The sequence below is a fragment of the Leptonychotes weddellii genome, chromosome 7 (genome assembly GCF_054177405.1).
Source record: "Leptonychotes weddellii isolate Sample4059 chromosome 7, ASM5417740v2, whole genome shotgun sequence".
Taxonomy (NCBI): Eukaryota; Metazoa; Chordata; class Mammalia; order Carnivora; family Phocidae; genus Leptonychotes; species Leptonychotes weddellii.
In genome coordinates, this window is record NC_138375.1 from 56,799,228 (window position 1) to 56,870,797 (window position 71,570).

A 71,570-nucleotide genomic window follows, 5' to 3' on the forward strand; every position below is an offset into this window, starting at 1 on the left:
ATTATTGACTATTCCCTAAGTTGTACTTTATATCCCATGACTGACTTACTTTGTAACTGGAAATTTATACCTCTCAGTCCCCTTTACCTATTTTCCCCCTCTGAATCCTGTATATGGTTTGTTTTTTGTATTTGTCAGTCTGTTTCTGTTTTGGTTGGTTGGTTTGTTTTTTGGGGGGTTTTGTGTGTGTGTGTGTGTGTGTGTGTGTGTGTGTGTGTGGAACACCAGTTCTTAACATTGTTGGGAAGTTGGGAGTGTTTTGTTGGTCCATCTGCCTGTGTTGAGGTGTTCCCAGCCATACTAGGTTAATCTCTGTGAGCCAGTAGTTTCTTCGAGCCAGTATTTCTTGGCCTGGTGGAGCCAGGTGATTCGAAAACGCCATTTCTGGTGGCACTATGTGGCCCTTGCATCTTTCCCAAAGCTAGGTTGATCACTGGAACAAGATGAAATCCTTAATTTGAAGTGTCACATTGGCACAAATAAATAGGCCAAAGTCATTGCTTTATGTATCTAACAATTTTTAAAAATCAGACTTCTAGAAATGATTGTGTGACTCGTGCATCATTTCTTTTTTAAGATTTTATTTATTTGACAGACAGTGAGAGAGGGAACACAAGCAGGGGGAGTGGGAGAGGGAGAAACAGGCCCCCCGCTGAGCAGGGAGCCGATGCGGGGCTCAATCCCAGGACCCTGGGATCATGACCTGAGCCGAAGGCAGACGCTTAACGACTGAGCCACCCAGGCGCCCCTCGTGCATCATTTCTTAATAAGGAACTAAAGTTCACTGTCACACCCCTTGCTATATTGTTTTAAACTACCACATGTGCACTTCAATGCTGTTAATACCAGCAGTGCTACAGAAGCTTCTCTTGATTGTTGCCCTGAAATCGTTCTGGTCTCCAAATTGATTCTTTTTTAAAAGGTCATGTTTATTGAAGTATAATAAGTATAAGTATGAAATTCGCCCTTCTTTAAGTGTAAACTTCTGTGAGTTTTGACAAGTGCATGTAGTGCTGGTAACCACTACCACCATCAAGATACAGAAGAGTTTGATCACCCCCTAAATTTCCCTTGTGTTCCTTTATTATTTTTAAAAGATTTTATTTATTTATTTGACAGAGAGAGAAACAGCATACAAGCAGGGAGAGGAACAGCAGAGGGAGAGGGAGAAGCAGACTCCTCGCAGAGCAGGGAGCCCGATGCGGGGCTTGATCCCAGGACCCTGGGATCATGACCTGAGCCAAAGGCAGACGCTTAACAGACTGAGCCCCCCCAGGCGCCCCCACCTTATGTTCCTTTAGAGTCAGCCCCTCCCTCCACCCCCAACTCCTGGCAGCCACTTTCTAGTTTTGCCTGCAGTTTTGCCTTTTCCAGAATGTCATATAAATGGAGCCATATTTTTGATTGATTCTTAATCTGAAGAAAACCTGCTAAAATTCTGAAATTCTTTTTTCCAAAACATGCAGATGTCATCGCTTTCTTAGTGTCAGTTCCAGAGAAGTCATGTTTTTAGGAGACACAGTGGTCATTTTGCTTGGCCAGTGCTACCCAAGTTTTCCTGGCCACCTTAGTGTTACGTACATCCTACATGGGGCCCGTCTCCACTCCCCCATGTGCATAGCAGTAATGATGTGGAGTATACTAAGATGGGCATTCTCTGAGGGTATTTTAGATTTGTAGGTCATCCTCCGTGAGGTCTGACCAACAGTTCTAGCAACTCATAATTAAGTATTTTCTGAAACTCCCCATTAGTAAGGAAAATAACTTCTTAAGTAAATGCAGATTGCGTCCAGTAAAATATAAGACTAAGCGTATATGTTTTTATTTGAGAGACTGCGAGAACTCTCGTTTTTGTACTTTTACCAAAGGGGTAGGGTGGGAGGTAGGCAGAAAAGCACTACTGCCTCACAAAATTCTGGCCGGTAGGATACCATCATAGAAATGCACACACCTGGGCGCCTGGGTGGCTCAGTTGGTTGGGTGGCTGCCTTCGGCTCGGGTCATGATCCTGGAGTCCCGGGGTCGAGTCCCGCATTGGGCTCCCTGCTCAGCGGGGAGCCTGCTTCTCCCTCTGACCCTCCCCCCTCTCATGTACTCTCTTTCATTCTCGCTCTCTCAAATAAATAAATAAATCTTAAAAAAAAAAAAATGCACACACCTGTCTGTCTGGGAATGTTTTGGATGCATACATTTTAGGAGGAAGGCATTTAAAATCACAGTGTGGGGTCTTAGTATCATGATCTAATGGTACATTTGACATTCCTGGAGCTATATTTCATTATTCTCTCAATGAGAGCCTATGTAAAGATACAAAAAAAGGATGTCACACACTAACTTATATGAACCAAAGAGAACTATAAGGAGAATAAACAGTATAGTTACCTATGTTTATTAGTCTCTGAATATTTTATGAGTTAGAAAGTTCCATATTAAATGTCATTTTATCTTTGACATGCCAGTGATGTTTTCAGATGAAAGGAAATATATCAAGTGACAAATAGAAGAGATCTTTTTATTTGCCCTGATTGCTTTATTGAAATTTATGGAACTTAAGCCCCACCCCCATCCCCAATTTCTTTCCTTTTTTTTTTTTATTTTTTAAGGCTATGAAAATGATTCTGTGGAAGACTTGAAGGAGATGACTTCAATATCCTCTCGGAAGAGAGGTAAAAGAAGGTACTTCTGGGAGTATAGTGAACAGCTTACCCCGTCACAGCAAGAGAGGATGCTAAGGCCATCTGAATGGAACCGAGACACCTTGCCAAGTAATATGTATCAGAAAAATGGCTTACATCATGGTAAGAGGGAATTGTGGTCAAACATTTCGTGTCACTTTAAATAGAGATCGTAAACCATAATGTTTACTCCGTGTACCTACATATTCAGCCCTTACTAGCGAAGTGGAGAGAGGAACAGTAGAGCTGCTATATTTGTTATCACTGCAGAGATACTCACAAATAGCATTTACCGGTGGTGAGAGCCATCACCTAAACAGAGAGGAAGCTCTGTGCAGAAACGAGTGACCAGGAGACTGCTGATTGATTCTTGACCTGCCACAGTTGCAATAAACCAGAAGGGTTGGGGAGAAAGGGAATGGGCTCCAGCATCTTTCTCTTCCATTCTTGTCTAGTCTCCAGGCTGAAATGTAAATAGGGAGATTGGAATCAAATGGAGGTGGGAAGAAAAGAGGAGGGAGAGGAAAGGGAATAATTGTAGAAAAAAGAAATGGAGAGAGGAGTTGAATGATAGGAGTTGGGAGAAGCTTATAATCTTAGGCAGGCGAAGTTTACAGTTGTGAACCTAGGAAGATGTAATTAAGTAGAATTTCTTCTTTTATTTTGTATGATCCAAAATCTGTACTGAAAAGGGGGAGGGCGCTAGTAAGTTTGGCACTCAATGAACAGTTTTAGTAGTCTCTCATGCTACAGATGTAAGTTGCTAAGCAATTTTGTTTTGACACAGGAATTATATCAGAAGTATATTTATACCTCAATTTGCCTTTCCACTGGCACTCAGTCTGTACTCTGCTGTTTCTTAGTGAATAGATAGTTTTTGCCTTCAGATCAGTTTTCTACAAGAAATGAAAAGACAGGTCCAATAAATAGCTTTAGGTAGCACATGGCGAGTACTAGGAGAATTGTTTGGTATATTGTAGTTAAGAGGACCAGGCTATCCCTCTTGCCTGCAGTGATAGGGCAAGATCCCCAAGTCTACTGTAATGTTATTTATCAAACTAACCAAAGAAGAGCTTTCAAAAAAGACAGTCCTTATTTGTTGGCCTTTTGAGTCCAGCACCAGAGTATATGTCTGAGAAATTTTCAATCATAGCATCAAAACATCATGGTTTGAGTAAAATCTCCTATTTCTTTTCTGGGTGTATATTCTACCCTAGCCCTGATTTTTGGGTGCAGTGAACGTGCACTCCAGTCCTGAAGTTTGCGATGCTTATTACCACCATGCATATAATTAAGATTCTGTTATACCAGGGCTAGAAACTTTAAGGTGGAGAAGGACTTGGCAAAGACTGGAGCTGTGACATATTTCCCCAATTTCTTGCCAGGCACAAGGTGAGAAGGAGAGGAGGCTAGCCCTTTTAGCATATCGTGCTGAGACTTCTGAAACATGCCAAGACTTCTAAAAAAGAAAAAAGAGGGAAGGGAGAAATGTGGTTTTAAAATATGCCTTTAGAATGTATCTTTGGTGAAATAAAATGATCTAACTTAAATTTCTTTTAAACCATCTGTAGGAAAATACGCAGTAAAGAAGTCACGGAGAACTGATGTAGAAGACCTGACTCCAAATCCTAAAAAACTACTCCAGATAGGCAATGAACTACGGAAACTGAATAAGGTGATTAGTGATCTGACTCCGGTCAGTGAGCTTCCCTTAACAGCCCGGCCAAGGTCAAGGAAGGAAAAAAATAAGCTGGCTTCCAGGTAAATGCTACTCATGTTCACCTGTGTAAATAAAGTCTAGGTGATGAGGTTAGACTTTCAGTGAGCTTTTATAGATAACCGTCAACCATTTATTCAGAAATATGCTTTTATAAATATTATAATGAGAGTATTATAATTTTTCCTTTGAAAATAAAAGACGGTATTTACGCTTTGTTCACGCTTGATAATACCAAAAGATGGTGTTATGCTTTTAAAGGGGAAAGATGAATGGACTCAAGTGCATTATATTATAAAAATGAAAAAATTTATCATACTTTTATTTTTTCTTTGTTTTGTGGTAAGTCAGTTTTTTTATTTTTTATTTTTTTAAAGATTTTATTTATTTGAGAGAGAGAGAGAGTGAGAGAGAGCATGAGAGGGGAGAGGGTCAGAGGGAGAAGCAGACTCCCCACTGAGCGGGGAGCCCGATGTGGGACTCGATCCTGGGACTCCAGGATCATGACCTGAGCTGAAGGCAGTTGCTTAACCAACAGAGCCACCAGGCGCCCAAGTCAGTTTTTTTATTGTGGTATGATTTGCTTGAGGTAAAATGTATGCCTTTTAATGTACACTTTTATGGGTTTTTAAAAAAGATTTGTTTATTTGAGAGAGAGAAAGAGGAAGAGAGAGTGCATGCAAGCAGGAGGGGCAGAGGGAGAGAGAGAATCCCAAGCCGACTCCGAGTTGAGCATTGGAGCCCCATGTGGGGCCCGATCTCACAACCCTGAAATCACGACCTAAGCTGAAACCAAGAGTCTGTTGCTTAACCAACTGAGCCACCCAGGCTCCTCTATGGTACACTTTTATGGGTTTTGACAAACATATCCAATCATATAAACACCACCACAATCAAGATAATATTTTCCATCATCCATTAAAAAAATTTCCTCATGCCTCCTTATAAAGGGAACCCCTTCTGTCACCCCTAATCCCTCCAACCACTGATCTGTTTTCTGTCCCCACAGTTTTGCCTTTTCTAGAATGTCATATAGATGGAATCATATGATATGTAGCCTTTTGGGTTTGGCTTCTTTGATTTAACATGATGCATTTGAGATTCATGTTGATCCATTTTGAGTGGAGTAGTAGTTTGTTCTTTTTTTTGCTGAATGGTATTCCTTTGTAGGGATATACTACAGTTTATCCATTCACCAAATGAGGACATTGGGGCTGCTTCCACTTTTTGCCAATTATGAATAAAGCCACCATAAATATTCACTTACAGGTGTTTGTGTGAACATAAGTTTGCATTTCTCTTGGGTAAATACCCAGGAGCATATGTTTAACTTTATATGAAATTACCAAAGTAGCTATTTCTGAAGTAATAAAGTAAATTTTTTAAAAAATTACTGTTTTTCAAAGTAGCAGTATGTAGTATTTCATATCCCAGTTAGCAACATATGATGGTTCCACTTACTTTACATTTTCTTGGTATTGTCAGTTTTTGTTTATTTTAGTGTATTTGTCATAACTATTTTTGGACGTGTGCTAAAATTTTCAAAAATCAGTTTGGATTAATGATTATGTTGTGTGTTTTTTGGATACTGAGTTCCTTGATATAAACATCAATAGGCAGTGATTTTTGGTTGCAATTAGAAAATGTTTGACAGCAGCAAAAAGAAGTATATTCTGAATGTTCACTTAAAAAAAGAAGTAAACTAATTGCTCCTTCCTTTCACAGGGCTTGTCGATTAAAGAAAAAAGCCCAGTATGAAGCTAATAAAGTGAAATTATGGGGCCTCAACACAGAATATGGTAAACCTAAACTTTTAAGAATTTGATTAATCTCCTATACTTTGCCAACCACTCTCTTTTTCTTTGGTTTTGTTATTTGCTTTCCCTGTATCCTGCCAAGTTTTAGGCTAGCCTCCTTTTTGTTCATTCATTCAGTAAGCTACATACTCACTCTTATTCATTCATGTTCTCCTTTTAATGAGTGTCTGTATCTGTGGCTCCCCATGCCAGATCTCTCTACCCTAAAGAGCTTGTCTACTTGTGACCACAATAATCTCCTACTTCATTTTACAATTGTGTTGCTGCGTTAGCCAGTTTTAGTGACTAGTGTTTATTTTAATCTCTGAGTGGATAATTTAGATCCGTGTTTTACAAATTTGACTGCTCATTAGAATCATCTGTGTACATGGTAAAGTACAGATTTCTAGGCTTCTTATAGGTTCCCAGACCCGATGAATTGGAATCTGTTCAAGTAGAACAGAGAACTCAAGAGTCCGTATTTTTAACACTGCCCTGTATTACTCTTAGGCAACTATCTTAGCACTTGTTTGGGAACTGTTGGTTTAGATCGGTACCTCCCAATCTTTCACAACATGGCACATGTAAAAATTATCATATCTGAGGCATCCTGGAATTTATCAGAGTAGGCTGCTCATGGGAGGGGAGGCCCCTATGGGCTGAGAGGATTAGTATCTCAAACACCTGGAACCCTTTTACAGCACACTAGAGTTTGGAAAGCTCTGGTGTTGATCTTCTGTAGCAAGAACTACCTTTCCTTTCCTCCTTGCTCTCTTACTATCCTTTAAGCCCGGTATCATAAGAGTTCATATGTTCTTTTGCCTCTAAAATTGTCGTCTTCACTGTACAGCTCTTGGACTAAGTTGTATCTGAAAGTGGATGAGTGGCATAATGATCAGTTATTATTTGTTTCCAAAAATTTTTTGAAATCCAACATGACATCTGGCACATAGGTGCTCAGTAAACTTTGTGCAGTTTTCTTAATTCTTTATCTTGATTATCTTGTTTCCATTTGTGAGGGCAGAAAGAGGATTTCCTATTGTGAAGTTTACAACTTGTGAAATGAGCTGATGGTTTTATATATTAATGGCCACTCAGGAACTGTCAGCAGGTAAATGAATTAGGTAAAACAATAGTTGATTTGTTGGAAAGGAAATCTACCCATTTTCCTGTTATTCTTTCTTGCTGTTGAAGCATTCTGACCTTGAGCTCTGTGAGTATATATACACATAATGATTACAATATCATAGGCATTCATACTCCATTTTAGAACCAGATGACTTGGGCTGCAAGGAGATGTGGTGGACCATTGGGAGCCTTCTGGGTCTGTGTTTCCTTGGACAGTTGTAGGCATCTATCTGTGTGTTGTTCAGATAATGTATTTATCCATAATTATGTATATATGTATATCCATAATTATGTATAGCCGGATATTTTTGCATTTGTATATATGCTAATGCACAGCCCCCCACACATGCTTTGGTCTGTGATGTAAATATATTCTGGGGTAGGGAACACCTGGGGAGTTGGTAAGGGCCAGGAGTATGTTGTTCTATCTCAAATTGAGTTATGATAGCTCTCTTAAATTTTTCTTGTTTCTAAAGCTGACTTAAAGCATCTTATATTTTCATGTAGGAAAAGGCCTGTCTTTAAAAAGGTACCATTTTCTTCTCAGTTAGCATGAAAGAAGAGGATCTTCTCATTCATTTATTTCTCTTCCACTTCTTACTAGCTTCTCTTCTCCAGTTTCTGGGAAAGAACGACCAGACTTAACTATTGGTTTAGAAGTCATTTCAGAACCCATGAGAGGCTCTCGTGCAGTTTGCCACATGTAGTTTGAAAATTCTTCCTAGAGTTTCTGGTACATTTCTCAAGAGAATGGTGCCCTCGATTCCTCAAAATATCTGTCAGTCGATCTGTTACTGTTTTGTGGAACACTTATTATCCACTACCCACCTATTAATCCAATAGTTTCTGGAATTTGTAATTCACAAGTCAGTGACATTTGAAAAAGAATTTGGGATTTGGGAACTGTAGGGTTGTGAACTTTATATTTTGCCAGGTGAAGACGTTAAAAAGAACATCATCTACAACTACTGTAATTTCATACAAGGGAGGATATTTAGCATTAAAAAATTGAGAAAGAATCTCAAAGTGAAATAAACCTTATGAAAAATTTACTCCATTATCCTTATTCTTTTACATTCTGAAGGTCTTAGTTATTCTGCATTATATGTTTTGTACTACATAGAATTAAGCACAGCACAATACCCTGCCTTTCTAACTCCTTTATTTTAGAATTAAACAATTTATACCACTTAAGATATTAAAATGGAATTTACTTGGAAGTTAGAGGGAGAAGGATTAACAATGTGTAAACACAGGAGTTAATGAATTCATCATTGTTTCTGCTAAAGATCAAGTGCCCAAGTAAATATAAAAGACCACACTGAGAAGGGACATCCCTACGACATCCCCAGTTGGAAAATGAACCAAGTCATGGAGAACTGGGGTAACCCCAAGAGCTACAAAAGAGCAAAAATTTTTAATTCTGATGAATTCCAGTTTGCCTGTTTTTCCTTTTATAGTTCATATTTTTAGTGCTAGTAAAAACTTTGCCAACTCCAAAGTGCAAATATTTTCTTGTATGTTTTCTCCTAGAATTCATACAGTTTTAGGTTTTGCATTTAGGCTTATGATCCATTTTAGGTTAATTTTTATTTACGGTGTGGGGTGAGAGTTGATGTTTGTTTTTTTCCATATGAATATCCAGTTGATCAATCACCATTCATTAAAAAGACCTTCCTTAGAATGAAGGGGGGGAATCGGAGGGGGAGATGAACCATGAGAGACTATGGACTCTGAGAAACAAACTGAGGGTTCTAGAGGGGAGGGGGATGGGGGGATGGGTTAGCCTGGTGATGGGTATTAAAGAGGGCATGTACTGCATGGAGCACTGGATGTTACACACAAACAATCATGGAACACTACGTGAAAAACTAATGATGTATGGTGATTAACATAACATAATAATAAAAATAAATAAATAAATAAAAATTAAAAAAACTTCCTTTTCCTGTTCACTTGTTTTCTCACCTTTGTCAAATCAGTTGACCCTATACGTATGAGTCTACTTTTGGACTCTATTCTGTTCCGTTGATCATTTGTCTACCTTTATGCGGATGCAAACTATTTTGATTACTGTAGTTTTATAGTAAATCTTAAGTTGGGTAAGTGTAAGTTCTTGTTAATCCTACAATTTTGTTTTTTCAAAGTTGCATTGGCTATTCTAGGTCATTTACATGACCATATAAATTTTGGAATCACTTTTTACAAAACTAACTGAAATTTTGATTGGGACTGTTTCAATCTGTAGATCAATTTGGAGAGAATTATCATTTTAACAAAATGGAGTCTTCTAATCCATGAACTTCGTATCTCTTTCCATTTGTTAAGTCTCCTTTAATTTCTCTGTGCCTTTTTTTATAGTTTTCAGTGTAGAATGCTTAACATCTTTTGTTAGATCTGTTACTGCGTATTTTATATTTTTTGGCGCTCTGTAAATGGAATCATTTTTCAAATTTTATTTTTAAACTTTGCTGCTAATATATAAAATGGATTTTTGCATATTATTCTTGTATCTTGTTATCTTGCTACATTTGTTTATTAGTTCCAGTGGTAGGTATATAGATGCCCTATGATTTTCTATGTAAGCAATCATCATCTGCAAATAGGGATGGCTTTATTTCTTCTTTTCTGATATTTATGCCTTTGCAAACAAGGCAGTCACCATGTTTATCCAATGTCCTAGGTATTGCAATAAGGCAAGAAAAATAAATCAATCTCGGGGGTGAGGACTTTCACCTTAAAGTATGATGTTGGCAGTAGGCTTTTTTGTAAGATGAGATGCCCTCTATCACTTTAATTTCTCTTTTTTTTTTTTGTAGTTTCATTTATCACAGATGGGTGTTGAATATTGTCATATGGTCTTTTTTGCATCTGTTGGAGCAATCATGTTTTTCTCCCTTATTCTGGTAATATATCACATATTTACCTCTTAATATGGTAAATTACATTAACTGATTTTTGAATATTAAACCAACCTTGCATTCTTGGAATAAACTCTACTTGGTTGTGATATATTGTCCAAAAAGGACAATATTTATATTAAGAGTCTATTACAGATATTCTGTAAGATTTTGTTCTAAAACTAAGTTGGATTCTGTTGTTAATATTCTGTTAAGGATTTGTGTGTCTATATTCAAGAGGGATATTGGTCTGTGATTTTCTTTTTTTGTAATGTCTTTGTCAGGTTTTGGTATTTGGGCTATTTTGGCCTTATAAGGAGTGAATTGGGCCATGATCTATCTTCCTCTTTTTTGAACAGTTTAATAAGGTCAATTTTATTTCTTCATTGTATATTTGATATAATTTTCTATTAAAACCCCTTATATTTTTGGATAAATTAATTCCTTTGCTTGAAATAAGCTGTTCAGATTTTTCATTTCTTCTTGTGTCAATTTTATTTAAGTTGCATTTTCAAGAAATGTGACCATTTTTACCAAGTTGTTAAATTTGTTGGCATAGCGTTTTCTTTTTTTTTTGTAAAGATTTTATTTATTTATTTGACAGAGAGAGCAGGAACATAGGCAGGGGGAGTGGGAGAGGGAGAAGCAGTCTTCCCGCCGAGCAGGAGCCCGATATGGGGCTCGATCCCAGGACCCTGGGATCATGACCTGAGCCGAAGGCAGACGCTTAACGACTGAGCGCCCAGGTGCCCCAGCATAGCATTTTCTTATTATCCTTTCAATAGCTCCAGATTCTTAAGTGATAACCCCTTTTTCATATAGGTGATCAATCTGTTTAGCTGGGAATGGAAGGTGGGAGTAGATATCAATTTTGTTGATCTTTTTAGGGAACCACTTTTGGCTTTAACTTTCTCTGTTGTATGTTTCTGCTGTTTTATTGATTTCTGCTCTTTATTATTTATCTCCTTCTATTTACTTTTGGTTAACTCTCTTCGTAAACTGCGGATAGTTTTTAAAGTTTTGTCTTTGGAGGACTTGAAGGACTTCATTTGATTTATTTAATAAACATTTACTAAGATCCTATGATTCAATCCATGAAGACAATTAAGTCAAGTTGCTTACAGGATAGTAGACATTGATATGTGTCTACAGTGAGTCATCAAAACTGGCACATCATTTGAAATTAGTTTCTTTGGATAAAAAAAAGCTTATAACTGAACTCTGCATCTGAAACTAATGACGTACTATATGTTGGCTAATTGAATTTAAATTTTAAAAAAGGCTTATAACCATCACTACTTAATATTTTCTTACAAATTCTCCATTTTTTAACTGAATAACTGTTATTACACAATAAAAAGCAAATTCTTCCATGTTAGTGACATGTTCCAAGTATCTTGTTCTATCTTCCAGATAATTTATTGTTTGTAATCAACTCCATCAAGCAAGAGATTGTAAACCGAGTACAGAATCCAAGAGAGGAGAGAGGACCCAACATGGGGCAGAAGCTTGAAATGCTCATTAAAGATACTCTTGGTAAGAAGAATATTGGATAAATTCATAACAGTAACATGTAGTGTAAGATATATGATTTAAGGAGATATTAAACATTCTTTTAAGGAAAAACTCAAATGTTCTTATTGTAGTTACTCTTGTTTACAAATTGTTTTGTCTTTTGAGATTTTGCATTCATAAACATGTATTGCTGGTTACCACAATTTATTATTTAGACTTCATCACTGAACTGTTTTAATACTTAGGAAAGATGAACTTCTAGCAATTTTAACCTTTAATGGGAAAAATAAAGATTAAGCTGTCAAGCCTGCAATTTATACTTTGGTAGAGGTTCTTACCTATATGTTTTACTCTGTAATACAGTTCACAGGATTCTAATAAACTTAATTACCTGTTTTTTCCCTGAACAGAATGTATATCATGGGGAGGAACAGAGGCAGAGCACTACGTGACAGGGAGGGGAGAGGTAGCTCATGTAGACATGAGAACTCTAGAGGTGTAAGAGCTTAGCTGCCATAGGAGCAGATCACCTTACAGAGGAGTAGCATCCCAAGGACATTGCAGCATAGTGCAATCCATGAAGACCCTGAAGCTCATAAAATTGGCTCAGCTGTTTTATATATTCTTTGTTTTGCAATATTTATTCTAGGACTGTCTTTAAAAACTGGTTCTTATGTAGTCATTGTGTAGAGTGGCAAACTTCGGTTACCTGAGAATTTTCTTCCAGTTCATTTTTCCCCAGGATGCTGACTGTGTATTGAATCAGGTCACTTAAAGGAATTAGAGCTTACTTTTTAAATAATTATTTAGTTACTTACCTGAATTTTAGGGTAACAAACACTATAAATTGTTCTAATTTTTTAAAATTGTAAATATTTTGGAATTTTTTTGCATTTCTGTTAAAACCATTTTTCTTACTTCCAGTTACTATATATTCATTCATCAAAGTTTCTTGAATGCCTACTATATGCCAGGTGTTGGGGGATACAGGGATGAATAATAGAGATTTGGTCACTACTCTTAGGAAGCTTGTAGTCTAAAAATGGAAGACAAAGAATAAATGGGAAAGAATAACAAATTGTGGCAATTGCTGTGAGGAAATCAAGATGTTTAGATGGAGTAGAATGAGCAACAGTTTATTTCTGTTTACATAGAAATACTTCTCACAGCTACCAAAATGATTGCATTTTCTTTAATTAAAAATAAATACACATTGAATGCTTCCATGCACTTAGTAAGTTTCTCATGTCTTTGCAATTACTAGTTTCTCTTGTCAGCATTGTGTTCATACTGGATGTGAAATATTCTAGTGTTTTTGAAGGGCAATTTGGAATCATTAATAAAATTAGCAATGCACATAGATTTTGACAAAACAGTTTCATGAATTGACAACATTCATGTTTGAAGGCCAAAGGAGAAGATTTAAAGGAGAGATCAAAAGCCTGGAAAGGATTCCTTAGGTGTTAGGAAGGGATAAACAGCTAACATTTATGGGTACTTACTATGATCCGGTACCTGTCTGTTAAGGTTGGTTAGTTATCTACTTTCACAGTTCTGTGAAGGAGGTATTATTCTGATTTTACAAATGAGGAATTAGAAACACAGCAAGGTATTAAAGTAACTTGTCATAAGTCATACAATCAATAAATGGCTGAACCAGGCATAGAAGTAAGTTCTTTGAGTTTCCGTGCTCACAGTACCCCCACATAACATCACTTAGCCCTGTCATCTAACACCCATCTCTGTGGTATTTGACCTGAGTTGTTCACATGTGGCCCGCTAATCGCTTCATCCAGTAGGCTTACTTGAGAATTTCCTTTTCTTGACATTATTTGTAACATTTGACACTTTTGAGCATTTATCTTCATTTTTGAAACATTTTCTTTATTTTAAGGTACCTTAGATCTGCATGCCTTGTTTCCTATCTTTTTACCAAAAAGGCTAGGTTTCTCTGTGGCTCTAGCAATAGCCACTGGTCTAAAAATTAAAATCATGTTTTCAAAAAACAAAAGCTTGTTTATTATAGTGGTTAAAATCAGAGTATTTGAAATCCGTTTTAGATTGAACTCCTGGCCCTGCCACTAAACTACATGAGGACCCTAGGGAAATGACTTCACTTCCCTCAACCTAATTTTACTCATCTGTAAAATATGGACAATGGGTGTATTAAATGGGAAGATTGCATATAAAGCACTTAGCACTCTGCTGAGCACATAAATTCTCAATACTCAATAAATATTAGTTGTTGATGTTACCATATTACATCTTCACCATTTAGATTTTTTTTTTTTTTAAAGATTTTATTCATTTGACAGAGAGAGACACAGTGAGAGAGGAAACACAAGCAGGGGGAGTGGGAGAGGGAGAAGCAGGCTTCCCATGGAGCAGGGAGCCCGATACGGGGCTCGATCCCAGGACCCTGGGACCATGACCTGAGCCAAAGGCAGACGCTTAACGACTGAGCCACCCAGGTGCCCCACCATTTAGATTTTTTTTTAAAGAGTTTTATTTCCACCTTGTTCCTATAATCCATCATTCATATTTTAGAAAATTGAAGATTTTGTTCATGACAAAGCCAATTAAAATTAGCCAAATGCTTAAGCTGTATGTTCACAACATAGTATTAACTTGATGATTATTTGTGATATAATTGACTAACAAAATAGATACAATTTTTCTATTTCAGTATTCCAAATGGTATGGTATTTCAGTGATTATTTCTTATCAGTAGTTAATTCTTTTTGCTAAGCGTTGGGAAATGACTTATAAATAGTGACCAGGTAAGTTCATAGAATACTAAAATGAATTGAATATGCAATTATTATATATACAGAATAACTTTTTCAAAAGTAGAGTTGTAAATACATATCAAAATAGAGTACATACGAAGTGAAACAAAACTAAGGACAGTATATTTATACAAAAAATTAACACTGTGAAAGGTCAAGTCTATTTTGAACAAAACTGTATTTATATGGAGAATAATCTTAGGCAAAGAGTAGTTCCTAAATATCAATACTTTTCCTAAACAACCAGTTACTTTTTACCTCTACATAGATTAATTCAGTACCCAGATATGGGAAGTCCTGGTGAATTTGCTTGACTTTTTCTTCAAATGGATTGATGCTATTTTAATATTGTATGTATTTTTTCAGTGCATTTCTGTCTTTCATGTTCTTTAAACATTTCAGTTCCTTTATTAGGTAGAGGGAAGAACTTAACACTACAAGTAAAGATTCTTTTTACCTTTTCAGTTTTAAATGTAAAGACCTTGTAATTTGATAAGTTTGTATATTCTCTTTACATCCAAAAAGTCAGTTTTACCAGATCCAAAATCCTTGACTCACATTTTCTTTCCTTATTCTAAATATGTTTCTCCGTTTTTCTTTTGGCATGAAATGTTGCTATTAAAAAGCTAATAATTGCCCCCCACCAAAAAAAAGCTAATTGTTTGCCTAACTTTTTTGCCTTATAACTCATTTGCTGTTTTTGTCAGTGTCAACAGGATTTTTTCTTTTTCTTTAATTCCCAGTAATTTCACTAAACTTTGTCTTGGGGTTGGTCATTTTAGGTTGATAGCCTCATGTGTGCACTTCGCTCTTTCAATATGTAGTTCAGATCTTTTTAGTATTTGACCTGTTTCCTTGCTTTGGTTTTGTTTTTTTAAGCTGGGCATGGACCCCAATGCAGGGCTTGAACTCACGACCCTGAGATCAAGACCTGAGCTGAGATCAAGAGTCGGACGCTTAACTGACTGACCCACCGAGGCACCCCCTTGCTTTGTTTTTTGTTGTTGTTCAGGGACTTACTATTTGTGGGTTGGATCTTCTTTGCCTATCTTTACTATTTTCTGAGGTAAATTCACTTTTGATCAATTTTTTTATCTCTTAACTTCCTTTTTCTTTCATTTTATTTTTTTAAAGATTTTATTTATTTGACAGAGAGAGACACAGTGAGAGAGGGAACACAAGCAGGGGGAGTGGGAGAGGGAGAAGCAGGCTTCCTGCGGAGCAGGCTCGATCCCAGGACCCTGGGATCATGACCTGAGCCGAAGGCAGACGCTTAAGGACTGAGCCACCCAGCACCTCTCTTTTTTATTTTAAAGTTCTTTCTCCTTTGCACCTCTGTGTCGTCTTTTTTTTTTTTTTTAAGACTTTATTTATTTATTTGACAGAGAGAGACACAGCGAGAGAGGGAACACAAGCCAGGGGGAGTGGGAGAGGGAGAAGCAGGCTTCCCGCTGAGCAGGGAGCCTGATGCGGGGCTCGATCCCAGGACCCTTGGGATCATGACCTGAGCCAAAGGCAGACACTTAACGACTGGGCCACCCAGGCGCCCCACACCTCTGTTTCTCTTAAAAGCATTATTGTTGTGTTTATTTGCTGTTCTTATAGTTCTTTCGGTTTTGTCTTTTTTTTAAATTCTTAAATTCAATTTAGTTAACATATACTGTATTATCAGTTTCGGGCATAGAATTTAGTGATACAACTGATGCATCAAGTGTCCTTCTTAATGCCCATCACCCAATTACCCCATCCCCCCACCTACCTCCCCTCCAGCAACCCTCACTTTGTTTCCTAGAGTTCACGTCTCATGGTTTGCCTCCCTATTTTCATCTTATTTTTTTTTTCTTCCCTTCCCCTATGTTCATCTGTTTTGTTTCTTAAATTCCACATATGAGTTGAAATCATATGGTATTTGTCTTTCTCTGACTGACATTTCGCTTAGCATAATACCCTCTAGTTCCAGCTATATCGTTGCAAATGGCAAGATTTCATTCTTTTTGATGGCTGAGTAATATTCCATTGTGTATATGTGTGTGGGTATACACACACACACACACACACACATACATCTTCTTTATCTATTCATCTGTCGATGGACATCTGGGCTCTTTCCATATTTTGGCTATTACGGACATGGCTGCTATAAACATTGGGGTGTATGTGCCACTTGGAATCACTATGTGTGTATCCTTTGGATAAATACCTAGTAGTGCAATTGCTGAGTGGTGGCATAGCTCTATTTTTAACTTTCTGAAGAACCTCCATGCTGTTTTCCAGAGTGGCTGCACCATTTTGCATTCCCACCAACAGTGTAAGAGGGTTCCCCTTTCTCTACATCCTCACCAACATCTTTTGTTTCCTGAGTTGTTCATTTTAGCCATTTTGACCGGTGTGAAGTGATATCTTATTATGGTTTTGATTTGTAGTTCCCTGATGCCAAGTGATGTTGAGCATTTTTTCATGTGTTTGTTGGCCATTTGTATGTCTTCTGCCCATTTCTTGACTGGGTTGTTTTTTGGGTGTTGAGTGTGATAAATTCTTTACAGATTTTGGATACTAGCCCTTTATCTGATAAGATATTTACAAATATCTTCTCCCATTCCATAGGTTGCCATTTTCTTTTAATTTTGTCTTACTTTCAGGAATTAATTTTTTCTTACAATTCTTTTCTGAGTTTTTCTATTTCTGATTTTTGTTCTTTCATGTAACATTTTCTTTAATGTCTTTTTGTTCATTTTGAAAATCATTGAGTTCATTCTGAAATAATAGTGGATTGTGACCATTTGGGATAATAATAGTGGGATATGGTCATTTGTGGTCATATCTTTCAGGCACACTTTCATTGTAGGAATCTTCTCTTTTATCTTACAATAACTTTTTTTTAAAAGATTTTTTTCATCCATTCGAAAGAGAGAGAACACGAGCAGGGTGTGGGGCAGAGGGAGAAGGAGAAGCAGACTCCCTGCTGAGCAGGGAACCCAACACGGGCTCCCAGGACCCTGAGATCATGACCAGAGCTGAAGGTAGATGCTTAATAGACTGAGCCACCCAGGCACCCCATTTACAATAACTTCATGGGATTTTTGACTTTGATATACGTAAAACTGTTTTTTCTAAGCCTTGAAAAGAAAGTTTAGTTCAGGATTGCTTTCCTAACTTCAAATTTTAGAGTCAGAATATGTTTTGTATTAATTGAAAACAGAGAATCCTAAAACTATGTTTTGTATTCATTTATGAGATGGTCATTCAATCCAGCCTAAGAAGGGGACACAGGAGAGGAGCAGGAAGAAAGTTTACCCTAGAGAAACAAAGTCACCACATGCCACAAGGGAGCCACATGGAGGGAGCAATAAGGGAGAGGGTTCAACAAAGCAAGTTAGGGAGGGGACAGAGAGAGCGAGTGGGAGAAAAACAGGAACCTGTGGACAAGTGCCTTTATTGGAGTTAGTGGTGATGTTCCAAAGCAGAAGGTGTGAGGGGATTTCTTTGGTACATTTGTATGTCACTAGCCCACAGTCAAATGAGGACAAGAAGAGGAACTTGCGGCAGGCAGGTGCACATGGCAACTTGCTTTCTGAAATTTTTTGGTCTGTGCTCCTCTCCCATTTTATGTGGACCATCTTTCTTTCATATCTGTTGTTCCTGTCTTGCCCAGTTTTGATTCTTACCAGTCCTGCCTCCTGTCCTTCAAGGGAGTCCTGGTTGGTCAGTTTTTAGTTCACAGAGCTAGACTGCTCTAGCCCCTCAACATCTTACTGTGGGCTTCTCACATTCACCTTCACCTGTTCTCATGTGGCTTCCAGTGAGTAACCTGTTGGCTGTTCTTGACTTCTTTTGTTCTCAGGTACATTAATTCCCTTGACTCATCCTGCACAAATATTGGTAATGTTAATGCCATACGGGTCTTGTAGCTTTTGGTAGTTTGTTTCCACCCTTTTGAATTTTGGAGTTTGTGGAGATACGTTGTCATTTGTTAATGTTTTCCATGGGTTTATGGTTTTTCTATTTAATCTCTGTTTTTATATGGGGCATTGAGGAGATTAAAAATCTATGCTGCCATACAATAATCTTTCCAGAATTCTTTTCTGGAGGACTTTAAATAAATTGGAGTTTCTTTTTCTTAAAGATTTGATAGAACACTCTTTGAAACTATCTGGTCCGATGTGTTTTTGTGATTAACTCCTTGAAAACTTTCTCTGTGTCTCTATGATAATTTGTATGTCAGATTACAAGCTCTTCTGGAGTCAGTTTGATTTGTATATTCCTAGAAAATTATCCACTTCCTCCATGCCCTCAAATTTATTAAAATTCTTTGTTTTTTTAATAGCCTCTGTATCAGTGGCTAGTACTTCATTTTCATTTCTTACTTTGCTGTGTTTGCCTTCACTTCTTGCATTGGTTAATTATAGGTGGTTCTCCTTTCTCCCCCAAAGAACCAGCTCTTGAATTCATCAGTTCTTCTGATTTCTTCAGTTAGATGCTTAATTCACTTCTTCTTTTATTTTTTCTTGTTCATTAATATAATTAAAAACCTTTGCAATTTCTCCTGAGAACTGCTTTAGCTATATGTCGTAAATTCTGATATGTCTTATTTGTTTTCTGAATACTTTGAAATTTTAGGTTTGATTTACTCTCTGGCCCAAGAATTGTTTGAGAGAGATTTAAAATTTTCCAGAAGGTAGACATTATTATTTTCTAGTTTTGTTATTAACTTCTCTTTTTTTTGTTATTTATTAAGATTTTTTTTAGCAACCCGGGGTGCCTGGGTGGCTCAGTTGTTGGGCGTCTGCCTTCGGCTCGGGTCATGATCCCAGGGCCCTGGGATCGAGCCCCGCATCAGGCTCCCTGCTCGGCGGGAAGCCTGCTTCTCCCTCTCCCACTCCCCCTGCTTGTGTTCCCTCTCTTGCTGTGTCTCTGTCAAATAAATAAAATCTTAAAAAAAAAAAAGATTTTTTTTTTAGCGACCCAACATGGTTACATTTATTTACATTTGTTATGTTTATTACAGCCTAATTAAATGTTCTGTGGACATTGAAAAGTAGATATATTTTCTGTTTTATGTTAAGACTCCATTATATGTTGATTAGGTAATCTTAATTAGGTCTTTTTTCCTTTTTATTTTTGTAGAAGGTGTGCATTTACTCTATGTAAAACTGAGAAAGTCCCTGCTAATGTGTTTCAGTTTTTTCTCATATTTTCTGTGGTTTTGCTTGAATGCTGGAGTGCTTGAATAGGATTCCTTACTGCTAGATCTTCATTATGGATCAAAATCTTTATTATTATGAAGCATACTTCTTTGGTCTTCTTTGTAACGTTTTATCTGAATTCAGTCCTGTCTGATATTGCAATCATGAATGCAGCTTTCTTATTTATATTTGCTTAGTATACCTTTGCCTACCCTTTAATTTTCAGTCTTTCTGAATCACTTTATACTAGATACATCTCTTTTAAAAACATTTAAGTCAAAATTTAATTTTGATTAGAGCATAAAATTAACTTTTAGATTTTTATACATAGCATAAAGTTGGATTTTATTTATTAGACTGGGGTTTTTCTTTAATAGGTGAGTTTCATTTTTTATTTACTGATACATGTTTGATTTTAATTTTGTCATCAGAAGATGTTAGGCTTTGTTCATGTGGCTTTTTCCTTTTTATATCATTCATTGTATGATCCATTATTATAGTTGCAGTTTTGTATGTGTTCTCTGATTATTTGTAGCTCTTCATTTTTTTACTTGGGTGTTGAATTTTTAACTAGAACATGACATGTTTAATTTTTTTCCCTTAACTTCTCATTTAAGATTTCAATCCTGTAAGAAGAATAGAAATGGTACCTGAACATCTGCTTATCATTCAACTAGATTCACCAGTTGTTAATATTTTGCTGCATTTGCTTTATTTTTGTCTGTATCTACATATTTTTATTCCTGAGTATTTGAAGGTAACTTCTAAACAAATCCTTCATCCCTAACTACTTCAGCATGTGTTTCTCAAGAACAAGGACATTTTCTTACTTAGGCACAATACCAGTATCACACCCAAGTACTTCAACACTGTTATAATGTCTATATGGAGTCCATATTTAAACTTCCCCAGTTGTCTCAATAATGTCCTTTTATAGCCTTTTTGTTTGTTAAGGATCATGCATTGCATTTATTTATATCTTTTTGCCCCCTTTAATCTAGATCAGTCTACCAGCCTTTTTTTTTCCCCCATGAAAAATTCAGGTAGTTGATCTTGTAAAATGTCCCAACATCTGGAGTTAGACGTCTGTTTCCTCCTGACTAGATGCAGTTAAATTTTCTTGGCAAGAATCATCATAGGTGATTATCCTTCTCATTCCATCACTCAAGAGGTACATATTATCAGTTTGTCCCATTATTGGTCATGCTACATTTAATCACATGGCTGAGGTAGCATCAGTTCTGTGTTTGTTATAGTATCTTTTGACTTCTTCCTATGGGCAATGACTAGATATTTTTCTGTTTCCATCTCATTTTAATCATTTATTTTCTCATTTTAAAACATGCTTATACTTCTGTTATTTGACTTACTGATTTGAAGTATCTTTGACCTCAGCTGTAGAAGATGAGGAAGACGAAAGATTCAAATTACACTATCTCCCACCTTTTTTCCCTCTTCTCTTCCAACTTTGTTTATTCATTCACTTCTCTTTAAAATGAAGAAAAGGAAACATAAACTTAATACAGTAGTTATAAAAATGACTGAAAACATCCTTCAGGTCAGTGTTTTCAGTTGTGTGGGTAAAGCCCACCCATGGGACGTACTGTGGCTGGAGCAGTTGGAAGAGCCTGGCTGGGAAAACAGGGAGAGCTTGATGACAGGTGTGGGGTTTGGATTTGGACTATTATTTGGACTGTTGCTACTTGTCATCTACCACACTTTAAAATGTTGATTAACCATTCTTTATCCTTGGTTTGACCTTTCTAATCTAAAAATTGTAAGCTCTAATCTGAGGAGTAGAATTAATTTCTGTATTGCAATAGTAAGCAGCTGAGTACTTGGCTGGGGCCAGTATCAAGCAGGAGGCCACCCCTGACCCTCAGATCTGCCTACTCCTCACCTTCGTTTTATGCCTTCTCCATTTCTGTACCTAAGTGTGCCTTATTTCTTTTTCCTCAGGTCTCCCAGTTGCTGGGCAAACCTCAGAATTTGTTAACCAAGTGTTAGAGAAGACTGCAGAAGGCAATCCCACTGGAGGCCTTGTAGGACTAAGGATACCAACATCAAAAGTGTGATCAGCCTCATTGGACCACTGGTCAGAAATGTCTGTGTTTGTCACGTTATTCATTGTAAATTTTCATTCTGTTTTGCATGTCAGTTTAGCATTATGTAAACATTTACGATTAGGTTACATTGTTTTAAGAACTAAGTAGCATAAGTGAAGCATGATCCAAAATACTTGATTATTGCATTTTCAGAGCATAAACCATGGTTAAAACTGCTACTGGCATCAGAATCGAAACTCACACATTTAAGTAAATGTTCAGATACAGATTGCAAAAATCTGTTGAAGTAAAACATTCGGGAGGAGCGAAATTAGTAAATGCCAAATATTGTGGCAGGTTTATGCTCTGAACCACACAAAAAAAATTGAGGAAGCATTTTTTTAAACAGTCAGTTTAGATTGTTTTTAGAATTATTCCTTTTGTTCTAATTTTCCACAACCATTAATCTCACTTGTACATGGCACAACCCAGCACTCATGCCCATGTGCCATATTAGAAGTTCATTTTCCGAGCTCAATATGGTATATATAAATATATATATAAATATATATATAATGTCTGTGCAAGTAAGAAAAAAAAGCATATTCTTTGTGCCTTGTATTTTGGGGAAACTATAAAACTGGTAATATTTTGTATGATGAAAACCCTAATGAGGAAACACAAGATATATAGATGGAAAAATTATGGGGTTTAAATGTTTTTTTGTTCCAACTCTTTTTCAGATTTTTTGAATGTATATAGGACTATGTTGAAATGTAGATATATGCCACAGAGTCTGTGTATTGTATAAAAAACAAAACAAAAAACAAACAAAAAAAAGATGGCTCTAGAAAACTCATATTTCGGTACTTGACCGGAAGAAGACAAATACTTGCACATTATTGCGATTGTTTTATTTTTTGTACCAAAGACAAATGCAACTGATATGGCAAACTGCCAGTCTAAGTAAAGTTTTGCACAGCTTACATGATACTGTATGAATGTATGAAAAAAAAAGGAGAAAAAAAAAAGAAAAATGAAAAGGTCAGGGTTAGGGATCTTACTGAACTGTGAATTTTATTTCTGTTTGGGTCCAATTATCTACAGAAGGAGCATCCACACACACAAATATTATTTTGCTGTTCCTCTAGTTCGCTTCCATAGTAGATAAGTTGGTGGCCATTTAGATGTCTGTAAGTCTTTTTATTTCTGCACTTATTGTAGGAAATTTTAATATATTTCATTTTAGTAAGCTATTGGTAAAATAGTTTTTGACCTTGAAAATTAAAGTTTATTTAGCTTATTGTAGTATACTTCCACCAAACAACCAAAATACAGATTATTTTTATTGTATTATGTATATATATATATGTAAAGAAAGAAAAAAGCTAAAAATATCTAATTCTTTAGTTGCCACTTTTCCAATTGATGTATTATTGTGCATGTAATATTTTCAAAGATCAACACAAGCTTAAAACAAAAAAACAATTTATAGATTTTTATATTTTTGTACAGGTATTTTCAAACTAGCTTCTTCAAACTTACATGTGACTTCTTCTATAGTTTCTAGAACTGAGAAATATTAACACATTTAGTTTTTAGGTGCTCTTTTTTGCTCACATAAAACAGCTTCATTAGTCAGTGTTTTAACTGTGTTAAAGCTTTACCTCTTGATGAGAAATTTCTTGTGTCAAGGCAGCATTATAAACCTTCCCCACAGATCTTTCCATTCTGTCTCTCTTACTGTTTGATTCTCAAATCTTGTGTTTTGAACTCTGAAGACTGGTGGCATAAAAACTATACTTTTAAAAAGATCCTATCTAGCCAGAAAAAAATACCAAAAATTTCAGACCTAGCTGCTGGGAAATTATCTATTTTCTCCAACCGTTTCTCCATTACCCCCTGGAGAATTTATTCCTTAATTATATTTTGTCCTAATGGTGTGTTTCTTTTTCTTCTACTTTATCCCCTCTCCCTCCCACCCCCTCCCCCCCCCCCCGCCACTTGTAAGCCATAGCATCTGAAGCTATAGCTTATCAAGTTTGATTCTAAAACACACAGTAACAACTGAACAATGTTGCTTATATGCTTCTTTGACATCATGAAAAGGAAACTCCTAGAAGGATTGTCTTAACACCTTGGCTGAACTGTGATGCACAAGATTTTCCTGTGTGCTTGGTGGAAACATACCTGGTTAGTGCATTCATGCTACACAGATGATAAGCTCAGAGCTAATGGTTTAAAAGAATGTAAGCTCGTTGTTTAAAGTTTTTCCTTTTTAGATGGAGAAGGCAAAGCACAGGCTTATAACTTAGAAGTATATGAAGTTTTGACAGAGTGTGTTTAGTAAACTGAAACATGTTCCAAAATGTGGCAGTTTTGCAATCAGGTGAAAATCACTTCATGATAGAGATTCAGCTGATGAGGTTTATAAAATTGCCCCTTTCTAGCTGCTCTGTTCGGAATTCTGGTTTTTGATACTTTTTTCCTGTCTGCAAACCAGAATTTGATTTTTTGGTCTTGCATTTCAAAAAAAAAAAAAAAAAAAAAAAGACTTTGAATCTGTTTAGTAGATTCCATATCCTTGCATTTCAGTGTTTTATATGTACTACTTAAGTTAAATAGTTAAAAGCTTTTAAATAGTTGAGCTTTTTAATGTTGACACTTTATTTTGTACCTATTTATATATGTATGTATATCTTAGAAAAGCACTTTGTTAAAAAAAAAAATTGCATTTTATATGATTCCTGCCATTTGCTGCTAAATCTGGGCTGGTCAGAATGCTGCAGCGATACTTGATCTAAATAAAAACCTGGCAGTAAAATGTAGAGTGAAAGTTAAATCCTCTTGCTGTTTTAACTTTATCATAAAGATGACATAGGCAAGCTGTGCAGCTTTACATTTTAACCAGGGGACTCTGTGGCATTTAAAACCGTCTAGAAATGGTTGTACTTTAATGCCAGTAATAATCTGCTTCCTCTATTGTCATTAAAATATATGCGTTTAGTGTATCACACAAACAAATCTTATAAGGGTAACGTAAAAACCCCAACAATTGTACATGTTCTGTTTTTGAAATTTGTGGCATGTATTTTTGGGTGAAGATCATTAGAGAAGAGCTCTCTAAAGGTTTTCTGTGTTCATACATGGTATACAGATAGCTCATAATGAAGTCCAGAATTTTACTTTAAGTGAAGGCATTGTGAATTCACCTCAAATAAACCCATTGTTCCAAAAGCAATTATAAACTTTGACTCTAGTACTACTATGATTTAAAAAAAATACAAAAAACGTTCTTCCTCATTTCAGATACACTGGATTCTTTATAGAGTTTGTCTCCATATGAAAGCATGCTGTCCAGTTGTTCTTGTTAAGATCTTGTCTGAGTTTTGAATTGGGTGCCACACTTTTTCAGTCAATATGATTGCTTGTTCTACTGTACCATGTATGATTCTTGTCCTTTCCTATATCCTTCATGACAGATTATGATGTGGCTTTATATTGTGCCTTACTTGTACATTTAAACTTAACGTCTTCATTCCCTTCCACTTGCTAAATCTTTCACTTTGACCTTTTTGGTAAGAGAATCAGAGCAATTATAAAAACATCATGAAGGATTTCAGATGGGTATGGTTTCCAGTTCCCTCTCTTTATAGTTATTTTATATTTGTATGAAAGACCAGTTTTGAATGGTCTTTAAATACGAGAGGGAAAGACTAGCAGTAATTTCACTACATCCCTTGTTTCTGACTTTCATGAATTTGTCCTACATCTTCTTTCTGATGCTTGACTTGATTTGCTCCTTAGCAATAGTCTGCATTTAAAGAAAGGTGTGTTCAGTTCGTCAGCTTGAAATTGACTATTTCATCTTTCCAGAATTTTTTAGGAGAAGAATACTCGTTTTGTTTGTTTTATAAAACAGATGACAAGTCTCTTTAAAAGAAACAGAAGTACAGTACTTTTGAAATACAATGCTGTTAGTTTGGATTTCTTTTTTTTATATATAATATTCATACAATTATCTGATGTTTGCCTTCATTAATAAAGCTGTTAGTTTATTCACCAAAATGTCAAGAATGGATGTGCTTTTCTTTATTCCATACATTTAAAAATATTTTAGCTGCTAAGATTTAGTTAACTTTCTAAGAAACAAATTCAAGTTGCCTTCAGCAGGAATTAACAAAAGCTTATGTTCCCTTTCTTTATATAGTCTTCCTACAATTCTGTTCAAGTATTTTCTAATTAATTATGTAAGAGAATGTTAGCATCTCTCCAAATCTTGAAACTTGAATTTTGAGAATGCGTTGAATTATGCTTTCAGTGTTAAAGTAAAAGGTTTCAATTATCCTTCTAGTGAAGTCTATTGTGGAATACCATTTCCCATGGAACTGAGGCCATTTCCACAACTTTGCACAGAATTGCAGTCTTGTTCTTCCCTTGGATCATGACAAATAAGTCTCACACAGTGCCGTAATACTTGTGGATTCTTTTGTAATCTTTGTAATCTTAATAAGGGCATTATGAGAAGATGACTCCATGTTTTTTTAATATTTCAAACACATTGGGATGTAACAATGAATGTCAACTGTAGGAATGGTTGTTTCGTTTTAAGGAATAAGCATGTTGGGGAAAGATGATGAAAATGTACTACTGACAGTTTTACACTTCCATAGGCAAGTGGGATTATGTGTTGAAGCATAATCCTCATGCTTAGTAAACTGACCGAAAATTGTAGAAATTACACCTAGGAACTGAATTATGCCAAATTGCCATTTTTCTTTAGAAAAGAGAGGTTAGGGTGTAGTAGTGAGGGAGTAGAACCTTAAAACTACTTCCAAATAGTATTTTGGAATTGAAGACTTGGTGACTAGAGAAGAACATCAGAGTTGGGTATTTCAGTGTGCCAAGTTTGGGTGAACTAGGTTTGCCTCTTTCATAACAATGTAAACACAATGGTGTAGTTAATTAAATTCTGGGTGGATGGGAGCGGGACTGATTACTGTGTCTTGCCCTTCGCCCTTTGTTTTTTTCGGAACCAAATAACAGAAATGTGTATGTGTGTACTGTATCTGCCTTTCCACCACATTTTTATGACACTGTATTCCACTGCCTGCTTTTTTTTTACCTTCTTTCCCTAGGATTTGTCCTCTAACTTAGCGTTTGTGATTAACAGTGATACTAGGGCTGACCGCACATAAGAAGTCACAAGAGAAGAGCGGAAGGGCAAGAATTCAGAGCATTTGTTCATACGATGTGGCAACCTCTTTTGCATAGTGGCGTAGGATCCTGTTTGTAATGCTATCATAAATATTCTGTAGTTTTGTTTCCCCATTACCCCAACTGGAGCTATGAAACTTTTTATTGGATTCAGTCTTGTCTTTTGTCTAGAAAGAATTTTATCTTGTTGACGCATGAGCTGTTTAAAAATTATTCTATTAAATGTTGGTTAATAGTTGTGCAGTTTTTCTTTTCAGAAGAAAAGGCAATTCAAATGTTGCCTTTGTTTTCTGTCACCTTCCAACCCCTCAGCACTTCTAGTCAGATACAGATTCATCAGTGTATGCAACATCCTTTGTAATTTAAAATAAAAAAAGATGAAAAGGTTTTGAATTGTTTGCCTCATGTTTTCGCCCCTTCTCTGTTGCTTTTCTTTTGCTTACCAAGGTAACCATCTGCGCCTCTGCAAGATAACCCACTGCAAAGAAATTCCAGACTAAAGACAGCCGTGAACCGTGAATTGTGCTGCCCCCCTCTTGGTGCAGGACATAAAGAGCTAACATTTTGGACACTTTGGGCTGATTTTTCAGTACTCTAGTGAAATGTAGTATTCTGGAGAATTATTTATTGATGAAAACATTTGCATTCTTCATAGTTTGGAGCACGGTTTAGTTTACACGTATTTTTTCCTCTTTGATTCTTCGGTTAAGCAAGGGAAATAAACGGTTTTGAGTCTCTCCTGACTTAAACATTTGTATGTGTTTAATAATTCAAAGCAAGTCTCTGAGATAGGCTGGAATTATATACAATCTTCTTCTTTTTCTTTTTTTTAAAGATTTTATTTATTTGAGAGTGAGAGAGAGCACTAGCAGGGGGAGGGGCAGAGGGCGAAGCACTCTCCTCTGCTGAGCAGGGAGCCCAGGAACCTGGGATCATGACCTGAGCTGAAGGCAGACGCTTAACCAACGGAGCCACCCAGGTGTCCCCATATACAGAGAGTCTTACTTCAGGGGACCTGAGTGAACATCGCTGAAGCAGTGTGTTCCTTCAAATGCTAAACATTTGTTTAGCATATATTTTGCCAAGACTTGTGCTAAGTAGAGATACCCAGGAACTCACAATTTGCTGAGGGGAGGCAGCATGTGAATAAGACAAGAGCTGTTACACATGCAAAGGGTTCTGGGTACATTATTGCTGAGATGCTTGCAAGGACACAGGTACCACATCCAGTAGGGTATGCTAGAGAAGAATCAACAGGCTTGTGTTCATGACATCCCAGGATTCTTGAAGTTCTTTTTGCTTCATCTGAGTGACATTGGGGCTGAAGTGGAGATAGCCTCTCATGGACTTGACCTCCATCCAAACCACCCCTCACAGGAGCCTCCATCATGGTCTGGGAACTTTTAAGGAGCTGGGTGAGCCTGAGTGGCTCAGATGGTTGAGCGTCTGCCTTCGGCTTGGGTCATGGTCTTGGGGTCCTGGGATTGAGCCCCGCATCGGGCTCCCTGGTTGGCGGGGAACCTGCTTCTCCCTCTCCCTCCACTGTTCCCCCTGCTTGTGCTCTCTCGCTCTTTCTGTCAAATAAACAAAATCTTTGAAAAAAAGGAAACATTTTGTGGGTAGCACCTAGTTAAATGGGTTATTCAGTTGCCACTCCTCACCCATAGTGGTTCAGAACCAGGAGAACTCTTTAGCCAGAAATCCATAAAGTTGGGAAATGCTTTAATATCCCAGCTGAAAGATTTAGAATAAGAAAAGGGTATTAGGAAGTCTAGAAGGCAGGGGTGGCTGGCATTCATTAAACCCCTGCTAGGTGCTTTCCTTTCAAGTAACTCAGCTCTCGGTGGTGCAGTGAGGTGGGTGGTCATGTCCATTTTACAAAAGAGAATAGACTCAGATAAGGGGACTCACTTGAGACCCAGCATATATGATACCCCCAATTGAAACTCCAGTCTGCTCCTGCACTCAGAGACAATTCATACTCCTAAAGGACCAGGCCAGGTCACAGGCAATATTTGAATGGATATCTGTGTAGGAGGGAGATAATGGGCTTAGAATCTGAAAACCAGAACTAAAGCCAAAAACTATGGGGCGCCTGGGTGGCTCAGTCGTTAAGCCTCTGCCTTCGGCTCAGGTCATGATCCCAGGGTCCTGGGATCGAGCCCAGCATCGCACCCAGCATCGGACTCCCTGCTCAGCAGGAAGCCTGCTTCTCCCTCTCCCACTCCCCCTGCTTGTGTTCCCTCTCTCGCTGTGTCTCTCTCTGTCAAATATAAATAAATAAATAAATAAATAAATAAATAAATAAAGTCAAAAACTAGTAGATGTAGTAACCAAAAGCTAATCTCAGGATCTGTGGGTAAAGGTGATAGAAGCAAAAGAACATTGGCAGTAGTCAGTGATTGAGAGCGTGGGTCACTGCATTGTACATCTATCCCTCAAAGATGGCCTCTAGCTTAAGGGCTTAGAATTGGGTCTCTTTGTTAGAAGCGAGCATGCTGGAGGGATGTTTTCTTCTTCAACTGTTGCAGAAAGACTGCGTGGAGACTCAGTTACATAGGAATTTCCAGCAAGAAGCCAGATGTGAAAGGGGCCCAAGGTCATGTGTCCTAAATAGGGAGCTTCTATCTGAGGATCCAAAACTTTTGAGTGACCTGAAAAACGTCAGTTTCTTTAAAGGATTTTAGTCTTAAAACATCACCAGGAATGAACTTAAAATGTACAGGGTCTAGATAAAGAAAACTTTAAAATAACATGAAGGACACAGAAGAAGACTTGAACAAATGGAAAGAAAGACCCAAATTCTTGAACCAGAGCAGCCAACAACATGAAGCTGTCAGTCCTCAAAATTAAATTAAAAATTAATGCTCTCTCAAAACATACCCTCATTGTTAAAAAAAACAAAACAAAGTTCATAGGGGAAAAAAAATAATAGCTGGAAGATGCTGGGGGAAAAAAAAGATCGGGCATTTAATCCAAACACATGAAAACACATAAAACTATAAAACTGTCATTTTGGTGCATAAATAGACCAATAGAACAGAATGGAAGGTCTAGAAATAGATTCAAACATAAGAATTTATTAAGGTAAATGTAGCATCCAGAACCAGTGAAAAAAAGATGGATTCTTCAGAAAACAGGATTGGAACAACTGGGAAACTCTGGAGAAAGAAAAGTTGGCTCTGTATCTCATACAATAAGCCAATATATATCTCAAAATGTATAAATGAACAAATAACAGAAGAAATATGGGCAATTCCTTTAAAACCTGTGGGGTGAGGGTAGGGAGGGTTTTCTAACTTGGATCCCAAATCCAGGAGTCATAAATGAAGATTGATAAATTCTATGTAAAATAAAAATTAAAAACTTTTAAGGCCAAAACCATCATAAGAGAAGTCGAAATTCTATAGCCTATGCAAAAAGCACATCTCTAAGGGCTAATCCTCCTAATATATAAAGAGCTCCTGGAAACTGGTATGATAAAGAACCACCACCTAATAGAGAAATGAGCCAAGTAAATACAAATAGCACTCAATCTCATTCATGATAAGAGAAATGCAAATTAAAAGATGGCATTTTTCACTTAATCAAATCGGCAAAAGTCCTAGTATTTGTTAACACAGCACGTTGGCGAGGCCATGGGAAAGCAAGCATTTGTACCGCATTTCTGGAGGAGTATAGATTCATATAACCTCTCTGAAGAGCAATCTGGTAGTATGTACCTAAATTTTAAAAATGCACATATCCTTTGACTAGCCCTTCCGTTTGCACTGGACAAGTCATTCTCTCTGTGCCTATTTCTTTACGTGTAAAATGTGGATAATTCTACCTCATAGGGTTGTCGTGAGAGTCAAGTTAGATGACACACATTAAGAACTTAGTACAAAGTGCCAGGCACATAGGAAGTGCTCCAAAAATGTCAGTCATGTCCTAGCAGCTAATGCCCATTGAGTTCTTAAACACATGCCACATTACTGCACTGTGCTTGGTGCTTTTTCATGTACTACCTCATTTAATCCTCCAGCCAACCCTGTGATTACCACCAGTTAGCCTCAGGATTCTGAGGCACAGAGGTGTGAAGTGGGTTGTCCTGCAGGATTCAAGCAGGGTCGGCTCCCAAGCCTGCAGTACACTCCCTATTAGGTGCAGTGGGATGATAAACACCTTAAGGGGCAGTGTGTGGAGCACTGGAGAAACGCAGATGGGCAAGCTACATAGCCCCAAGTGTACAACACTACCCAAGGGGCCATATTTGGTTTTTGAGGGAAGACATGGCTTTCAGTGAAGGCTCTGCCACTTTCAAGTTGGGTAACCTTGGGGCAGGGTTGTTCAGTTTGGGTTTGTTTCGCTTTGATCTACTCTTAGTCCATCTACTGATCTGTAAAACTGGGGTATTGCCTATTTCAAGTGTGGTTGAAGGGTTAAGAGATACACAGCTAAGCATTCAGGTCTTCATAATTTATGCTTGCTGATGTGAACAAAAGTATATGGGGCGGGAGCAAGAGGGGGGAAGCATCTAAGAAAAGGGAACAGCATATTCCAAAGCTACAGATCCAAAAAGAACTTGAGGAATCCAGGAGAGGGACAGGGTGAGGTGGCTGATGGCTTTGAAGACCAGCTAAGAAACTTTGACTATTTAATAATAAAAATAAAAGAGCCACCATTTGTTGAGGGTCTGCTCTTAATTATTTCCATCAAAACTACTCCAGCGAGGTAGATTTAATAAATCCAACTGTACACAAAAGGAAACTTCCAGGAGCCACAGAAGAGGTGTAGGCAGGGAGGTGACTTGATCAGTTGCGATTTTAGAACCCTTGGACCATGTGTTGAACTGACAAGGGGTGCTCTAAGAGACCTGCCTTGAATTCCATACATTAAAAGTAGTAATAACATTTTTCATTTTTTCATTTGCTCCACAGTTTATATTCACTGTACAACAATGAAAAATATAAGAAAATTTAAAGAAATATAAAAAATTGTTAACTCCACCTTCCAGAGACATCCTAATTGATACTTTCCTTCCAGTCTTTTTTTTTTCCTCTATGCAAAAAATATGTAGTCATTAGAATGGCTCTTAGATAGAAGATGGGGAGAAGCCACTGCAAAAACGCCCTTGATACTCCCTCTCTCTTTCTTCTTCGTTTTCTTAGGACCACACCAAGAAGCGAGGCTGAGTCCAGCCGAGTTCTCAGAAGTCCCTAGGACTTGCCGCCTCTCCCCTCGCTCGCCTCAGGCCGGTCTCTAGAGGGCGCTGCCGAAAGCCCGGGCACGGAAGGAACGCGCGCGGAAACGCGCTTAAATTTGGGCACCCCCGCTTCCCGTAGCCTGCGTCCTCAACATGGCGGCCTCCCAAGATGTCCACGTCCGTATCTGTAACCAAGAGATTATCAAATTCGACCTGGAGGTGAAGGCGCTTATCCAGGTACTAATTCCCGGGACCCCTGCCGGGCTCCAGCAGCCTTAAACCCAGGTTCCGCTGGCTTCCTGTGAGCTTGGCGGTCTCACTCCCGAGCTTTCCCCACTTGGTCAAGTCCCTGAGGTCGTTGGTCCCGCCCCATGGCCGGCTACCCCGTTGTGGTCCCCCTTTGGTCCCGTTTCCTTGACCGTTGGCCCTGATCCTTCATCCACTTGCTGTCGTCTTGCCCTCTTCTGGACACTCCCATGTTCCCTGGTCCCTGACCAGGCTGCCCCTTTGTGGCCCCCATTGGCCCCTCCCGGGCACACTTATCGACTGGGACCGCCACACAACATACCTGTCACCCTGGTTGGCCCCGCCTTCTGACACCGCCCTCCCCACCATTTGGTGGCGCCCTGAGGGGCATTAGCCCCGCCCCCTCCTGGGCAGCTAGTCTGGGTGCGGTGTCCCGTGGTACCAAAGGCCGCCTGACACGGGAAGCACCCGGTGAAATGAACTTAACTTAGACTGTAGTTGTGACTTTGTAAGTGAGGAAATCGGGTAAAGTGCCAAGGCCTGAATCAGAGGGCAGATGGTGGCAAAACTGCGGCCTGACGGGGAAGGTCAGCCTAGAGAGGGACTTAAGGAGTATCTACAACTTCGTTTAACAGATGGGGTAATTGAGATGCTTTGCCTTAAGCCATTTAAGGGCAGAAGGCAGCAGAGCAATAACCAATTGACATAGGCAAGAGTTAGGAATGTAGAAATGGGGTGCCTGGGTGGCTCAGATGGTTAAGCGTCTGCCTTCGGCTCAGGTCATGATCCCAGGGTCCTGGGATCGAGTCCCACATCGGGCTCCCTGCTCCTTGGGAGCCTGCTTCTCTCTCTCTCTCTCTCTCTCTCTCTCTCTGTCTCTTATGAATAAATAAATAAAATCTTTAAAAAAAAAAAAAAAGGAATGTAGAAATGGTTCCTTGAATTTAGCAAAAAGAAACTAGGAGTTTTAAACCTTGGTTTTAGGCAAGTCATTTCCCTTTCCAACAAATGTTAGTACACACTAGATGTAGACTGAGAGTTTGCAACTAGCTGTGGCAAAAAGTGAAGGAAAGTAGGACTTCCCATAGAAACCAGATGCAGAATAAACCAAAGTAGTGCCTTATCATGGTACAAGGGGGTGTGATTTAGCGAGTAAGCCAGAGAACAAGTGAGGAAACTTGATGCAAGCATTTAGACTTCTTCAACTTCACTTCTTCTCCATACACATTGCAAAACTTCTGGGATGAGTCTAGAAAAACAAATTTAGGATTCATACAAATAAAATTGCCTATTTACCTAATCTAAATTGCTTAAGTCCCCTTTTGTACTCTCTCATATTTGGGTTCTCATGGCTGCTAATGAGAAAGATTGATTATATCTAGATTTACTGCACTCTTACTGTGTTCCAGCCCCTCTGCAACATGCTTTACATACATATATGGTCTATGTGGTAGGCAGTGTGATGAGGAAACTGAGACACAGAGAACTCAAGTGACTTTTTGTTACACAGTCAGTAAATTGCTACAGCCAGAATTTGAATCCACATACTCTGGCTCTAGGGCCTGCTCTAAAACCTGACCCCAGTAATTCTGAATGTCCAGAAACAAATTCTAAATTGACTCTTGGACATGTCTATAAACAGTGTGATTTATAACAGATGGTTTGTAAAATCAGATTGAAGTTAACCTTGTCCTTTTCCTATGATGCCAGGAATTGAGTTTGCAAGTTGGAAAGATCTAAAGTTAAAGTATCACTTTTGGATGTCCATTCTTGTTGGACATACAAGCTGCTTTAAGCCTTTTTATACCGACCAGGTGGCGTTTTGTTAAACTTTAGGAACTAGTAAGTCAAGACAGTTGTGTTTCTTTTTATGCTTTTATATTACATGCTCAAAATTAAAGAGGTATGAGAGAAATGTAAATGATAATGTTTTTGCTTGTGTTGCAGAGGTAAGCCGCAAAGATCAGGATGAATTATAGTCAGTAGGCCAGCCTTAGTTGTGGTCTAAGCCAATTCTGTCATTGTACAGATGGTATCATTTCATTCATTGCCTCGAGAAAGGCCCTCTCACCTCTTCGATGTCTCCTAGGATATTCGAGATTGTTCAGGACCATTAAGTGCACTTACTGAACTGAATACTAAAGTGAAAGAGAAGTTTCAGCAGTTGCGGCACAGGATACAGGTGAGTAGCTGCAGAGCTGAGGTGTGGGGAGATTGGGTAACAATGAGGAGGCTCCGTCTTGGGAGTAACCTCCGCTTGAGAGCTGTCCAGGTTTTTTTGTTTTGTTTTGTTTTTTTTAGTAAACGTTTGGACAGTGAGGGTAACTGTACTACCATGCTCTCAAGGTAAAAGTAAGGAACTTTTGAATGTATTGTCAGTGTCTCCTGGGGTTTTTTTCATGCTCTGCTTTGCCTAGCGTCTTCCTCCCTGTTTCTGAGGTCTCCAATCACTTCATATGCACATATAGCACTCCTGAATCCAACTAAGGTGTATGTGCTCTCTCAAAAACCACCGGAGTGGGCGCCTGGGTGGCTCAGTTGGTTAAGCGACTGCCTTCGGCTCAGGTCATGATCCTGGAGTCTCAGGATCGAGTCCCGCATCGGGCTCCCTGCTCAGCAGGGAGTCTGCTTCTCCCTCTGACCCTCCCCCCTCTTGTGCTCTCTCTCATTCTCTCTCTCTCAAATAAATAAATAAAATCTTTAAAAAAAATAAATAAATAAAACCCCTGGAGTGAGAAGTATCCATTTGCATAGCCTGTTTCTGCTGCTGTGCCCTAGTGAGAATAAGATGGGTGCGTGGATCTGCCCATCCCTGAGTGGGTCTGGGGGCACCCGGTCTCACTGCTTGTGGTCCTGGGATTTAAAGACCTGTGCTTTTCCTGTGATGTGGCCCCAGATGCCAGCCAACAACCTTGTTGTTTAACAGAAGACAGTCTGTTTCCAAAGCTGGAAGAAAAACTGGCTATTCAGAAATAGTATGTCTGGGTCCTGTGTGTTGCCTTCCTAAGGAATTTTCAAGGCAGTTGTGAAAATAAGCAGTTTTTGTCATAAAAATTCACTTTAGAATTTTAACAATGTCACTGAACCTAGCTGATCTTTTTGCCTCCATTTCTAGCACTGATTTAATCATTTAATTTTTTATTTTTGAAAGGCTATTACTTTCATATATATATATATATGAATGTATGTTTGTAAATATGGGCACATAGTGGGGCGCCTGGGTGGCTCAGTCGTTAAGCACCTGCCTTTGGCTCAGGTCATGATCCCAGGGTCCTGGGATCGAGCCCCTCATCGGGCTCCCTGCTCAGCAGGAAGCCTGCTTCTCCCTCTCCCACTCACCCTGCTTGTGTTCCTGCTCTCACTATCTCTCTCTGTCAAATAAATAAAATCTTTAAAAAAAAAAAAAATATGGGCACACAGTGAAACCTTCAAATTGTTTGCTACCAGTCAATAATGAAATAGGTACAGGGATTGAGAGTGAGCATTTAGACGTGTAGCAGTTTGATATTTCCATGATATCTCCAAGTGGGACCAGGGGGCTCCTCTTTAGTAATTTTTTATTCCCTTTCATTCCAGGCGTGCCCTAGATTATAGGAGTGAATCTCCCATTCCAGGGCAGCCATGCATCACTCACAGGTTGACCGCTCTGTCTCTTAGTTCCCTTCTCTCCTTGGGGCCCTGGGGATTATCTCTACTTTCTTGCAAGTCAGTTGTATATTTATAAGGATGTTTGTTCTCTGTTACCTGGCATTCCTAAGTGTTCTCTTTTAGGAGGGTTTTCAAGTGCTATTGTATAACCTGCCTAGAAGAGAAGTGCTCTTTGGTTTTTATATTGGCTTTTAAAATCATTTTAATATAGCGCTCTTTTCCCCCAAAGGAGCTTGAGCAGTCAGCTAAAGAGCAAGACAAAGAGTCGGAGAAGCAAGCTCTGCTCCAGGAAGTGGAGAATCACAAAAAGCAGATGCTCAGGTAGGTGAGGCCTGTGCTGGGTCACTTGCTCCCTGGGAGGCTTGTACAAGGGTTTGCTTAACAAACCTGGCTTAATGATTTAATTGTGTCATTTATACACAGACTGAATGTCCTCTCTAGATCAGTAGTTCTCAAAGCAGGGGCCAGCAGGGGTTGTTGGTAGGTCAAATTGTGTATAGTTTACAAAAGCATATTTACCATTATACTGTATTTTATATTTTTAAGACAAAACCAAAAAATGGTTGCTTTTATAATACAGGGTCCTTTTTCTTTAAGCGTAATTGTTACCAGAGAAAGTCCTACTTAAGATGGACCAAAATTTAGAAAGCTTTGAATGAGACTTTATCTTAAAAAATAAAACCCCCCAAAATGTAAATAAGGTTATGTTATGTTAAATAAAATGGTGGTTATCGTTGTAGCTGTGTGCTAACCTTTGATTATATAATTGAAGTATGTGCTATTTCTGGGTATTGAGTTGGGGGACTTGCCAACAAAATTGTCTGATGGCATGAAACAGTACCTGTCCCTTCACATTTGACTTTTGTATCATAGTCATAAAGAGGTTTGTCGTGGCAAAAATACTTGAGGGCTCCATCAACTCTCCCAATCTTCTGGTAGCCAGGTCATTCTCTTTTGAAGCCCCTGCTAATCATCATCCTCCTGGGTGTTCCCTTCATCCTTGTTAATTGCTCTAATTCTGCCACACCTGTTTTTGTCTGTGGTTTTGCTTCTGATTTGAATAATTCTCCAGCGTCATCCTTGCTGACAGCAGCTGTGTTTATAACACCCAGCTACAGGAGGAGACTGACGAAGATGTGGGCATGGTGGAGGCTAGTTAGTGTAAGTAGGGAGGGATGTGTGAGTGGCGACCAGTGTTAAAGTGCGTGGCTCAGTCATAATATTTTGTGTCGTGATGGCGTTTGCTTCCCTCGGCCACCAAGGATACTCAGATTATGAACACTGAGTCAGGAGGACCCCTTGTATAAAGTATAGTAAGTTACACCAGATAAGATGGGCTGAGCATGGGTTTAAAGTTGAGAATGGCCATTCATGATGTGGAGTTACAGGGGAGAGAGAGAAAACAATAAATGAATACTTCGGCAGTTGTGTGTGAAAGCTGGTTGTGCTTGCCTGGGTTATCGTGCTTATCACACCGTTCAGCAAATATTTGTTTGCTTGTCTTTCTCCCCAATAAATGTGAGCCCCTTGAGGACAGCCACTGTGGCTCACTTATCTCTGTGTCACAAGGCCCAGCAGAACCCTCTTGCTAATAGTTCGAAAATGTAATTGATTCTTTTTAAATATCAGGTGCGAAGTGGCATAGTAGATGCTGTTCCGGTGGCAGCACAGAGGTGCTCTTAGAAAAACACCCTATCAGTTCACGTGCCCTGTGTTTGACTTCGTAAATACCTCAGGGGTTAGCACAGTTGATGTGAGCCAGCTGCCTAAGAGTTCTAGTGCTTGAGTTTGCTTCTCTGAGGGGCCCAATTAACATTTGTTTTTGTTTTTTTTTTTAAAGATTTTATTTATTTATTTGACAGAGAGATAGAAGAGCACAAGCAGAGGGAATGGCAGAGGGAGAAGGAGAAGCAGGCTCTGCACTGAGCAGGGAGCCCGATGCGGGACTCGATCCCCAGGACCCTGGGATCATGACCTGAGCCGAAGGCAGACGCTTAACCATCTGAGCCACCCAGGCGCCCTAACATTTGTATAGTCCATTGACAAAAGCTGCACTGCGAACCCCAGGGAGCTGTTCACCAAATTTGAAGTGTCTCTCATAAGGGAGATCGAGCAAAGAATGTAAATAAATCACATCAAACTGGGCCCTGCTAATACATTGTGTTTATCTTGTTCATGATTGTTCTGGGTGTGTAAAGAACAGCAAATCTTAAAGAAATATTGAGCAAAACCAAAGTGCTGAATCACTATATTGTACACCTGAAACTAATATTACACTGTATGTTATCCGACTGGAATTTAAATAAAAACCTAGGGGCGCCTGGTTGGCTCAGTCGGTTGAGCGTCCAAATCTTGATTTTGACTCAGGTCATGATCCCAGGGTCCTGGGATCAAGCCCTGTGTCAGGCTCTGCACTGAGCATGGAGCCTGCTTGAGATTTTTTTCTCTCTCTCCCTCTGCCTCTCCCCCTGCTCTCTCACTCTCAGGCGTGCTCTCAAAAAAAACAAACAAAAAACTTAAATAAAACTTTCAAAAGAAAAGAAATATTGAGGAAAACTGCCTTTCTATGATTTTTCTACTTCTCATAATACCTATTGATTGGCTAATGGGCCAGAAACTGTTGTTCTAGATACTGGTGATCCAGAAATGAGTAAGACATGGTTCTCAAGAAATGGAACCAACCAGTACACAAGGCAAAGAGCAGGAAAATGTTAGAGATAACTTGACAGAAGAGGGCCTTGTGCGCCCACAGCGAGTTTGAAGTCTGAAGCCATTGCGGGCTGTCAGCACAGAAGTGCTGTGGCCAGACTGCTCCCTCTGGCTGCCCTGGAGGGAGAGGGACAGCTACAGGCAGTAGGGCAGTAGGAGAACGTCCCAGAGGCAGCCTCCAGGGTCCAGACCAGAGGTGTTGTGGCCTGAGCTGGAACAGTTGCTGGGGCAACCAAGAGGTGGAAATGGCGGGTGGTGGAGATGGACACTGTGGGCCACTCCTGGGTGGCCTTCCCCATCACTCCCGTGCCAGAAGGAAGAACTGCTGTGACTTGATCTGACAGAAACTCATGCAAGACCCTTTTGATTCCAGCAATCAGACCTCATGGAGGAAGGCTAATCTCACTTGCAAAATTGCTATCGACAATCTAGAGAAAGCAGAACTTCTCCAGGGAGGAGACCTCTTAAGGCAAAGGTATCTGTCTTTTTGTCTTTCTGGGCCCTGATGTTAGAACAGATAGCAATTGGCAAGGTGCAAAACCCACGTAAGGAACCCCTTCTTGTTTTCAATGTAAAACTGGTACTTTATTATATAGGTAATATTTTTTAAAGTATGAAAGAAAATACATGCTTACTTGTAATAAATTGGTAAAATAAAAATATTAATGACAAAATGAAACCATACTGTCATTGTGTTGTACACATTTGGATACATTGCCTCCTCCCACCATTTTTTTTCACGAAGTCTGAATCATACTGTATATAAAACTTAGCGCCCTGCTGTTCTTCACATAGCATTATAGCACAAATACTTGCTTGTTGCTTTAGAAACTCTTTAAACAAAGGTTTAAGAGTACATAGTATTCCCCTGTATTAGCTAATCCCCTGTTTGTGGGTGTTTACATTTCTAGTTTGTCCGTACTGTAAATAATACACAAGGCCACATCTTAGGACACAAGACTTTGTCCACATTTTGGATATTTCCTTTGGAGAGTTTCCCAGGGATGAGATTATTGGGCCAAAGGCCTAAATGTTTCTAAGGCTCCTAATACGTATTGCCAGATTGCTTTACAGAAGGTAGCAGCAGTTTGCGTTCCTGCTAGGAGTCTTCAGGAGTGTGGTGTCAGCATACCCTTGCCGGTGCTGACTATGATCATTGATACTGAAATCGATTTCATTTTGATAGATTAAAAAAATGGGATCTCATTTGAAGATGGGATTTTCTTGCAGCCAGGCTTTTGTTGACATGCCTCCTCCCACTCTGGACTTTTAGGAAAACCACCAAAGAGAGCCTGGCCCAGACGTCCAGTGCCATCACGGAGAGCCTCATGGGGATCAGCAGGATGATGTCCCAGCAGGTCCAGCAGAGCGAGGAAGCCATGCAGACTCTAGGTAAAGCCGGACCTGGAGTTAGAAGCTTCTCCCAGAGACACCAGCCCCAGAGCCCTTGCCCTGGCACCTGCCGCCAGGCTCTTCCACCTTTGCCCCCTCTCCCTACCCTCATCTCCAAGCTTACTGACTTGTGTGGCTCCTCAGTTCTTCGACAGTGTGGTGTTGCCTAGAGTGGGATGTGTCGCTCTTACTTCTCTTTTTGGTTTTTATTGTTGTACTAAGAAGATCTACACACCCCTGTCAAAATGTTTCCCCAGCAGAAGCACTCCCAGGGTCTCCTGTGAAAAGTAGAGATCCCCAGGCCTTCTCCTGGAGAGTGGGTGCCAGTAGGGCTGGGGGAGGGGCCTGGCAGTCTGTTTTTTTCTCTGGAGTTCTGTGGACCCATGTGGCCAGGCAGGTTGGGGAATCATTGCTTGAGGAGATGTTTAGTATATTGGCTGCTGGTTGGTCTGCTAGGGCCTCAGCTTACGATTATACTCTCCAGTGTTATTTTTACATGAGCTCCTTTTAAAAGATACCATCAGAGGCCACAAAAGAAGCCACTTGAGCATCTGGTTTCTCTAGCAGCTTTCCCATGGTGTCTCCCTTGTAATGTAGAAGAGAATTGGCCCTCTTCAGGGTCCTTTGTATAGGAAAACAAGGAGAGAGTTTACTGTTTGAGACAGTTTTGGAAGATTTCACAGAGACTAAAGCAGAGAGTGTGGTATGCACTTGTCAGCTCATGGCCAGTCTCGTTTCAGCTCCGCCCTTCCTGGGCCTCCATCTGGATTATTTCAAAGCAAATCACAGACATCATCTAAAAATATCTCAATATGTCTCTCTAAAAGATAAGAGACTCTTGAAACAAAAAACAAACAAAACCAAACCACAATACTATTATCACTCTTAAAAAGTATGCATAATTTTGAGCCACTTTTTTTTCAGTGCACTATTCAAACAGGAGGAAGGAAAAGCAAAGCAAGCAACTTGTCCCCAAGGTCAGTCCCTGTGTTTGAAACTTATCTGGGCATTTAGGCTCAGAACCAGCCAGTCACGTCCGCTACATGCGTGCTGGGGGCGGGGCTCAAGCCTTGGGAGAGACCTGGGAGAGTGTGCAAAATAGGAAGCCACCTGGCCTTTGAGTGGAGGGCTTTTCTGCTTTGATGCAGGTGACAGGACGCCTCCCCCCACACACAGTTTATACACACATCAGAAACAGATGAGATCGTTAAGTGGTGAGGAGGGTGCACAGATGCTGATGGCTTCTGGTGTGTTGAGGGCTGTTCTTAGGGCCCATTAGAGAAAACTATTGAAGAAAGAAGAATGCAATTCTTAATCCTTCCCTTAGAGCTCACAAATTCATCTTGATTTAAGAGCCTAATAGGGCTACATGTTTTTTTTAAAAAAGCATATAAGGGATATAATGTCTGGAATTTGCTGGAATTGGGTGGGGTAGTATGGGAACAGGAGCGCCAGGGAGTTGGTGGTTCTTGGGTATGGGTGATGGGCATAGGGCATTTCATGATACTATTCTGTCTACTTTGGTGATGCTTTAAAATTCTCTATCACATCAAGTTTAAAAAGAAAGGCCTGTTAGATTTTTTTGAACTGACTCTTACTTAGGTTTTTGGGATGGAGGTAGGCATGGAGAAAGGGCCAAGAGAGGGATTTTTGTTGTCTGAGTGTTTATTTTTCCCCTTCATCTGTCTTTATATAAATGCTGCTCTGTTACCTCTGGTAATTTCTTTTACTTACTTATTGACTTTTAATTTTAGGAAAAAGTAATATGCATTACATGGTTAAGAAAAAAACCTCTAGGCATGCATTGTCCAATAGAAATAGAATGTGAGCCACATATTTAACTTTAAATTTTCTAGTAGGCACATTAAAAAAGGTAAAAAGAAACCTGTGAATCTGTTTAACCCAATACATATAAAATATTTCCATTTCAATATGTAATATCAAAAACTATTGAGATATTTTACCTTCCTTTTTCTCATACTAAGCCTTGGAAATCATGTATGTATTTTACACCTAGGGACATCTCAGTTTGGTTTAGCCACATATGCATGCTCAAGTGCCATCTGTGTCTAGGGGCTGCCATATTGGACAGTACAGGAGAGACGTAAAAAGATAGCTCTCTCTTCTGACCTCCCTCTGACCTCTGGCCATCAGGTCTACTCCCCAAGGGCAACCACTGTTACCAGTTTCTTTTATATCCTCCTGAGCTCCTCCAAGCACGTATAGCACAAGCAAATTAAATATTGTTTATCCCCCTCTCTTTTACATAAATGGAAATTTTCACATACGCTCTTTCACACCTCACTTTTCCACTTAACAGCACGTTTTATTCTTTGGATGTTCTGATGATGTTAGGCTTTGGGGGAGAATCTTGCCAGGCAGACCTTCTTACCCAAGTGTCAGGCTCAAATACCCATACTCAGAAGTACATTTGACTCCTAGGCACAGGTACCTCCCCTTAGAGTTCATACAGTGGTCAGAGCAAGGTGTGACATCTTTAAAGCTACAGCAGTGTCCCAGGACTGAAGAACTGACGTGTGTGGGGGCTGGTGGCAGGGCCAGCCCAACTTGTTAGGATCCCACCAAGAGCAGATCTGACTCTCAGGGGTCCGGGCAGGGTGCACTTCAGGTGGAAAGTCTTGGTAACTCCTAGCTTCTGCCCCCCCAAAAGACCTCATAGTGCCTGGTCATAATCACCCGGGTTCATTTTGGGGCTGGTAGTTCTTCTCACCAGCACTTGCCTGCTTTGGAAAACTGAGATCCATGGTCAGTAAAGGAACTCTATTCTTTTTTCCCTGGTGATATTCACATTGGAGAACGCCTAGTTGTGGCCCTGTGACATTGTATATAAACAAACCACATCACTCTGAGCTGAATAGGACCTAGGGAGGTACTTTCCTTATAATATCCTTGTTCGTTGCTCCTCTGGTTGTCTCTGCTCACATCTTTGCTTATGGCCGAGGGGAACTTGCTGCAAAGTGCAGTGTTATTTGCTGGTAACCCAGCCAGCAGAGCAAAGTCTTTGGATTTGGTGCTCTACAGTCTCTGAGTCAGGCTCCCTCCCTCTTTTGTTTCAGCCAATTCTTCCCGGACTATCCTGGATGCAAATGAAGAGTTTAAGTCCATGTCAGGGACCATCCAGTTGGGACGGAAGCTTATCACAAAATATAATCGCCGAGAGCTGACGGACAAGCTTCTCATTTTCCTTGCCCTGGCCCTTTTCCTTGCTACGGTCCTCTATATTGTAAAAAAGCGGCTCTTTCCATTTTTGTAAGATCTGGAATTACCAGCTTTTGCCCTTTAAGCTCGTGTCAGGATCTGTCCATGCTCCTGAGGTTTGGCCCCGGCTGCCAAACCAGTGCACACCTCTGCAGACTGTTCCACTTGCTCAGCAGGTGGATTGCAGACCCAGCCCCCCAGCTTTCTGTAGGCAGCTGGTTGGCCTATAAAGGGCGAGTAGAGCAAGGGGAGGCCTGTCATCAGGATACCTGCAGGACACAGGGACTCCAGGAGCCATCACACAGTGCGTGTGGCTGTCACATGGGGCATGCAGAGGCCAGCCTTCAGGATTGGATCCTCCTCTCTCCCCTTCTCCTGCTGTAGCCTTAATGCCAGATCTGGTGGAAGGAAGAGAGAAGTGGGGAGAAGAAGGATAAGGAAAACTCAGGCCCATTCCTTGAATAAACTTGACTCTATTTAATAGAATGAAATGCATGTGGATTTATAAGGTATCCTTCTGGGAATTTGTGACCTGTTTTTGATGTCCAGATTTCTAGAACATCAACTTAGACCATTTATTTGTTCATTCAACAAAGGATTATTAAGCAACAGCCACATGCAATGTCTTATAGACGTTGCTGACCGTTACAAATACTTGGTAAAGCAGCTGTGGTTCCTCCCTCAGGGAGCAAGAAGAACAAGATCTCATAGGCTCTAATAAAGCAAGTTACAAAAAGCCCCCATGGGAGGTGGCTGACACCACATCTGAAAAGGCTCAGGCAGACATCCTTCTCTTTCTGTGTACAGTGGTGGGCCTGGCCTGGGGGTGTGCCGTGTCTTGGGGGCTGGCCCACATCTTTCTCTTTGAGGTCCAGAGCTAAATATAACCATGAGAGCAAGCCTAGTGATAAGCTGAGGCCTGTCTGGGCCTGAGTTCTGTTGAGGCCTAGGGGATACTGGGGCTCAGGCTGGGAGATGTTAGTGTCTCCTTGTGCTGTAGGCCTGGCTGGCCTCATGAAATCCCAGCCTCCCCACTATTTATAGCCCCAGAGGCCCTGGGAGGTGTAATGTGGAGGCAGAGGGGAAAGTGGAAAGAACATGGACTTTGAACCTTGGTTTTGAGCCTTGGCTCTACTACTAAGGGACCATGTGACCATGGGCAAGTTACCTTTTGTCACTGAGCCTCAGTTTCCCCACCTGTAAAGTGGGGGTGATAGTCCATATAGTCATTTGTAGAGTCAATATGAGAATCAAACAAGAATGTACAGTAACAAGTGCAGCTTCTGTCTGACTGGACAGTGGGCTTCCCAAATGGGGCCCCCTCCAGGACTCTGGGCCCTGAGGTTTCCTGCAGCGAACAGGCTTTAATGAAAGCTGGCCTGGGCGTCGGAAGTTGTTAGATCAGCTTGAGCAGAGGGAGGGTGTGAACAGTTACGGCTTCAGTTACAAAGTCCGGATTGTCATGGGACCAAGTGTGTAAGAGATTGGCTGCACACCTCAGACTGAGTAGTTTAATGAACAGGTTCTAAGTTAAAGTGTGTGTGTGTGTACTTGTACACACACACTTCCATATATATATCGTTCTTAAACAATTTCTGGACTGAGAAGACACTCAGTGCAAAATGTGTATGCATGTGTCTTATTTATAGTCAAGTTAAAGCTGAGAATAAAGCACAGATGGGAAATTCCCACTCAGATTCCAGCTGTAAGTGCAGCAGATGGATGTTATCAATTTAGGATTTTCTTGTCTTAACATTTTTCTTTACTACTTCCCACTAATTGTCAACATCCTCCTTACAATATGGGAATGTGTGGGCTCTGTACTCCTTAAAAAAATCTCCCTTTGACTTTATTCTTCTTTAACTTGTTTCCTTCTGCAAATAGGTTGAATTTGAAGTGTCATCAATAGCATTATATCTTGCAGCCCCAGTCAGCCAGCCACCGGGATTCAAAATGATCCCCAGGTGGGCTGGCTGGGCAGAAGCAGCCAGCGCCATGTTCATCCGTGAGGGGGCAGTGTTCACATTTGTTCTGTGATCTTGCTGTGTTTAGGACTCTCCATCAGTCCACATGGAATGTTCTTACGGATTTTTTTTTTTTTTCAGATACCAGACTTTAAAAAAAAAGCCATACAAATGTACAAAGTCCACCTATATAGTTTTTGGGAGATGTTTCATAAATGATTTTAATTCTCACTGTTAACAGTAACGTAAACTTGTATTCTACATTTTGCTTAGATGAAGGTCAAGGAGCTAAAAGGACAGAGCATCTGTCAAGAGGTCGTTCATTCAAGTATTTACTGAGGACCTACTTTGTACCAGGCACTGTGTTAGGTACACTCAGTGAACGAAACAAAGATTCCCTGTTGTCATGGAACTTATAATATGTGGCGGAGGGTGGCCAGATGATAAACAATTAAGATACTAAATAAGTCATTCATTCTGTTAGGAAATAAGCGTCTTAGGGAAAAGTGAAGCTGGCTAATGGAGATCTGGAATATAGGTGAGGGGATAGGTTTGCGGTATTAAGTAGGGTGGTCAGAGCTGGCCTCGTTGAGGAGATAAGATCTGAGCAAAGGCCTGTTGAGGATGGAGACACCATAGCCATGTGGACTGCTGAGGGAGGAGGGTTCCACACAGGGGCCAGCTAGAGCTAGTGCAAAGGCCTACAGTGGGAGCATCTGCGATACTGTGATTTATCGTCAGAAATATATATTTGGTGTCCCTGGTCCTGGCACAGAGCTGCTAAAGCCCTTGGACTTTCCTACAATGAGAGTGATAAAGGTTTCTTTTGTTACCTTCATGAGGCAACTTTTGGAAAGCACTAAGGATGGGACTGGTTGCCAGTGGGCCTCAGAGGAGGGGAGGGGGCTGGAGATTGAGTTCTGTCACCAGTGGCCAGTGATTTAATCAGTCATGCCTGTGTAATGAAGCCTCCACAGAACCCAAAAGGAGGGGCGCCTGGGTGGCTCAGTCGTTAAGCGTCTGCCTTCAGCTCAGGTCATGATCCCAGGGTCCTGGGATCGAGCCCCACATCGGGCTCCCTGCTCGGCGGGAAGCCTGCTTCTCCCTCTCCGACTCCCCCTACTTGTGTTGCCTCTCTCTATCAAATAAATAAATAAAATCTTTAAAACAAAAAAACAGAAGGACTGGATTCAGAGATCTGGGTTGGTGAGCACGTGGAGATTGAGGGAGGGTGGTGCACTTGGAGAGGGCACGGAAGCTTTGCGTTCTTTCCTCATGCCTTTCCCTGGCATCTCTTTCATCTGTCTGTTCCTGAATTATATCCTCTTGTAATAAATTGGCAATCTAGTAAGTAAAATGTTTCCTTCATTTCTGTGAACCTCTTTAGCGAATTAATCAAACCTGAGGAGGAGGTGCTCATGGGAATCTCCCATCTGTGGCCTGCTAGTCAGAAGCCCCTGTGACAATCTAGACTTGTGATGGGCAGCTGAAATGGGGGTGAGGGGTGGGGTCGCAGTTTTGTGGGATTGAGCCTTTAACCTGTGGGATCTGATGACCGTGTGGGTAGTGTCCGAATTGAGTTGAATTATAGGACACCCAGCTAGAACTGATTGTTGGTGTGGGGAAAAAACCCATACATCGGAAATGCATCCATGCATGCACTGGAGCATGACTGATGGGGGAATAGCAAGGAAGCTAGTGTGGTTAGAGCACAGTGTGAGGAGTAGTAGAGAAGTAGCACAGGACATCAGAGTGGGAACAAAATCATGAGAAACCTTGTAGGTCATTGGAATGATTGAGCTTGTACTTTGAGGAACATGGGGAGCCACTGGAGCAGAGGAGTGACTTGATATGACCTACGTGTTGATAACAAAGTGAACAAGACAAGTACAGAGCAGGGTGGCCAGTTGGGAGGACCATTGCAGATGTCCAGGTAGCAGATTGACAGTGGCTTATACCTGGCTGAGCAGTAGAGGTGGTGAGAAGTAGTCATATTCTGGATATATTTTGAAGATAGAACCAATAGGATAAGGTTTCTTGAAGGAATGGGTATCATTCTTGAAGGAATGAGAGCCAAAACTAGGAAATTCCTTTTTTTAAAATGTCCTTTTATTTTTAAGTAATCTGTACACCCAACATGGGGCTTGAACTCACAACCCTGAGATCAAGAGCCGCATGCTCTACCAAGTGAGCCAGCCAGGCACTCCAAAACTATGAAATTCTTGGCCTACGTAACTAAAGGAGGAAAAGATCAGGAGTTGGGTTTTGGCCATGTTGGACTTGAGATGTCTAATTAGACCCCCTAGTCAAGATGCCAGGTACACAGGTGGTTATGTGTGAGTCTGGGGTTTGGGAGAGCAGTCAGGGCTCATGGTATAAATTTGAAAGAGGGCACATAGATGGGATTTAAAGCCATGAGGTTAGATGAGCTCGCCCAGAGATTTGAGTATAGATAAAGAAGAACTCACGACAAAAAAGAGGAGCCAGCACATGAGACTAAGGAGGAATGCCCAGAGACCGAGCCACGGTTACCAGTGAGACTTTTTAGGGAGTCTGTTCTTTTAATCCCCCAAATAGGAGACTTTCTGATCTACAAGAGTCTGTGTTTTTCATCCTTGTCTTCATCGTTGTCATCGTCACTCCCATCATCAAAAGCATCTACTGTTTGTTGAGTTCCGGCTGTGTGCGAGATCCCTGAGGACTGCACATAAATGCAGTTCCCCCTTGCCTTTTAGGACAGCACAGAATGACAGTGGTGCCCGTGCACTGGCTGCCGTAGGGGACCTGTGGAGGGAGGGAGCATTCCTCTGTGACAGGACGGGGAAGGTTGTGCCTTCCCCCTTGAGCCCTGCTCTGTCTTCTCCCCTTTACTGCTCAACTTCTGTGACACGGTCTGTGTCCTCATCACCCACTTCCCGGCCCACTTAAGTCTTATTGCTGCGACGGTCCCACTCTCTCATAAACAAGCCTCCCTGGGGTCATCAGTTACCTCCGGGCTGTTCATCTGAAGGATGTCTGCCCCACCTACCTCATCCTTAGCAGTTGTTGACCATGGTGGGCATTGTTCCTCCCAGAAACCTGTTTCTGTGATACCACACTCTAGGTTTTCCTCTTGTTCTCTGGCAACTCCTGCTCACTCTTCTTTCTTCATCTTCTCTTCAGCCTTAAGTGCTGGCTTACCAGAGCTTCTTCCCTCTTCTCCTTCTATGTATTCCCTCACAGGCAAGGTCATCCTTATCCACCACCCCCCAGCCCAGTTTAACAATCATCTAGAGAATAACTATCAATAATTTCAAATTTCTGTCTCCATGACAGACTCTCAGGTGAGGTCCAGATCTCTATCATCTCCAACCTTCTAGCATTTCCATTCACATGTCTCTGTTTCTGAGACTCCTCCACTTCGGGAGGGACCTCTCCCTCCCAGGCGGGCCTGGTTCTTCTCCAGCTTCCCTGTCTTCCCTGACACACCTCATTTCCCCTCCCGGGCTTCCTTTTCCCTTCACCAGGCCCATCTGCTTCACACCTCTTGCCACCAGCCCAAGAGATGAGACTTCATTCAACGGTCAATATTGTTCTGAAGGAAGGCAGATACATTGTGTTAGTGAATTTAGGAGGTCAGAAGGCTCTGCTGGAGGCAATTTGGCAGGGTGACCCAATTTGGATATTTTTCTAAGGAAAAAAAGATAGTTAAAAAAAAAAGATAGTTAAAATGTAAAATAAGCTTCCTTTTCTTCCTTGACTAATGGTGGTCTCCCCTGGGGCCCTGCCTGAGGGTTTGCCCAACCTGTGTTTCTTCCCTAAACAAGGGCAGAATAAAAATAGCTGGGGGCTAATCTAAGAGATACCAGCCAGGAGTCTCAGCAGTTGTCAGGAATGAAGGGCTGCAGGCTGGGATGAGGGGAGGGGATGGGTGTTATCTACCCCACCAACCGCCCCCCCACCCCAGTCCCCAACAGCAGAGCCCCAGGGCCCGTGGTATTGGTCAACTTGCATTTTCAACGGCCCTACAGTGCACAGGGCCCCAAATCTGCCCTTTGGTGACAGAGGGGCCTGGGTTCTAACTGTAGTCTTCCTGGCCACATGCCCCTGGGCTGGGATTGCCCCTCTGTTGTTTCCTCATCTGGAACACAGGGATACCCAACAGCATTGACCTCTTAGGGGTGCTGGGAGATTAAAGGACAAAAGTCACCCAAGAACTCACACAGTGGAGCTCACAGTCACCCTGATGGCCATTGCATTTATTACCAGAAAAACGTGGAATGACCTCATTCCCTTTTCTCTTTGGAGCTTTATTTTGGGGGAAATGGTGGTTAGGTGAAGAGGATGCTGGGATTGGCAAGGAATCAGGCCCAAGGATGGAGCAGAGTTTCTCGGATGCTAGAGAGCTGAATGGGACAAAGCAGGTGGTGGAAAATTGGCCATCTTTCTCAAAACATCCAAAAAAAAAAAAAAAAAGTCAATGGGAAGAATTAGCTCAATGTAAAATGTTCTGTTTATTATTATTAAATCTTTGCTCTTCTCTCCCTGCCCCCGCAATCTTGTTCACTGGCAAAGAATGCTCCTGGGTAAAATGAATCCATAAAGTAACAAATGAATATGGACTGGAAAATGAAGAAATGGTCACTCAGTTTTAATCTGACAGCTTGACTGGTATGAACGACAGGAGGGCTCCTAACAGAAATGTCACAGTTTCTGAGAAAGGAGTTCTTAGTTTGCAAGAGATGGCTCTGCCATTGCATTCTCTGCCACTACCTGACCAGGTTTGCCCACCAGTGGATTCAAGGACTGAGGGGAGGTGCGTTCTTAGACTCTGCAATCTCCTGGCTGCCTTGCTGAAATGACCTCAACCCACTCCACCCCCAGTCCATTCCAGATTCGTACTGCATGTGTTCTTTGGCTACACTCTGCTGGGCACTAAGGACAGAAGAGGAGGATTGTCCCTGCCTTGCAGAGCCCACAGCCTATTGGAGACAGAGCCAGAGCTAGATAGTTACCCCAGAGGGTGGTAAGTGTCCTAAAGGGAGCCACAGGGGCCCTGGGGAGCACAAAGTGACAACTCCTTTAGACTGCTTAGAAGCAGCAAATGGTAGTCAAAATAAAATTAATGATAAGCAATTATAATGAGGTCCAAAAGCAGTGCTTGGTGAGGTGTTCAGGAGGTGATGATGTTAATAAATTTATTGAGTGCTTACTATGTGCCAGGCACTGTGCATTAATTCACTTAATCCAGGAATTCTACCAAAAGTTAATGTTATTCCAGCTGAGGCAGCTGAGACCCAGAAAGGTCCAGAAACATACCCATGGTCACACAGTTAGCTAGTAACTGGTAGAACTAGGGTTCAAACCCAGACAGTTAGGCTCAAGAGTCTCTGGACTGCTCCCAACAGTAGGAATAATAGAGGCCAACAAAGTTCTGGGGGCAGAGGCATCCTCCATGCAGACCCCACCCAGCAACCCATAATGATCTAAAGGGGAGGGTAGAGATGGAGGAGTTGAGGGTGCAGGGTTAGCAGATCCCTTTGTGAGGGTGCCTGCTGAGCTTGGTCAGCACTGGAGGTTCAGGAACGGGAAGTCACATAGGCAAAAGAAAGAATTCACTGGCTTGTGTAATGGTAAGTGGCTTTAGACACAGCTGGATCCAGGTGCTCTAACAAAGATGTTAGAAACTGGTCTCCTTTGGTCTCTCCCCTATTTCCCTCCACTTGGCTTTCTTCTGAGGTGGACTCTGACCAGGTAGCAGGTTTCCCCCTTCCCCATGGGCAGCTTCAGACTTACATCCACCTAGCTTGGAGTTTCTGAAGAAAGAGCCTTTTCCTTAAGAGTTCCTGAAAATCCCTCGCTGAGTCCCTGTGGCCAGGGGGCCAGGATGTCCTGATTGGTGAGGCCCTGGTCACACGGCCAGCATGGGCGTGGAATCAGCCCCGCTTGGACCAACCGCAGAGTGGAAAGTGGGAGGAGGTGGTTCCTTGAAGGAAATAAGAGCAGCTGGGCTGCGTTTTTGCCAGTGTAGTGGTCACGGCGCGGCTTATTTCCTCTGTAGGAAGAAGCATACTTTTAACAGCGGATTCTCTTATTAGGAAAGATCTGTTCATTGTAGGAAAATTAGAAAACATATTTAAGCCACACAAACTCCTCCTTCCAAAGATACTAATTTATAGTCTCATCTAGAGAGAATTGCTGGAAACATTTGGGAGTGGATGCTGTATCTTTTTTTCTTTCTTCTTTTCTACCTCCAACATATATGGGATCATGTTGTATATCCTGGTTTGTTTGTTTTTACTTTAAAAAATAGTTGATCAAGATATAATTTATAATAAACTGCACATAATTAAACTGTATAATTTGATGATGTTTGTCATGTGTACCACACAATCAGGGTAATGAGCATATTCAGCACCCCCCACAATGTTCTGGTGACCCTTCGTAATCTTTAGTATATGTGCTGCAGAAGGGAGCACATGCTCCTTTGTAGTCGTTTGCCGCCATTGCTCCCGTACTTTCTCCAGATGACTACTGATCTGCTTTCTATCACTATAGACTAGATTGTACTTTTCATCACATTTTATAAATGGGTCATATCATATATACTATTTGGGGGGTGTGGCTTTTTTCACTCGGTGTGATTATGGACCTTTTACCTCAGTATAGTTATTTTGCGGTTCATTTGTATTGCTAAATGTGTCGATAGTTCCTTTTTATTGTTGAGTACTACTTTATTATATGGACATATCACAGTTTGTTTATCCGCACTGGATAGTGGACTTGCACACCCATGTTCATAGCAGCATTATTCACAGAAGCCTAAATGTGGAACTAACCCAGGTGTCCCATCAATGGATGAATGGGTAAACCAAATATGGTTATACATACAATGGAATATTACTAAGCCTTAAAAAGGAATGAAATTCTGCCACACACTACATGGATGACATACTTTGACGACATTATACTAAGTGAAATAAGCCACACATGAGAGGACAAATATTGTATGATCTCACTTATACAAGGTACCTTTTATAGTCAAATTCATAGTGACAAAGTAGAAGGGTGCTGCTGTTGGGGGAGGGGAGAATGAGAAGGGACAATGGGGAGTTACAGTTTAGTGTTTAATGGGGACGGAGTTTCCATTTAGGGTGATTCAGTTTAGGAAAAGTTCTGGAGATGGATGGTGGTGATGATCATACAATAGTGTGAATGTGTTTAATGCCACTGAATTGTATACTCAACAGGGGTTAAAATGATAAATTTTGTGTTATGTATATTTTACCACAAAAAAAATTGTTTTAAAGGAGAGGGTGGATTTCCTGGCAACCCACTGGAGTGGCTCCAGATCTGAAGGAGAGCTGTCGGAGCCTGGGCAGCTCTGGGACTGAGTCCTGAACAAGTCCCGACTCCAAGCACTCGTGGTCCTAGCACTGTGCCCGTGCTGCCTCCCATCTCTGCTCTTCTTTGCAAGGCGTCATCCTCTCAGCCTCTTCTCGGTGGGACATGTGACCACTCGCTGCTCTGGGATTTAAGAAGACAGAACTTTCCCACATTTAGTAAGAAGGATACTAGGGAAGGATTCATGGAACGCAGACACCGGAAACCTCAAAGTCATGTTCAAAACTCCCTTTTTCATCCCCATATTATCACCTCCAAGGGTGTGGCCATTCTTTTCCATAGTGAACTTTCCTATGGTTCTCCCTTTTCCTACTGCCCCAATTGGACTTGGGCTGGCTTATTGCAATAACTTTTTGGTTTTTTTTTTGAGGGGGGTCAGGGGCAGAGAGAGAGGGAATCTTAAGTAGGCTCCAGGCCAGTGCAGAGCCTGACCGGGGGTTCGATCTCCATCTCACGATCCTGAGATCATGACCTGAGCTGCAATCAAGAGTCAGATGCTTAATTGAGCCACCCAGGCACCCCACGCAATAACTTTCTGAATGGTCTCCCTACCCTAGGCTCTGAGGGATGGGCTTATTTAAGGTGAAGAAACTTAGCACATTTCAAGACTGTGAGGGTGAATGGAGAGGAAGGTAGGCAAGGTCATGGGGGAGGTGAGGGGAGAGGGTTCACCTTGGGAAAGGGTTTCGTGTTCCACTGTAAGAACATTTGGAGAGAGTGTGTGTATGTGTGGAGACCTCTGCTGTCTTTGGTTTCTCTTTCCTGAGGGTTCAAGGTGGGGTTAGGGGTGCTGAGAAGATGGACAAGACAGAGACTCATGGGGTGGTAGGTAGGATGGCTGGTAGTGTTGGAGCTTTGCGGAGGTTCTGGGAACTTTGGGTCAGGAAACCGCTGTGCAATCACTTTAAAAGATGTTTGCAAATTTCTTGACATTCTTTCCATCAAAAGGTGTAGTCTAAGTCCTCTCCCCTTGACTATGGGCTGACTTTCATGATGTGCTTCTAATAACAGACTGTAGTGGAAATGATGCTGTGTGACATCTGAGACTAGATCATAAAACAATATAGCATCCATCTGGCTCTCTCTCGGGACACTCACCCTTAGAACCCAGCCACCATGCTGTGAAGATGCCCAGGCCAAACAGGGAGGCCACTTGCTAGTGTTGGAGCCCAGCTGAGGTCTCTGCTGACAACCAGCGTCAAATGCCAGGCGTGGGAATGATGGGGACTTCAAAATGACTCCGGCACCAGCTACCATCTGACTGCAACTGCATGAGCATGAGAGGCCCCAAGGAAGAAACGTTGGGCTGAACCCCACGATCCCCAGAACCATGAGACAAAATAACAATGGCCACGTGTTGTCGTTTTGCGCCCCCGTGTATTGTGATTTGTCACACAGCAGTAGATAGCTGGAACATGCTGCCAGACTGCCCTCAGAACATCAGTTCCTGTGGTTGACATTGTCCTTATCGAATGAACATTCATTTTTTGATGGTAAAGTGATTCATTTGATGGTAAAAGCGATACAGGGTCATGTGAGAAAATTTGGAAAACACTGACAAATTCAAAGAGGAAAAAATTACCTGAAACCTACTACCCAAGATAATCCCTAGCACACAACAGGCACTCAATAAATATTTACTGAGGAAGTGAATGACCTGATGACTTGCCCCCCTGCCCCCGCATCCATTTTTGGGCATTTAGGTTGTTTGCAGGTTTTTAGAATGGTAGGTTTTTGATCTCTGGAATTCACTGTGCTGAGCAAGATGGAAGCAGGACATGGTGAATCAGTTGGGCAAGCCATTTTAAGGTTTGCAACCTTAACATTTGTCTTTCCCAGGTAGAAAAGCATTTCCTGGAACCTTCAGGAACCTTCCCCCCATCTGGGGCATTTACTCACCCCAGCTCAGAAAAGAGATCGCAAACATCTCCCTTCTGGAAAATGGACTTACATAGGAAGGTGAGCTTTCAGGATAATATTTATGTCCATCTTTCAGTCGTGCTGCTCATGTTACTCAGTGTCACACTGACTTCACACCCTTCTCCCCAGCAAGTACAGGCATCGCCATCAGCTCTTCTCAGGAACAAATGCGGCCATGTAATCCCAGGGCCTACGAAGAATGTGGCAGCAACTGAAACCAAACTAACCATTTTCTGAACCCAAAACTGGAAAGCAAACAGCAGAGGTGCTTTTGAGCAGTACCTCTGCTATTTGCAGATATTAGTGACCCAGAATTTTCTCAATCCTCTGACCAAAATACATCCCGTTCCTTCTGACTTGAAAGAGTCCACTCACAAGGTTAATGTTTTTCCTTATATATTTTAACACGCTCAACGTGGCTTTCTTCCCTAGTGTCTTGAAGTGATGGAACTGGTAGAAGCAGAGCAGAGTTTAAGGGGGGGACCTCCCCGGATAACCAGGCGTACTTTCCTCCTTTCTTTAGGGACGGGAAGTAGGTATAGCTAAGCACAGATGAGGTTATTTTAGGAAATCGTCTGGGAGAAGGACCCGTACTCCTTTCCCTTGGGCAGGGAAAGGATGTCCCTCTCCCCCAGCCTCAGGGTTGAGAGTCAAATGCCCCGTGGTGGGCGTCTGCTGTGTCTGTTTGTCCTACATCTATTCCCCTTTATCTGAGAATACCCCACCTCTGCCAGTTTTTCTTTGGGGAGCCACCCTTTTCCACTCTCAGTCGACATGGTTAGAGTGGAGCTCACCCAACCCTTGATACCAGGGTTGGAGATGTGACCTGGACAATCAGGGTCAGATTAGCTCAGTGATTGGCTCATATAACCAAAGCCAGGCCCCCAAGCATCAGTCCTGGGATGTTTGCTGGAATTCTCCAGAAAGAAGCATTCTCTTTTTCTGGGATTGCTAAGCTCATAGGAAGGGACCCTGGAACTACTGTCTTTGGGGGAGCCTGTCTAGAAGAGAGCCGAGAGACAGAGGGACAGAGAGACAGCATCCTCCTGACATAATTTAAGCCCCGGGATCCAGCTATGTCTGAAACCAGCTGTATTTCTGGTCTTCCTATTTAGATCATCCAAAAATTAACTTAAATTTTACTTTGGCTTCTGTCACTTGCAACTCAAAGGGTCCTTAATCATACAGCCCCTGTGTATTGGAGGAGGGAGAAATTAAAGAGGGAGAGAACTGGCAGGGAAACCCCCTTCAAAAGGCTTCCAGACAAGGGCCCTCCACATTAGTATGGCCTAAAGCATAACAGTTTCTGTCCAGACCTTTCCCTACAAAGACTTCAGGCCCTGTTGGCTTTCTGGTTTACTTTGACCACCAGTTGTTCAGTTGACTGTGAACTGGTCTTAACCTAGAGCTGGGATGTTAATTACCCCAAAGTCTGGGATTTGGCCCTTGTTGACATTAAGCCTGACCCTTGGCTTACCACAGGTTTCTGCCCCAAGACCAGGCCCTACTTGACCACAGAGATGAGTATGGGATGCCTGCTTAAATCTGACCACTGACCAAGAATAAAGAAACTGGGTGTCAAAAGCTTTACCAGCCCCAGTGTGTTCCCTATTTGGGTTGCAACCTCATTACCATCATGCAGCTTCCCCACCCTGTCACTGGCCCCCAGTGCCCAAGCCAGAAACTCAACCTCCTTCCCATCTCCTTTGTCTTTTATCTCTTCTGACTCGTCACAAGCCCCCTTCCACTTCCACAGAAATACTTACATGAAGAAATGTGACCAGATTCAAAATCCCAAGAAGTTCCTATATTATAATTGCCAAGTAAAAGAAAAGAGAGGTTCTTTAAATGTAATTTTGACCGTTATAAATTTTTTGAGATGACAAGACAAAATTTTCTAAACCTTTTCTTTTTCTTTTTTTTTTTAACTACTTGGGTTGTGAAAACAAAACCTCTTGGCAGTTCTGACTCTGAAGAATTTAAAGCACTCGTCATTAAAACAGGGATTGCAGGTGGCCATGAGCCTGAAGCCTGACACAAAAGTTACATTCATGGAAGGAAATTCTCAGTCAGATTTTTGACAATATTTCATTCCAGTTTTCTATTAAGTTTCCTCCTCTTTGTAATGTATTTTAAAATCAGAGTTACATCATATGAAAGTGCGATGAGTTTTTTCACGAAGCCCCAGAGAGACAGGTCTAAAACCCCTCTTGTCTGCTGCACCTGCCATAACAACATTACCATCTTGGTAAAACTACTTTCTACCCTTTGGTGTGTCTGATGTATCTCTTTAAAAAGTCTGACAATTAGGAATCCAGAGCTTGGATCATCCTTACTGCCATTATCTTTCTAATCCAGACCCAGCACAGTCTTTGCGTTTTCTCCCCTGTACCCATCTCAGGATCCTACTGAAAGCCCGCAGCTAGCCCACTAGGAGAGTGAAAAACAAAACCATGTCAACCACGGAGTTTAATGTCATTGCATGTGGAATGGAGGTGCAATGCCTCTTTTCAAATTGAAAAGGAGAATAGCCTGATTATCTCTTGAATCATACTGACATATAGATATTCTCTCATATGCAAATTCTATATGGAAGAAGCCCCATTTCCAAAACCCATGTGAGAACAAGATGATTTCCCTTTAGAAAAGTGACTATGGCATGTCAAAACACAAAATCTGAAGTTTTTGCAGATTGTAACTCCTTGGCAGATGTGTGCCAGATAACAGGGAAGCTTAAAACTACTACATGTTCACTTGGGCATTTATCCCAGAGAAATGGAAGTTTATATCCTCACAGAAACCCGTCGATGAGTATTCAGAGTGCCTTTAATAGCCCCAAACCAGAAACAACTCAAATGTCCTCCAACGGGTGAATGGCTAATCAAATTCTAGTACATCCTTACAGTAGAACACTACTCAACAACATTAGGGTTCAAACTGTCCATCTGTGCAACAACCTGGATGGGTGTCATGGGAATGATGCTTCGTGAAGAAAGCCAGTCTCAAAGGTCTGCATGCCCTGTGAGTCCATTGATAGAACATTCTCAAAATGACAAAACTAAGGAGAAGGAGAACAGATTAGAGACAGCCAGGGGACGGGTGTAGGGGGCTCTGGCTGTGAAGAGGTAGCATGAGGGAATTCCTATGTGGGGATGGAATGGGTCTGTGTCTTGATTACAGTAGTGGTTACACCAGTCTATCCATGGGATAACATAACACAGAAACACACACACAAACGAACATGTAAAAACTGGTGCAGAATAGGGTTAGTCAACCATACTATATCCACATCAGTCTCCTTTGATGTTGGACTACTGCTCTAGAAGATGTTACCATTGGGGGAGGCTGGGTGAAGGGTCCATGGAATCCTGTGTACTATTTTTGCAACTTCCTGGGAGTCTATAATGATTTCCAAGTACAAAGTTTTTAAAAACCCTAAACATTAGGGATTACTGCGGATGAATATAAATCAGAAAAGAAGACTTCTCGCTAGACTCTGGGGTTCAGGTTACTTGTACTTGACTCACTAAGTACTGTTCAGGGGCACAAGTCCAAGGGCAAAGTGTCATGTGCCTTATGTGCTTGTGAATTTGAGTTGTCTGTTCCCCCTAGAAGGGATCAGGCTGCAGCTCATCAACTGAAATGAGACATGGCTTTATTTCCTGGACTCTCAGTCCCCTCCAGCCCCACAGTCATCCATTTGGTTGGGGATCAGAGGTCACTGATGGCGGAAGTGCATCCCTCCTGTCTCACTTCTCACCCTCCTGGCGGGGCCATGGCTCCTGGTAACAGACTGGCCCTTCCAGGTGTGGCCCCCCGTGACCCCTGTCTTCTCCTCGCTGGGTGTGGTGCTCACTCAGGAGGCCATCCAGTGCCCCCACCACTGGCTTCAAAGGCAGCCTTTTCAAGGAAGCAGACAGAGCTCAGCTGTCCGTGCCCTGTGAATGGTTATGAATTGGGGCGGGAACTCTAGAGAATCACAAGCAGCTCCGATTCCCATGCTTAGGGCCACTCAAACCACCTGGCTTTGAAGCCCCAACTGGGGTGTCTGTGCAGCTTCCAGCAGAGCAGAGTTCAGGGAAGGAAAACAGATGGCTTAGTCATTAGCGGAGGACAGGGGACAACATTCTCAGGCCAAGAATCCAGAGCTCTGGATGGGTTTCAGCATCCCCTGGGGAAACTGAGCCTCTGGAGGAATAATCCAGCGATGCCGCCAGCCTCAGTGGCACCTTTGGGGAGTTAGAAAAGTGTGCCCCTTTGGGGGTTCGCGGGTCCTCGGCCCACAGCTGGCCAGCGAGTGGCACCTTGTGTGAGAATATTCAGCCAGTTCAGGGAAAGGCAGATGGCCAGAGGAGAAGGCTGGAATGCAGGCTGGGACAGGCTGTGAAGAACTTTGATTTTCATGCCAAGGGGTTTGGACCTCATTCTGTGCTTGAGCAGAGAGCCAGGTTTTGTCAGTCAAGTGAGGCGTACCCCAAAACCTAGACCTGAGGGAAATCTGGTTTTCTACCTAGTGGACGTAATTGACTGTGGTGGTTTTGAAACACAGCCATGGGTCCACTGACACTTCTCTATTGGAGGAGGAGTCTCTGTCTACGTCTATAGGCTCCATGTCCTTCCTCTTGAAACTCTGAGGGCTTGGGACTGTTTTGATGAATGGAGTACAGTGGAGGTGATTCTGTATGACTTCTAAGGATAAGTGATGAAAGGCTGTACAGTTTCCACCTGGTTCTCCTGAGCCCTTGCCCTTGGAAAACTGAGCTGCCATGTAAGAAGTTCAACTGTCCTGAGGCCACCATGCTGTGAGGATCCTAATCCACGTGGAGAAGCCAGTGTAGATGCTTGAGCTGTCAGTTCCCACTAGGGCCAATCTTTGGGTCATCCCAGCCCAGGCACCAGACAAATGAGTGAAGAAGGCTACAGTGGTCCCAGCCCCTGGCCATTGCAGTCTTCCCAGCTGGGGGCCCAGACATCATGGAGTAGAGATAAGTCATCCACACTGTGCCTCATCTGAATTCTTGGCCCACAGAAGAGATAAATGGTTGTTGTTGTCTTATGGCACTAAGTTTGGGGTGGTTTATTACACAGCAATAGACAACTGGAACATTACCAATAATCTGAGTAAGACAGACATCTTAACCTCAGATACTTTCACTTGGGCAAGGCATGAAGTAAGAATGTGAGAATGGGGTCTAGTGAGGAAGTGGTGGGGCCAGCAAAAACACTACCCGGCAGGGAGCACCCACCTGATGGCCCTGGGGTGAAGCCTTTGTGGCATCTGGATTAAACCAGTATCACCTTGGTAAATGTGAATGAAGAGTTGGGGCACACCCCAAACTCCAACCAACGTCATCTGGGGCGATCTCAGGGAGGCCCAACTATTGGATTGGACTGTAGTTTGTGACGCAGAAGCCTCATCAGTTGTGTTGTACCCATCTAGAGAAACAAGCTGGTGATCGTTTCAGCCACAAGGATAGGAAAAAGCAGCCCCCACCCCAAAGCCTCACCTCACAGTACCCCCCAACTCTGTCCATCAGGGAGGAGTGGGTCCTCACCTCCCTTGCCTCTGGCTCCAGTCTCACCCACAAATGCCTCTTCATGATGGTAGTGCCCTTGTCCTCTCACCTCTGGACCAGGTTCTTCACCAGCCTACCTACTACCCCCACCTCTGGGCCTCCAGGCCTCCACATGTGTCCCCAGGGCCTAGCACAGTGTCTACACATAGTAGTTGCTCACTAAGTACTTGGTATATGACTAAGATGCCTTAAAACAACAGAAAATTACTGTTGTACAATTCTATAGGCTAGAAGTCCAAAAGCAAGGTGTTGACAGGGCCGTGCTCCCTCTGATAGCTTGAGGGGAGAATCCTTCCCTGCTTCCTCTAGCTTCTAGTAGTGCCAGCAATCTCTGACATTCATTGTCTTACAGATGCGTCACTCCAATCTTGGCCTACACCACCACATGGCCATGCTCTCCCTCTGTGTCTTCACATAGTCTTCCCCCTGTGCCCATCTATCTCTGTGTCCAATTTACCCTTTTAATAAGGAGACCAGTCATACTGGATTAGGGCCTACCCTAATAACTCCATCTTCATTAATTACATGAGCAATGGCCCTATTTTCAAATAAGGTTACATTCTGAGGTGCTGTGTGTCAGGACTTCACATGTATTTTGCGGGGGGGGGCAAATTTCAACCTATAACAGCTTAGATAACATAAGTCCAGCCCTGAGATAAGGATCTGCTCCCAGCATGCTGATCAAAAGCCTTCGGAGCCAGCAGGATGAGAATGAGAACCCAGTCTGGGGGGTTCACCAGGTGACCAGTGGAGAACCCACCCAGGGTGCTCAGGCACGCCAGTGCATGAGCTTATCACACCATGTAAAGGGGCCCCCTTTTATTGCCTTTTGGCACATCTCTTCATAGGGCAGCACTCACTACAACATGTCATTATTTTGTTCACTATAAGCTTGAGAGGGGCAGGGTCCTTATGTATCATATTAACACTTATATCCCCAGTTCCCACCACAGTGTCACAATAAATACTGATTGAGTGCACACATGAATGAATAAATGAATAGTGACTTGTTGGAGGGAAAAAATATTTCAGAAAGCTCCCTTGGAACCACTGTGGAGGGGCAGAGACTGAAATTGAGGGGACCAAGGAGGTGGGTGCAGCCATAGGCTGGTGCATGGAAGGCATCTGAAAATTGATTTGTGGAGGTTTCAACCTGAAAGCAAAATTGCTGCGCGTACGTCCCAGGAGATGAGGCATGCTTATGCAGTGATAATGGCACCCCTGGGAGCCAGGGCGGGGCTGGGCAGGGGTCAGCACACACCTAGTGCCACCAACAGACCAGTGGGTGGGAAATACAGAACAGCATGAAAGCAGGCAGTGGCCTGCCCCTGACTCTCTCCTTTCCAACTGTGTGATGATCACAGATGACCCAGTGAGGCTTGTTAACTCACCCCTTTCCAGACCTTTCTGGCCCATTATACCCTTCCTTTCTGGTCTGCAGCCAAGGTGACCAAGGACAGGGATAGCAGAGCAGGCACATTCACTCAGCAAACTCTCCTGCAAGAAACAGTCATACCAGCCAACTGCTAGCCCATGAACAGACAGAAAACATTATAGTATCTTCCTGTTCAAACTACAGAATACAAACTCCACTCAGTGGTTTCCAAACCCTTTAACTAGGCCTGTTCAGCAAGCGCTTTCATGTCCCCGTGTGCACACCCAGCAGCTCTGTGAGGCAGCATGTCATTACCCCAGTGACGCACGAGGGCACACAGCTGGCAAGCAGCCCCTAGGCTCTCCGTGTCCAAAGCCTGTCCTCCACGCACACCGCAACGCGACCTCCAGTTCCACCTCCAGGCTCTCCGTGTCCAAAGCCTGTCCTCCACGCACACCGCAACGCGACCTCCAGTTCCACCCACTTGAGATTGTCTGTGAGGAATCTCCACTTTGGGGCCTCAGACCGAAGCTACCTTAGGCCCAGTCTCCTGCTTGAGAGAGTGACCTCTGGAAAGTGGGGAAGGGAAGTCACGTTTGTTGAACTGACATCTGTTCAACAACATGGTGTGGGGGGCTTTAATAGCCCCATTTAACAATCAGGGAAATCAAGTCTCAGGTTGTTTCATGATGCTAGAGCTAGGATAATAACATGGGCCAGTGGGTACTAAAACCAGTGGTTTTGCCACTACCCCATGGTCCTTTCCAGAAGAAGACCTCCCTGCACCTCCCTGTGTACTCCCCCAGGCAACAGATCCTTGTCCATCCCACAGGCCCTGCTTGCCTGTGGCTGTAGGATGTGGCCAGTCCTCCCACCCAGGACTGGAGTGGAGATAAGAGGATAGGGACTGTTGAGCCGGGTTGGGCTAGGTGGCATTTAAGGATGGGAACGGCCCTTATGCTGGCCAAGGCCCAGCTGGAGAGAGACCCCAGGTGACCATAGCCCTCAGGAGCCTTTTTTGTAGACATCCAGTGAAGGTTGACAAGGCCCTCGGATGAGACCGCCTTAGAGATGGCCCCTGAGCCCCAGCGGCCTACCTTGTTCACCAGATGTTTACCCAGCCCTGGGCAGAGGGGAGCGGGTAGGGGAGGAAGGGAAGATTGAGGAGAGGACAGGTACAGAGGCTGAACACTTAGGTTCTTAAGTCAGACTGTCTGGGCTCACATTCTAGCTCTCATTGTGATGCTGCCATCACGACATTTGCCGTGTCCTCTAATGCTGGCTATTTGCAATTCCTTCTTTCTGAATCAGTTGACTATGGCCACAATAATGCGCATAACAACAACAACAAAACCACTGAACCTTAGTGGCACTCAACAATAAGCATTAAATTAACTCTATGGCTCTTATGGACCAGCTGGGTCTGGCGGGGGTGGAGAGAATGAGCCATTTCTGTCATCTAAGTACCCTGCTCGTCTCTCCAGCCTCATCTCCCACCTGTATGTGTCAGAAATTTGCTCTCCCACAAACTGTTGTAGGCTGGCTGGCCCCACTCCATGTCTGCTCTGCCCATGGAGGTAGGGGGATGAGGCAAATATATGGGAATAATAAGCAGATCCAGCACACGTCCCCTCTACACTATGAGTTCCAGTGGGATGCTTATTGATTGCTGGATTTCTAATCCCTGGCATAGGGCTGGACACAGACTAGGTTCTCAGCAGATGAGAATAATGAGAGCTAATATTTAAGAGCCCTTAAAAGTGAGATAAGAGGACCTATTCTATGTGAGGCACTGTGCTAACAGCTTTACTTCTTTGTTCTCATTTAAATGCCTTACTGTGATGTAGGTCCTAATAGTCCCATTTTACAAAGGAGAGCACTGAGGTCCAGGGAAGCTAAGTGAATGGCCCCAGGTCACATGGCTGTGATTGTGTCCTTAAAGGAAGACAAGGGCCCCTCTCTACTCTTCCTTCATCCCCCTGACTAGAATGCAGCTGGGACGGTGGAGCCATCTCAGAGCATGAGGTGGTTGCTGCATGTTGAGAACAAATTGCAGAACAAGACAGAAAGAGCCCAGATTCCCAATACCATCAAAACATAAATTGGGACAAACTTGGCATGAAAGAGAAATAAACTTCTCATTTGCTTAAGCCATTCTAGTTTGGGGGTGCTTTGTTATAGCCACCTTTGATCCTAACTAGTGTATCATGCAACTTCATCATACCCTGCAGAGGAGTTTAGTTCTATCCCCAGATCAGGGGATACAAACTCAAAGGCTTATAGGCGCCAGGCCAGCCATGCAGATGAGTAAGGAAGACTAGGTACTTCTTTTCACCAAGAAATATCTGCTTTCCTGTTGGAAATACAGGATCCTCTTCACCTAGCTTTAATTTTTCCCATTTTGCAAGACAAGGACATAAGAAATCTTTCTCTGTTCTCAACTCTGCTATGAGAGGAACCACTGGTGCCACCTCATTGTCGGGGACAACAGGGAGTGGTGGGGACTGTGGCGAATTGAAGAGCAGATGCTACTCAGTCTACACAGGGGAACATGAGCCCCCACGGCCAGATAACTCCATTTTTCAAGTTCAATAGTCTGGATGTTTAAATCTAGCACTGTCTATGTCGTGGAGGAACACAGAGCCCCCTGAGAGAGCAGCCAAACGCAGAGGCTTCTTCACACGGTAAGAGCACGGGTCCCATGGACAGTCCTGAGGCTCCGCGGCTCCTCCAAATAGTAGCATGAGGCCAGTGCGCACGAGGCCACCTGGGAGCAAAATGACGTGGGACAAATTACAGATAGTCTAGCCCAGCACTGTCTTGAGCTTCACCGTTACGATAAGGAGGAACCACAAGGCATTTATTTTCCAAGCTCCTAGCATAATCTTCACAGGTGTTACATAAATATTCAGGAAAATCACATACATTGTGTTCATTTAAAAAGAGAGAAAGAGAGAACCCTTCATGGGCTAAACATTCCAGTTTACAACCTCAACTCTAGTGACCGGAAAGCGGGATGGAATTTTGAATAAGGACCTTGTGCGGAGAGAATTGTGTGGAGAACGGACTGGAAAGTGAGACAGGGTCAGTGTCCCAGGCTGGTAGGAGGCAATGGAGCCTGAGTAAGGTGGTGACCGTGGGCACAGGGAGGACAGGCCAGAGCCTGCCAGCGGGGGAGTGCACTGGCCTCTTCCCTGGCGTGCAGCGGGCTGTGCTTTGGGAGGCACTCCGGCTGGCCCCACGGTGCGGGCGTGGGAAGGTTCGGGGGGATGCTCCCTCAGGAGCCTCATCCCGATGCACCGCAGCACACCTAGAGGATCAGCAGCCTCACCCGGAAGCAACCCAGGAGCTCGGCGTGGGTAAGGCCGCAGTGCCCGAGCCATGGTTCCCACGGGGCGAGGCACAGGTCCCTGGGGGCATGAAAGACAATTGTAAATGGTGCACAGGAAACATTTTCTTTTCAGTAGCTCTGTCCTTATTTTCCTGTACCTTTGGGAAATGTGATTGGCATATCAGAGCTGCAGTTTCACAGGTACTATTGTTCAGGATTAGGCAAGTAAAAGCAGTGAGTCACTTAAGGTGAACTTAGGGAAAATGTCAACAAATAACCCCCTGAGCGGGGGGCTGAGTGGACTTGGGAGAGACGGTGAAAGTGAGGCTTGAGAGATAGGGCTGGCCAGCCTTCCGGGTTCCAGTCCAGCCCACCATCTTTCCTTGCCTCTGGTTGTTCCGCGTAGGCTGGATACCAGCTCGGTGTTTATGCACAGATCAGGTCACTTTTGCTCACAAGTCAGCCTGCTCAGTCTTTTTTGTCCTCGTCTGAGGATAAGAAAGCTTACATGTCAAGTACTGGTCCGGACACGGACTCTAAGCCTGGTCGGTGTCTAGCTGTTTGGGACAGCATGACAGGGGCCATTCTTCTGCGAGCAGCTCCAAGAGGCTGGCCTGGCGTGGGGCTCCCCTGGCTCAGGGGCTGACCTGGGCCCTCCAGGGAAGATCACTCACCAAATGCGGTGTTGAGCACTTAAAAGGGTTGTTCTGAGGACCCCTGGGGGGACAGCCAGACTTTGTTTTGCTTTTCAACATAAAATGTGCTTTTGTCAGTTTTTCAAGGAAATATATGATCATTCTAAAAATTCAGAAAGAAGGAAGAAAACCGACGCACATAATCCCACCAGACACTCACTTTTGATGATAGCCAGACATTTTGGTCCAGGTTCATAATCTTGGAATCTAGCAGAAAGCATCTTCTCTCAGTAAGAGAAATGTCTCCCCATATGCCCCGCTTTTCTGTACCTCATCAGGTTGCCTCCCAAACATCAACAAAATTTGACAGGTCCAAGGACGTTCCAGTTTCTACTTGTCGATTTCTGGTATTCCCCCCACTGTCATGCTCTGTTGTCTCTCCTCCCTTCTGGCTATCCTTACCCCTTTGGTCCACGCTGCAAGGCCACAGAGCTTGGCCTGACAGCTTTGGCATTGAAAACACCTAACTTTCCAATGCCCTCTGAACAGGGTGATGCTTCTAGCCCAGCTCAGAACAAAATACGGAGTGTTTCTGGTAAAGAGATCAGGAACATAAAAAGGAGCAAGTATCTGGGCATGGGAGCTAATAGCTTTCGAGGCCCTGCCCGCTGCAGGCCCTGCAGCTCACCCCGCACTTGACTCCGGACCGCAGGTCCCAGAGGCTGCGGATGAAAGAGCAGAGAGGATGAATTCCAGCATCTTGATTTCAGCCCACAGCTTGGACAGCTGTGTGAAGCAGGCCCCTGACTCCACCAGGGGAAGGCAATCCAGCCATCTGGTTGGTGGGAGTCAGGGCCACGATTAGCTGCTTCTAAATGCCATGCTTAAACCAAGTTCTCTGGCTTTGAAGATGATTCCTGCAGGACCAAATAGTTCATTTCCTTGAGGGGAAACACTGTCAGGTTTAAAAGCCATCATTCTCCAGGGAGGCCGGGTGGCTAAACACTGTTAAGGAGGGGCTTGGTTTCTGTTCTAACAGCTCCTTGAGCTTTACACTTAATGGGAGCAGGGTGGCACAGGGGGCAGATGGACAATGGGGCCATCTATGGCCCCCAGACAATTTGGTCTCATCGTCTTTGGACTGTCATGTGTGTGGTTTATTTCAACCAAGGCAGCTGCGCTCTCTGCTGCATTACTACCGGTCTTTCAATCAGGGCACGCCGTTCTCAGCCCCGGCGCCGCACCCCCAGAGAACACCCATCCGTTTGCCTTGCATTCATTGAGCAGCTACTGTGTGCCAGGCGGTGTGAACCGACCAGAGCAGTGGAGTCCAGAGGACAGAAGCATGGGCTCTGGACCAAGCCTGCCTGGGTCCTGAATTCAGTCCTGGCCCTGCCGATTACTCTCCATGTCCTCTGCGCTAGGGACTTCGGGCCTGATGGGTAGCAGGAAGATAATGATGGTGTTTGTCTACAGGGTTAAGGTGAGGATTAAATGTGATGTTGCAAATGCAGCCTGACGCTTCATAATTGCTCCATGAGTATGGACTATGATGGCATAGTCCCCGCCCTCCATGGCGCTTAGTCTAGAAGGAACGACAACAAACCAGTGCACTTGCAAATGTGTGGAACAGACTGTAAGAAGGGCCACTAAAATAGAGGATGTGGAAGCACCCAACTTAGACGAGGGCTCAGGAAGGCCCTTTCTTAGAAAGCTGCATGCAGGAGTGGGTGATGCAGCCAGAGACATGGACAGGCCATCCTGCCCAGGCAAGGAGTTCTGGATCGCCTACAAGCACTGTGGAACACTGTGGGGCCTTGTGCAGGGAAGTGACAGCATCCGACTTCTGGATCCCTGCAGGCCGCGTGGACACTAGACTGTAGGGAATTGTGTTCATTTTCTATTACCACAAACTCAGTGGCTTCAAACAATACAAATGTATTCTCTTACAATTCTGGAAGGTGGAAGTTCTGACATCAGTGTGTCAGCAGGGCCACATTCCTCCTGGAGGCTCTAGGGAGAACCTGTTCCTTGCCTTTTCTAGTTTCTAGAGGCTGCCTGCCTTCATCAGCTCCCAGGTGCGTTCCCTGCCACCTCTGCTCCCATTGTCACATTTCTTTCTCTGACTCCAAACCTCCTGTCTCTGACAGTGGGCCCACCTAGATAATCCAGGATAATCTGCCCATTTAACCTAATCACACATGCAAAGGTTTTGGTGTGTGCATGTCTGGTTTTGTTTTTGTTTTTGCCAAATGAAGCAACATTTTCACAGGTTCTGGGGATTAGGACATAAACATTACAGACATCATTGCGGGAGACTGTTATTCTGTCTAACACAGGGAGCAGGAATGGAAAAGAGGAGACTGGCTGGGAGGCTGCTGTGATCATACAGGTGAGAGAGAACAGTAGCCTGGACCAGGTTGGGAGCAGTGGAAGTGGAGAGAAGCAAATGGAATTAGAGAGATTTATTGGTTGCCTGGCAGACGGAAAATGGGAGATCGAGTAATGTTCTGGCTCTTAAAGCTTTCATCTGGAATTGACATGTTAATATCACTTCTGCTCACAAGTGACATGGCCATGCTGACTTTACGGTGGTGGGGAAATGCAATCATGTTATGTGCCCCACAGGAACACAAACAGAGTGTGTGTGACTGCTACATCTGGTGTAGAGACCCTGGAGCTAAGGGCCATCTAGGGCAGCATTCATCCAGCTGGCTTCTCTGCCCCTTGAAATAAAATCCCAGCTTCCTACAGTGGCTTCATAATAGTTAACGATAGCCAAAATAATGCCGTGAAACAATCCCTTCCCACCAATCCAGTGGCTTAAAACCATCAGGTTTTTTTTTTTTTTTTTTTTTCTGTCATACATCTTTGGGTTAGCTGGAGTTTGGCTGAGGTTCGGCGGGTTTGGCCCAGGCTCTAGGTTAGGTCCAGGGCTGCTCCAGGTGTCTCTCATCCTCCTTGAACCAGTGGGCTGGCAGAAGCCCAAGACAGGAAGCCCCTCCATGAAAGCATACGTCAAGCCTCTGCTATGTCCTGTTAACATCTGATTCGTCAAAACAACTCCCCTGGGCAAGCCCAAAGTCAAGAGTCAGGGAAGTTCAGGGACAGGTGTAAATACCATACAGGGGAGTGAAGTCTTATGATCAATCTGCCCCATGTCTACAAGGCGGACTTCTCCAAACCCACATCTAGTCCTCCACCCATCCACTGACCCAACCATCCAAGTGCTCACTAAGTGCCGACCACACTCGTTTCTTCAACATGCCAAAGTCATTCCCACCTCGGCCTTTGCACAAGCTGCTCCCTCTGCCTTGAACTCTCTTCCCCAGACCCTTCCATGGCTGCTACATCTAAAATCTCAGAACTAAACTAAAATGTTACTTCTAATATGTGGCCTTACCAGACTGCAATGCTTAAAACACCTCTCTCCCTCCCTTCCCTCATCCCACCCACTCCCAAGCACCCTCTATCATGTCACCCAGCTGAATTCTTTTTCTTAGTACTACAACCTCAAATGATATATATGTTTGGTTTATTTGTTTATTGTCAGCCCCCTCCCCAGGACCGAAGATTCTTGATGGCAGAGATCTTGCTCACTGTTGGGCTCCCTAGTGCCCTATACATGTTTAATAAATGTTTATCGAAGGAATTTCAGCAATGCCAGGGAGGAGCGGGGCAGGCGGGGGCGGGGGGGGGGTAGTTTGAAAGGGTGATGAGTAAATTGCAGAAAGTCATATTTTTTTTTTATTCTGTCCCCAGAAGTGCATTTCTGTATCTTGAAAGTCAGAATTAATGAATGGACTCTTTCATTCAGACAGTACATATTTATGATATGCTTACAATGATGCAGGCTCTGTACAGGGTGAGCCTCTTTCCCCCAGGGAGCCCGCGATTTAGCAACAAGACAGAATGGCAACAAGATTTACAAATGCCATGAATGTTACAGAAAACAAGTACAGGAGATTATGAGTCTGCAGGCCTTACTGCTTCCTACGTATAGGCTTCATTCATTCACTTATTCACGCATTCAACATTGTGAGCGCCTACTACCACCGTAGTGTGTTCTATATTAAGCACCGTGGGCATAGAGATGCGTCAGATTTCCCATGGTAACCACCACATTACAAAGTCAACTTTCAAACAGTGGGGAATGCCTCTCAGAAAGGGTGGGCCACATGACACGGACCTTGATGGGTGAGTCAGAGTTCACCAGGTAGAAAGGAGGAACGTCAGACACGAGAGCAAGTGTATATAAGAGAAAGTACTGGTTTTGAGACCATGAGAACAGGGGGTCATCGGTTTTTAAGGAAAACTCATGCTAGAAAAAAGGGCTATTTAAAATAAATGGAGTCCAAAATGTGAAAGCAAATTCTTTTTTTTTTTTTTAAAGATTTATTTATTTATTTGAGAGAGCGAGAATGAGAGAGAGAGAGTACATGAGGTGGGGAGGGTTAGAGGGAGAAGCAGGCTCCCTGCTGAGCAGGGAGCCCGATGCGGGACTCGATCCAGGGACTCCAGGATCATGACCTGAGCCGAAAGCAGTCGCTTAACCAACTGAGCCACCCAGGCGCCCCGTGAAAACAAATTCTTAAAGCAAAAAAAAGAGATTAGTTTGGGACTTTGTCTTGAAGAAAAGAAATGAAAAATTAGGAAAATAAGTTCATCTAATAGTGAACAAAAATTGTTAGATTGACAGTTATTTTAATTCTTTTTTTTTAATTAAGATTTTATTTATTTATTTGAGAGAGAGAGTGAGCACAGAGGGAGAGTGAGAGGGAGAAGCAGACTCCCCGATGAGCAGAGAGCCTGATGTGGACTCGATCCCAGGACCCTGAGATCATGACCTGAGCTGAAGGTAGATGCTTAACCGACTGAGCCACCCAGGCGCCCCAACAGTTGTTTTAATTCTTAAAGGAAACCAAAATGGAATCCAGTGTTGATTTGGGGAAAGATGCAATTTTTCTGGCCAAGTTCACCACATTCTTCACTTTGCATTTGATTTCAGAGCACAGGCCACTGGGCAGGTGGGTTTCCCCAGGGCCTCTCTTTCTCCCTCTGATGTGTTGAAGCATTCCTGTTTGAAGCTGCCTGTCTCAGCATTTTCCTTATCATGTTTCTCTTTGTGGATGGTTGTCTACTCTCCTTCCTTCTCAGACCCCAATTATCCAGGACTGAGCTGGCATTCGTGAGGTTCCCTGATGCCACTGTCCTCAACGTCATGACCTCCTGCGTCCTTTGCAAGACTTGTCTTCTTATTTGGATCTTGATTTGCACCCCTCATCAGAATGCTTGTCAACGAACTCACAAAGATTAGTACGATGACCGGTGGCCTTGTTGGGGACCAGGGGATGGATCGAGGCAGGTAGGGCACTTGTGTTGGGGTGGATTTGATACCTGGTCTGCTTCCTGTGCCTCAGTGTAGGGACTTGCACGTTGCAGACCCTCTTTGGTGCTGTCTGGGGTTTAGGGCACGGGCTGAGGCTGGGAATGGACAGAGGCAAGCTCTGGCAGCTTCAGATGCCTGCTTTTCCCTGAGGGCAACAGGAGCCCTTAAGAGTATAAATAGGGTGAGAACAGTTCAGATTGGGCTTCAGGAACCTCCTCCTCTGAGACAACCAATTGGCTTGGAGGGGGCAGGGTTGGACATGGAGTCCCAGCCGGACTGGAACTCCCCAGAGCTGCCCTCCTCAGTGGTGGCTGGTGGCCCAGGAGACCTCCCTCGTGCAGCCTCCGGTCATTCTTTTGTATGAGCTGGACATGAAGGACAGATGCCCACCCTTGGCTGAGAAGGGGCTCTTCTGGAATCAGGGATTATCAAAGTAGGAGATACAGAGAAGTTGGAAAGGGGGTGGATTATTTTGGATAGGGTGGCCAGAGAAGCCTCTCTGAGGAGTACTCCTTAAACAGGAAACCAGAAGGTTGAGAAGGGGCCAGTCGCGCAATGGATATGTGGAAGGAGCTCGCGGCAGAGAGAATAGCACGGGCAAAGGTCCTGAGGCAGGAAGGGGCTTTGCTGGTT

General features: G+C 42.5%; 2 protein-coding genes across 8 annotated transcripts in view; both read left to right on the forward strand.

Moving 5' to 3' along the window:
* The window catches only part of CREBRF (CREB3 regulatory factor), a 56,084-nt gene extending 28,732 nt beyond the window's left edge, over positions 1-27,352 (forward strand). For all 4 annotated transcript variants that reach the window (XM_081826335.1, XM_081826333.1, XM_081826334.1 and 1 more), the window contains 5 exons: positions 2,604-2,798; positions 4,247-4,436; positions 6,118-6,191; positions 11,630-11,752; positions 21,663-27,352. In XM_081826335.1, coding sequence (XP_081682461.1) covers positions 2,604-2,798; positions 4,247-4,436; positions 6,118-6,191; positions 11,630-11,752; positions 21,663-21,778 — 698 coding nt within the window. In that variant the 3' untranslated portion in view covers positions 21,779-27,352. The remainder of the gene's footprint in view (positions 1-2,603; positions 2,799-4,246; positions 4,437-6,117; positions 6,192-11,629; positions 11,753-21,662) is intronic.
* A 4,803-nt stretch (positions 27,353-32,155) lies between these two features.
* On the forward strand, positions 32,156-54,711 carry BNIP1 (BCL2 interacting protein 1). Of its 4 annotated transcripts, XM_081826338.1 has the most exons (7): positions 32,158-32,387; positions 34,486-34,578; positions 36,274-36,365; positions 39,127-39,228; positions 40,027-40,145; positions 41,070-41,122; positions 43,223-51,669. In XM_081826338.1, exons 1-7 carry the CDS (start codon positions 32,304-32,306, stop codon positions 43,328-43,330), a joined length of 651 nt encoding a protein of 216 aa, XP_081682464.1. In that variant the 5' UTR covers positions 32,158-32,303; the 3' UTR covers positions 43,331-51,669. The 4 variants fall into 4 exon arrangements, 3 of the variants coding, with proteins under 3 accessions (XP_081682465.1, XP_081682464.1, XP_081682463.1); XM_081826339.1 differs by lacking the exons at positions 41,070-41,122; positions 43,223-51,669 and adding an exon at positions 54,551-54,711 and having other exon boundaries at positions 32,156-32,387; XR_014146983.1 differs by having other exon boundaries at positions 40,027-41,122; positions 43,223-43,380.
* Positions 54,712-71,570: the final 16,859 nt, after the last annotated feature.

What these genes read in the sequence shown, in the direction of transcription:
- BNIP1 (XM_081826337.1), top strand. Translation starts at nt 32,304, where the DNA reads ATGGCGGCCTCCCAAGATGTCCACGTCCGTATCTGTAACCAAGAGATT. An exon ending in AGGTGAAGGCGCTTATCCAG is followed by an intron (nt 32,388 to 34,485) that starts GTACTAATTCCC and finishes GATGTCTCCTAG; the next exon opens with GATATTCGAGATTGTTCAGG. An exon ending in GGAGACCTCTTAAGGCAAAG is followed by an intron (nt 39,229 to 40,026) that starts GTATCTGTCTTT and finishes CTGGACTTTTAG; the next exon opens with GAAAACCACCAAAGAGAGCC.